The following is a 72,089-nucleotide window of genomic DNA, read 5'->3' as shown; positions in this document are numbered from 1 at the left end:
CGGCTCACATTACCTTCTCATTCGCCTTCGCTGAAACGAGTAGGTTGGAAGTTGTTGTGTGATTCTTCACCTATTGTGGCTTTTCCAGTTCTCTTTGTCATGACTGCAAGTAGATGACACTTTAGGTTCCATCAGGTGTGGCAAAAATTTTTTGGTTATCTTCTACTATAGACAGGAGATCTTACAATTTCGACTATTGGGAAGAAGAGTTTTGTGGAAGTGGATAATGAATTTGTAGGTGTACCAAGGCTTACTATCAACCTAAAAGATTTAATGAATGGAGTGTCAATCTGAAAAAAAAAGCAGGAAGCAGAAGACTATCGTCGGAATGAAAAGAGCTTCTATTGGAATGAAATGAAAAGAGCTTTTGTTGGAAAGCATCAGTATTTTCATTGAAAAGGGATACATCCTAGGATGTAGACGTGCTTTACAAGCTAAAATAAAACATAGCCATGGAGCCTGAAAAGATAAATATAAGAACTAGTTAGCGCGAAGCCATACTAAATAAAAAGATAAGTGGCTAGAACCATGCCTATGAAAGCAAACAAGGATAGAAGAAGCCGAGTTTGTGTTTGATGCGGGATGGGTGTAGTTTATGTGAGATTTCAAACCACTAAACTTAGCAAATATGAGTGTCGAATCCACGAGGATTGAATATTAATCTATCCTAATTCCAAAATTCACTACAAATATCACTGAATACGAAGACAAAATTGTCGATGATTTATTGTGAGAAATAAAGAGGAGAAGAATTTGGAGAAGAATTGCAAAGAACATATCAAAGAGTTTTATGGAAGATCAATTGGCGAAAATACTAGGGTTCCGATTTCACCATCTTTATTGTACTTAAATCCTTTGGTTGTCAATTATCAACTGCTTCATGCATGTCAAAGACCAAGTTTCCTAAGTTATGTAGTAGTCATGGCATCTAACTTATTACATCTATTCTTAATTTAGAACTATCAATGGCGTCTAGACTAGTTTAACAAACAAGAATGCAATTAGATCTATGGTAACTTATGTAGCGATCACATGAATCCTAGCATATGGCATCTATGTCTAGGCTTCCCAATTCTAGCATGGCATCTACTACAAATTGCATCAGAATAATCAAACGTAGATGGTAACTAAGCATCACAATTCAATCATCAATTAAGCATGGCAATCAATTACGATCATTTCGTTGAAAACATGGGAACATGGCTAATAGTGATCATTTAGTTGTAGAGTCGTAGTTCAGCTAAAAATAAATTTGAGAAAAACTGGGACGTTCAACCAACAAACTTCCATTTCTCCAAGACGCTATTTAATATAATCCTACTGAATTCTCAGTACTTATTAAACAAACCAAGTTTAAAAATGATTTATTCATTAATACCAAAATTCCCTTAATTGTAGCCTTTTGGACAATAAATCTGGACAGCCCTGATTCCTAGGAACTAATTGTTGGATTTTAGGCCAGCAACCAATTCAAATCCTACAAAATGAACAACGGTTAGTAAAAAAATTTCTTGCCTCCGTCATGTGCCACTAGGAGATTGGCGACTCTTTGTGCACTATGGGACCTGATGTGTCAAATATATACATACACTTATGCATCTTTTACACATAAGTTCATCTCATTTTGAGTTGATTAAGAGTTGATATTGCCTAAGAAAGTTATATTTGCATATTGTAGGTGTCAATGCAAGAAAGGAAGGAAAAGAGTGCAAAATGAAGATTTTTACTCCAGAACTGATTCCCGATCGATCGGACCTGCCAAAACAGCCTTGAATTCATGGACCGATCGATCGGAATAGTGTCCGATTGATCTGAGGTACTATTCACAGCACGCGTAGTTTCGTGAAAAAGTTCTGAATTCACGTGTTTTTGAGCCAAAACGACCCCAATTTGTTTTGAAAATGACATAAGATTTTGGGGAAGTATAAAAAGGCATAAAATAGGGTTTTGGGGGAGTTCTTGGGGCTGGATTTCATTCTACCACCATTGGAGAGCTTGGAGGCCACCATTGGAGTTTGGAGAAAAAGAGGGTCTACAAGGGAGTTTTCTCTCTCCTTTTCTATCCTAGTTTCTATGGTTGATTTCCTTTGTTTAATGATGTATTTTGCTTCCATGAGTGGCTAGATTTCTTACTAGGGTCTTAATGTAACCAAATCTTGAAGATTCAATAAACTTGGTTTCCTTATTTCTTGATTTCTCTCTCTTTATTGATTGTCTATAGGTGTGATTTAATGCTTTTGAATGTTTGGCCATCATTCAATTGATTTGTTGCCTAGATTGAGACCGGAAGGAGATATCTTGGGTTTGTCTCAAGCCATAGATGACATAGGGTGCATGAACCATAGGAATATAGGTTTGTGACTTATGCAATCGTTAAATGATTTTCATAGTTCTTAATGGGTTTTTGATATATTAATCCGATTGTTAGGAATAACAGGGATTTATATTGAAAATACGTTTGATGTATCTAGGAATAGAACATTGAATAGGTTGGAAAATTGATTGTTATTATAGAGAGAGGAATTAGGGATTATGGGACCAAGGGAATTGAATTGGATAGGTGAGGTGAAGTTAAGTACCCTAGTGCTTTCTATCCTTGATTTCATACTTGTGTTTGATTTGTCTTTGTTCTTTTGCTTTAGTTTAGTTTAAAAACAAGACCAATCTGTAATTCTTTTCCCCAATTTGCATAATTATAGCTTGTTTGACATTGATTTCTATTGCCAACACATCCCTAGTGGAAACGATAATTTACTCATCTCTATATTACTTGTGCAATTTGTGCGCTTGCAATTAAATCCATATCAGGACCCACCTTACCATGTGTCAGCTGATGTGTAGATTTTGAATTTGTTATAAATAGTCACATAACTTTAAAACAAAAAAAGAGAAATACATGAAATGCTACAAAAGAGACTCCCATTGGGAGTTTCTTTTTTGCAGCTGATCTGCTAGCATTTTGTTTGCCCCTCCAAACACACAACAAATGCACTCCTAGTGGTTTCGACGTTGGTCACCACTGATGGAATGGAATTGTTGGGTCCTCAAGAGTGTAAAGAGCTCACATGCACGACACTAATCTAGCTAGGAGGTATATGATGGTAATTACGTGAATAATATAGGGTCAAAAGAGTGGGTGAAGGGGAATTAATGGAGTCGATAATTCAGCGGCAATGATCATGGGATATGAGAAGAATTAATTACCAATATAGAAGTGAATTACAATCTATTTATAGTCATGTGGTCTTTACTAGGAATTTAATTTTGGTTGGATTGAGAAATAATTCTATGAAAGGAATGATTCCTAAGCTTATAAAAAAAACTAGAGAGTGACTTTCTACATTATCTTCTTATGTTCTTTAGTTCAATTGTGATTGTGAACTAATTTGCATCAACTGGTACAAACCTCACAATGGCCTCAAATGAAGAAAGGCTGCAAAAGCTGCACAACAACTTAAGTTCTATCTTAGAAGATGAAGTTGATTGAAAGAGAAAATGAAGCCATTGATTTTCGAGTTCACAGAACCACGAATAGGCCAGGAGTGAAACTCGAGACTCTATCGACGAATGTCAAGACAAAAAGAGGTTCCTGAGACAAGTTCTCAAGCATATCAATCAGCAAATGAAGAGAATGTAATGACAAGGTTCAAGTAGGTCCTAAGAAGTAGAACACTCTCCTAAGAAGGTTAAGCAGGAGAATCAATCATGTCATATGATTGGTATGTGGGGTGAGCCGCTCTCTCAAACCTCACTGTCATTTTTGCCTTAGTTGACGTACGGAACCAATCGAAGTTTGGCAAAGGCTAGAATGCTACTAAAATCACTTGTTGAATCCTTTGGATATTATGATGTTGTGTCCTCAACAACTCACAAGCCTATAAGAGGTCCAAGAGGTTTACAGGGCAGCCTCAACATGTTCAAGTTAACTACTAGACCAATTTTTGCATATAGTATGAACATGAAGACCAATTATGTTAACAAGCATAGTATTTTTGTTTTTGACCCTGGTGGTGGTTACTTGATAACAAGAGAAGCCCTGAGTGAGACATTGCATTTGTCAGTACTCTTTTAGGCATGAGAATTTGGATAATGAACAAGATAGTCATTTAAGAGATAAGGAAGTTATTGATATCAACTACTACAGCCATGAGGTTCTTGCCACTCATTGGGATAGTGTGGAAGAATGCTTTAAAGACACTATGCATGTGCGTGGAATGTTGCTTAGAGGTGAGGAGGACATGTTTGATTTCTACAACATATATGGGTTGGTAAATAGATTTCTTGTGAAGCGTAGAACATTAAACAAGGACAAAGATGACATGTGCAAATATTTGACATTTACTTGTGGTAGAGCAGGTGTGTTTTAAATAAATGGAATATTTAAATTATTTTGGATGGTTGAAATTAATTAGTTATTTCACTAATGGGATTTTGTACTTTTACATTTGCATGATTAGGTAGGTTAATTAGTCGGGCCAAGAATGTTATAAATCATCGTTCGACCCAGAAGAATGGATGCAAGGATCCGTTAAGTGCTCGATTATCTTGTGAAGGTAAGTGGGAGATTACTTCATTCGAGGATGGGAAATTAATCCACATGTTTAGAAACAATTAGAGATTAAAGACATTGGTGGGATTAGGCCAAACAAGAGTCACATTGCACAAGTCATTGTAGCAAAAGGCCATGAAAATTTGATGTGTTTGCAAAAGGATAGACAGAACCTCATTGCCAAAGTGAGGCATTTGTGAATGGTCGAAGGTGATGCCAAGGCAATACAATATTATTTTGCTAAGATGCAATATAAGAATGAGGGTGTTTACTTGTTGAAAAGTGTTTTTTGAGTTGATCCATGTAGTCGAGCTGCTTGTTGTGAGTTTGGTGATGTTGTTACTTTTGATACCATGTATTTGAAAAATAAGTAATACATGCCGTTTGCTCCATTTGTGGGTGTGAATCACCATGTCAATCGATTTTTCTTGGATGCGGCTTACTTTTCCAACGAAGACGCTGATTCATTTATATGATTGTTTAGGACTTGGTTGTCATGCATGTATGGGGTAGCTCCAAAAGGAATTGTCACGAATCAAGACAGACCTATGAAGAGTGCAATTGAAATTATTTTTCTTGATATTAGGCATAGGTGGTGTATGTGGCATATTTTGAAGAAGGTGCTTGAGAGGCTAGGGCCGTTAAAGGATTATGGTCACAAAACTTATGTTATGGGGGATATTGCTTTTTAGACTATTTATATGTCATTTGTTAATATTCAGTCCAATAAATATAACTTGAACTATAAGACTATAGGATTATATATATTATTTTATATTACTAGAGATTAACAAATAACAAGAAAAATAAAATATATCATTAGTTTTTAATGAGTGAATCAAAGATTAAAATAGACAAAATGAAAAAAAAATGGAGAGAAAGAAATAGGAACAACACTAATTCTTGAGTACCATAAATGAAGACACAAAATAGGCAAAATAAAAAACATAAAATAAATGAAATGAAATAATAATGAAAAAAACACAAAATTCAAGAACGTAAATGAAGAGACAAAAATAAAAACAGTAAATAAAGAAACAAAAACAAAATGAGACAAAATAAATTAGAAAATATGGTTAACCCTTAAAAATGGAACCTAGGTCTTGAGCAATAAGAACAAGTGCATAGCCACTAAGCCACACAACATTCTTTTACATATGTGTAAACTTTTTATGTATATATATATAATAATTTTTTTATCAAAATCCAGGGTGGGCACATGCCCCCCCTGAGACCCTTAGTAGCTCCATCCTTGGTACCAAGTTATTGCTAGATGGATGCAAGAGTGGTCTGCAAAGTAGTCACCTAAAACCCTAGAATCCTAAATCACCTAATATCTAGATACTACCATTTAGGTTTGTAGTAACCGATTTTTGTCCGGCAAAAAAATACAAACGAAATAGAAAAACACAAAAAAATTCAAAAGCCCGTTCTTGAGCCCACAATCCCATAAAAATTCAAAAACCCGTTTTTGGACCCAGAAACCCTACAAAAAGTCATTATCTTGACCCATGAGCCCATAAGTACCTATAAATATAAACCCTAAAAAATATCTAAAATTTTAACAAAAATAAAAAAAATTTATTAAAAAAATTTGATCTTAAGAGGGAAAATGTGACACCTTTTAGGGTTTTACAAAAAGAATGAAAAATACAAAAAACGGTTAGTTAAAGTTTCCTAGGGTTTTTAAAAAAAGAAAAAACTAGGATTTAAGGGGGAAAAAAAGGAAAAAGAAAAAATAGAAAAAGACATAAAACACCAGCCATATCATTTTTGGGAGAGAGCGGCACAATCATCAAAAGGAGGAGGAAAAAAAAAACAAAAAAGGGAAATTGAAAGAAGTGGGGGAGAGACCCACAAGAGAGAAAAAAGGGAGAGGATAGAAAGAGCAAAGAAATCGCCGACAAACAGAGAGAAAAAAGAACAGGAAGGAGATAAAGAAATAGAAAGAGCAAGAGTCGCCACAAGAGAAAGGGAGAATCGGGGGAAGAAGAAGGTTTTGCTTCCACAGGTTTCGTTTATCTGAGAAGGTAGTAGCTAGCTCATATTCTGATCTGATTCCACTTCTCTGTTGTTGTTCTCCTGATTCTATTTTTGCAATTGCTGGGCTCCATCTTTGAGAGAACATTAATCTGAGCATATTGCTGTCACTTTTCTGGTTTCGTTTCTTTGCTCATACTTTGCATCTCTTTATTTCTATCTTCTTGGTTGTATTTTTCTGTTTTATCTCTGCATCACCTGATCCTACTTATGAGAAGGTAGCAATATACACTCTCTGGTTGATGCTTGAACTTAATATGTTGTGTTGTTGTTTGGTTACTTATGTCGGGATAATCTACTGTGTTAATCTACTGTATATATCTGGTTAATATGCCATGCTGATGCCTCGTTTTGATGTCCAATTATGATGAGTTTGTCTTTCTTTGATGGCCGGTATATATGTATATATGGTGTGCGTGTATATGTATATGTGGTGTGTGTTCGTGTATATATATATACAGTGTGTATCTATAGATATATATATATATATATATATATATATATATATATATGTGTTTGTATATGTATATATACCAGTTTGTATATTTGTATATGTGTGTTTATATGTTTATAATGTATATGGACATAATTTGATTTGAATTTCTATGGCATTTGAGCATGATTTTGACCCCATTCTCTTGTTGATTTTTGGATGTGGACTGCGCTGGACCTTATTTGGGGCGGAGTGTGCATTTGGAGATTGGATTGGATTTGAGCAATATACAGACTCCATGGGCCATGTTTGTATTTTTATTTTATTTGTATATATTTTTATCTTGTTTTTATTTGGTATGTATATCCTAGTAAATGTAAATTCGTAATAAGATAGTGGAAATAATGAAAAAGAAGTGTAGAGCAATGTAGTTTAGTTTTATGCATGTTTAATGTGATTAGTATGCATGTTTAGGGGTTGGTAAATTTAGAAAATCAAATATGCATGAGTAGGAGTATTTGATAAATTATGTAAAATGCATTGCTTAATTATATGTTACGTTGTATGCTTAGTTTTGTAAATTCGTCAATTCAACAACCACATCTTCACTAAATTTCCATTTTTAACAAAATAACGGAAAACAATAGATACCTAAATTAAAGTAAATTAGGAGGAGAACTTGATGATATTCAGCTCATGCCTAGATTTTAATTATGACATCTTCATTTAAATGAAAAGCAAATAATAAATTAATTTACTAGATACCTAAACTAAAGTTCATTAAAAGGAAAACTTGATAACATTCAACTCTTGTCTAGGTTTTAATTATGTTATCTATTCAAATTAAAATATCACTTGTATTCATAAAATAATGATAATTTAATTTATTAGATACCTAAATTAAAGTTCATTAGGAGGAGGACTTGATGACATTCAGCTCCTGGCTAGGCTTTAATTATGTTATATTTTCAAATTAAAATACCATTTCTATTCGTCAAATAAAATTAGAGCACTTTTATTTTGCAAATTCCACCCAATATTTTTCAAAATCAAAACAACATTTTTGGCCAAACCGGGAATGATTACAGTGATCCCGTGCACCCTTTTTAAAACTTCAAAACCCACTCCAAGTGGGATTTTTCATCAATTTCCAATAAAACCCATCAAAATGAGATTTTTTAACAAAGTTTTGATCTAACATTAATGGAAAACATTCCACCCATTTGATAATCATGGTTTTTCGGGTATGTGAAAAATCCATTAAAACAATTTGGGACATACAATAAATTTTTAAGAAAAAGCACATAGATCAATCTAGGTAACCTTTTAGGTAGTTGTGGGGTGTCTAACACCTTCCTCACATTCAATAGACCCCCATACCCATTTTCTGGTTCGTAGACCACATTTTTAGTGTCCAATAGCACTCATATCAATTGGTGGCGACTCTAAACATGTTTCATTCTCTTTCACCCATTTCCTTTCGAAAATAAGCCCATTGCGGATTCACGTCGTGGCCCCGGTTGTGACAATTGGCGACTCTGCTAGGGACTACGGTTTTTATACCAATGGGGTCGAGCCTTTATGATTGATTTTTTTGTGCTTTTCCTGTATAGTTTAGATGTTAGATCCTATATGGATTTTTTGACGAATTTTATGGATTTGTTCAATGTTGTAGATATATTCATCAGACATGGGCTTTGTGGAATTTAAATGTTAGGGACATTGGTTTGTATGCCCACATCACTTATCATTTCACACACATAACCCTATACTCGGGTTACTTAGTGATTAGTGAGGGTTGACCTACCACTCTCATGGGATTCACTTCCCTGTATGGGTGGGGGAAGACATCCTCTTGGATTGACGTCCTCTTATGACATTAAGGGATGGGCTTTTGCGATCCAATGGAGAAAAAACCACCTGATCCAGAGGCCTCATGATTAGTTAGTTAAACCCATATGCACTATAGATAAACCGTAGCAATGGTTCTAAATCTTCAAACCTTTTTAGATGGTATTACCCAATTTAGGAATAAAGGGGGCATTCCTATCCCGAACTATTTATTTCACATGCTTATACTATGTTATATTCCTGTACATTTATATACCATGTACCTTTATCCCTTATTTACATATTCATATGTACTTGATGCATCAGTTAGATTACATTTGTATATACACATTTATTAAACCACACATGTTCATACACTTGTCATGTATATGTTAGCCGAGGTTGTACATATGTGCATACTTGTTAATTATCCATTTATGTCCATATATACTTGTACACTTGTTAGTCATCCATACATGTCCATATATGCTTGCACACTCGTTAGTCATCCATACATGTACATATATACCTTTCATATACATAATTGTTGCATAGATAATGAATCCATTGTTTTAAATCATCTTGTTCAATTGTAAAGAATAATTAGGATTTGCACAAATAATAACTACACGCAAACCTATGAAATGAAAAAAAAAAGTGAAAATAAATGAGCACTAATATCGTTGTTTTCATAATCCACATAAAATCATAAATAATCATAGCGCCCAAGAAGCAACATCGTCACCCCTATCAAACTCGTCTATAATAAAAAATCATTAAGAATATGGAGCATGAAATAGGGGAACAGAGTCAGAGTCAGGACATAGCATAATTGAAAGAACAGATGGCCCTATTGGTGAAGAATATGACTCTATTGATGAAGGGGAAAGTAGCTGAAAGTTCTGAAACGCCGGAGGTTCCAGAGAATTATCCGCACCAAGAAATACCAACTTACCCACCTGGGTTTACTCCTGTTCGTAACCAACCTTGGCCTGGTTTGTATCAACATCAATATGTTCCCCAACAAGCAGCCATTCAGAACTCGACGTATATTCATCCAGTTGAGACTCATGTGCATGACAATCCCTTCCCAATCGGTGCTGATACCGCTGGAGTTTTCACTGACAGAGTAATGATTGAGGGAGTTCAAGATGAAGAAAGTAGTTCAATGGATGCAATTAAAAAGTTGAAAAAGCGATTAAGGGCCATAAAGGATTTCAATGCTTCTGAAATGCTGAACCCAGCTAATTTGGGCCTCGTAAAGAATTTGAATATCCTGCACAACTTTGTTCTACCAAAATTTAGCCTGTTTGATGACACGGGAGTTCTATTGGATCATTTAAAATATATTATCGGCGTATGCAGCTATACGCAAGTGATGAGAAACTGTTGGTGCATTATTTCTAAGACAGTTTGATAGGAGCGGCGCAAAGATGGTTCGATACCCTTAATCCTTCGTCAATATCTTTGTGGGAGGATTTAGAGGAAATGTTTATGAAACAATATAAGCACAATGTAGAGAAGATCCCTACCACTTACGATATGCAGAACACGGTAATGAAGAATGGAGAAAGTTTCAGGAAGTTTACTCATTGATGAAGGGATTTGGCAGCTCAGATAATTCAACCGCTTTTAGAAAAGGATTTGTTGAATGCTTTTATTGGTGCTCTCATGGAGCCTTATACTTCCAATTTAGTTGGAGGCGGTCATAATAACCTAACTGATATGATACAAGCAGAAGAACGAGTTGAACGTTGTATGAAGAGGGATATTTTGCATTATCCCACCCTTAACAAATCAGACCTAACTAAAAGAAGTAAAGGCAAAAATACTGAAGTGTATTCCGTGAATTTTGATTTAAATCCCACTGTTTATGGCGCACCTACTTCAAACTATTGCCCTAGAAGCAATGTCCCAAGGATGTCAAGCCCAGGAGCCTACTATAACCATAACCACACCCACACCCACACCCACACCCACACCCAAAATCCTTATCCACCCCGATTCAACGCATCACCACCCAATCAATACCCTCAAAACCAAAACACTTACCAAAACCTTCAGAACCAAAAACACTTACCAAAATCTTCGTCCAAATTTCCAAAACAAAAGACCCAGAAGGCCAGTTGAGCATTTCGATCCTTTGCCCATAACCTATGCTGAATGTTTTATGAAACTTCAAGCGCAAAGAGTAGTGGCTCCTATTTCGGGACAAGTCCACCAACCTTGATATCCCCATTGGTACAATCCTAATACCATGTGCTTATATAATGGAGGTGCACCCGGGCACTCAACTGAAGGTTGTTTACAATTCAAAAGGATAGTCCAGGGGATGATTGAAGCGAAGTGGTTGGATCTTAACGATCAATAAACCAAATGTCAACAACAATCCATTGCCCAATCATGAGAAGGAGGGGGTGAATGCCATTGAAGAATTCTATGCTGCAAAAAGATGGGTCTCAGAGATTTCAATGCCTTTGGGCCAGTTGTTTATGGTGTTGAGGAAGAAGGATTGGTTGAGGAGGTAATAGTTGATACACCCATTCAATATGGACTTTTTGATGAAATGAAGACTTGTGAGTTACATAGGGGATAGAGGGGACATGCTATTGAGAATTGTTATGGCTTTCAAGAGAAGGTGCAAGAGTTGATGGATTTGAAGATAATAAAGTTTGAGGTGAAAGGCTAATCAAATGAAGTCAGTGTCATCGGAGGATATTATCAAGGGCCTAGGCCGTATCACGCTCCGTAATTTGCCTTGCTGTATTATGTCGATGCTCCACCAGTTGGGCCACTGAAACCAAAGATAGATCCTTTGTACAAAAATAACAAGGCTATGCCATGAAATTATGAAGCAGAAGTTAGTGGAAAGCAAGGAGAACTGATAGATAATATTTTTGGTGTTAGTGGAGTTACCCGAAGAGGAAGATGTTATGTACGAAATGAGCCAGAAGGAAATCCGATGGTGGATCTTGAAGCTAAGTGTAAGAGGAAAGGGGAAGACGGTACCTATATTCCAGTAGAGGGTCTTTTTGGGTGTCTAGAGGAGGCGAAGGAAGTTGTAACTGATGTGGAAGTGCAAGAGTTTTTGAAAATTATTTGATGGTGGTAGATCAATTGAAGAAAACTTCTGCAAAGATTTTGATTTTGGAGTTGATAATGAATTCTGAACCACATCAACAAGTCTTGATGAGGATGTTAAATCAAGCATATGTATCAGACAAGATTCCTACTGAATCCTTTAATGGGATTGTGGGAAATGTGTTGGAGTCCCATTTGTTGTCCTTTACTGAAGATGATATTGCGCCTGAAGGGATGAGGCATAATAAAGCTTTGCACATTTCAGCCATGTGTCGTGGAAAGGAGCTAGCAAGTATCTTGGTGGATAATGGGTCATCGCTCAATATTTTACCAAAGGAGACTTTTATAAAGCTACCAATTGACAGATCTTATTTAAGACAAGTGCTGATGGTGGTGAGGGCATTTGATGGAACTCGTAGAGAGATTATGGGAGAAATTGAAATACCTTTACAGGTTGTAAGTGTAACTTTCAATTTACCATTTGTGGTAATAAATATCTCACTAACCTACATTTTCCTGTTGGGATGACCTTGGATTCACACTACATGAGTCATTCCATCATCGTTGCACTAGATGCTCAAGTTTGTTTATGATGGAAAGGTTTATATAGTAAAAGGTTAGTCAGAATGGATGGTTGCCAACTTGTCCAATAATTCTCCTATTGACGCTTCGATGGAGGGGATTGAGAGTTCATTCCAATCTTTTGAAATTGCTAGCGCTAGCTATGTAAAGGAAGGACTTTCTCCCCTAAAGCCACAAATACCCAAGGTTACGAAGAATGTAGCAAAATTTATGTTGAAAAAGGGGTTTCACCCAAGAGAAGGACTTGGTAAGAATCGACAGGGAATTAAAAAGCCAATAGAAATGGTGAAACATCCAGAACGTTGGGGTTTGGGTTATAAATCAACTAGGGTTGACAGGAACCATGTGAAGCAAAAAAGCAGGCGAAGAGGTTTGCTCATCTTGAAGGAAAGGAACTAGAAGTTGAAAAGAAACAGATTCCCTAGCTTTATGATAGTTTTGTTTATGGAGGGATGCAGAACAAGATAAGTTTGGTTGATACTGAAGCAGTTTTTGAAAAACTATCATTTGAAAGCTCGACTGATGTAATTAGGATAATTTTTGCAAAATTATGTGATCAGTTTGAAGAGTTCCAAGTTGATGTGATGGAAGAGGAACAGAGTTCGGCTGCTAGACCTTGCTTTGTCATCTCGCGCCCTTCAAATTTCAAACTTGGCAACTGGAGCTACCAATATCTCTCAAGAACCTACAAGAGTAACCCCGAGTGCACTACCATCATGGGCCCAGCTCATGGCCTTCGTTTGGGTCTTTTGTAATAAGCATGCTTTACTTTGCTTTCAATAAATATTATAGTATGGCGATTGCATGTTCTATCTTTGTACATACTTCCCTTTTCCATGAAATGAAAGTCTTTTGACAATCATCCATATTCATGTTTCTTCATTTTCGTTTGAGTTTTTCTTCTCCATTCTCAAAACCACTTTTATTCGTTTCTTTAACAAGATTGAAAATGATGATAATAAAGATGACAAACTTAATGAACCAGATTTTGATGCACCCATTAGCAATGTTGAATCTGATTATGAAATAGAGGAAGAAATTGAAATTTTACCTGAAATGTTAAGACAAGTCAATTAAGAAGAGAAAATAATACAGCCACACCAAGAGATAACTGAAGTTGTTAATTTGGGAACTAAAACGGAGAAAGAGGAGGCTAAGGTAGGAGCTGTATTTGAAGGGGAAAATAGGAAGAAGTTGATAGATTTATTGCATAATTATCAAGATTTCTTAACATGGTCATATCAGGACATGCCCGGTCTTGATACAAGCGTTGTTGTTCACAAGTTGCCATTAATTCCAAAATGTACCCCTATAAAACCAAAGCTGAGGATAATGAAAATAGACATGTTTTTGAAGATAAGAGATGAAGTGAAGAAGCAGTTTGACATTGGTTTTTTAGCAGTGGCGCAATATCCATAATGGGTGGTGAATATTGTACCTATTCCCAAAAAGAATGGTAAAGTTCGGATGTGTGTTGACTATAGAGGCCTTGATCTCGCAAGCCTGAAGGATAACTTCCCTCTTCCCCACATCGATGTTTTAGTGGATAATATAACTAGGCATTCTACTTTCTCTTTCATGGATGGATTTTTGGGTTACAATCAGATCAAGATGGCATCGGAGGATTGTGAGAAAATGACTTTTATTACCCTCTGAGGAACCTTTTGCTATAAAATCATGTCATTTGGTTTGAAGAATGTCGGTGCTACTTACCAAAGGGCCATGGTCACTTTGTCTCATGACATGATGCACAGAGAAGTTGAAGCATATGTCGATGATATGATAGCCAAATCCAAATGTTTGATCGATTAAGGAAGCATAAATTGAAATTGAAGCCAACTAAGTGCACATTTGGGGAAACCTCGGGAAAATTGCTTGGTTTCATTGTAAGTAGAAAAGGAATTGAAATGGATCCTGACAAAGTGAAGGCGATCTTGGAGATGCCTCCCCCTCACACAGAAAAAGAAGTTAGGGGGTTCTTAGAAAGGTTGAATTATATTGCTCGATTTATTTCACAGTTGACAGCTACTTGTGAACGTATTTTTAAATTGTTACGCAAGAGCAACTCGACTGAGTGGAACGAAGATTGTCAGATAGCATTCGTAAGGATCAAGCAATACTTGAAAAGTCCTCCAGTGTTGATGCCTCCTATGGCTGGCAGGCCGCTTATTCTCTATTTGACTATCTTAGATAGTTTAATGGGATGTGTGCTTGGACAACATGATTCATCGGGGAGGATAGAGCATGCCATTTATTACTTAAGCAAGAAGTTTACCAGTTATGAAGCAATTATTCGATGTTGGAGAAGACTTGTTGCTCGGTGGTTTGGGCTGCACATCAACTTCGGCAGTATAAGCTTTATCATATGACATGGTTGATTTCCAGGATGGACCCTATGAAGTACATTTTTGAGAATCCATCTCTTTCAGGGGGATAGCTAAATGGAAGATATTGTTGTCAGAATATGATATTTTGTATGTCTCACAAAAGGCAATAAAAGGAAGTGCAACAGCAGATTATTTGGCGGATGGAGCGATTGAGGATGGTCAGCCTATGGATATGAAATTTTCAGATATTGATGCCATGGCTTTTTCAATGGAAAAGAAAAATGAGAAAGACTTGGAAAAATGGACTATGTTGTTTGATGGCGCTTCTAATGTCATAGGATGCAGAATCGATGCAACATTGATATTACCTGAAGAGAATGTTATCCCATTTATAGCTAAGTTGTATTTCGAGTGTACTAACAATGTGTTTGAGTATGAAGCATGCACGATGGGAATTCAAGCTGCTATTGATGTGGGGATCAAGAGGTTACATGTTTACGATGATTCACAGTTGGTGATTAGACAATTGAATGACGAGTGGGAAACCAAAAATGACAAGCTCATTCTATACCACCAGCATATCAAAAAGCTAATCAAGTCTTTCGATTGGGCTAAGTTTGATCATGTCCCCAAGGGAAGAGAATCAAGTAGCGGATGCTCTGGCAACCATGGCAGCAATGTTCGATGTAGACCTAAAAGGTGAGGTTCGGGTGATTAAAATTGAGAAACGAGAAGTTTGAGGTTACTGTTCAAATCTGGAGGGAGGGCCTGATGGTAAACCGTGGTATCATGATATTCAACAGTACATTGAGAAGGAAGAATATCCATCAGGGGCATCAAATAATGACAAGCGTACCATAAGGAGATTGTCAGGATCTTTCTTCCTAAGCGGAAATGTTCTTTACAAAAGGAATGATGGGATAGTTTTCTTGCGTTGTATTGATCTTGTTAAGGCTAAACAAGTCATGGAGGAAATTCATGAAGGAATATGTGGGACTCACTCTAGTGGATATTCAATGGCACAAAAGATTATTCGTGCGGGTTATTATTGGTTAACCATGGAAAAGGATTGTATAAGTTATACAAACAGATGGCCAGATTTATGCAGACAGAACACATGTTCCAGTTAATCCATTACATGTGTTGACATCAACGTGGCCTTTCTCAATGTGGGGATTAGACGTCATAGGTCCGATCAAGCCGAAGGCTTCTAATGGGCATCATTTCATTTTGGTTGCTATTGATTATTTTACTAAATGGGTGGACGTTGCTTCGTATTCTAATGTTACAAGTAGCGTGGTTGTTCGATTTTTGAGAAAAGAGACTGTTTGTTGATATGGAGTCCTGGAAAGAATTATTACTGATAATGGCATGAATTTCAATAGTAAAGTGGTGAAGGATTTTTGTGACCAGTTCAAAATTAGTTACCATAATTCGACACCATACTACCTGAAGATGAATTAGGCTGTTGAAGCGACGAATAAGAATGTCAAGAAGATCATCGGGAAGATGAGAGAGAATTACAAAGATTGGCATGAGAAGTTCCATTTTGCTTTATATGGTTATCGAACATCAATATGCACATCTATTGGGGAGACTCCTTTCTCTTTGGTGTATGGTGTGGAAGTGGTTTTGCCTATTGAAGTGGAGATTCCATCCATTCGAGTAGTTTTGGAGGGGGTTTGGAAGAATCAGAACCGACTCAAACGCGATATGAACAGTTGAATTTGATTGTAGAACGAAGATTACGAGCAATTTGTAAAGGGCAATTGTATCAAAGAAGATTGATGAAAACTCATAGTAAGAAATTTCGACCTCACAGTTTCAAGGAAGGAGATTTAGTGTTGAAGATGATCTTGCCACCTCAAAAAGATCATCGAAGGAAGTGGATACCGAATTATGAGGGACCATAAGAAAGCCTTTGAAGGAGGAGCATTAATTTTGACAAGAATGGATGGTGAAGAATTGCCAAATCTGGTGAATGCAGACGCAATAAAAAAGTATTCCCATAGGAAAAAAAAAGAAGAGGAAAAACTCGCTAGATTGAAAACTCGAAAGGGCGATCTAGGAAAAAATTAGAGTTAAAAGCTTGCTAGATTGAAAACTCAAGAGGGCGGTCTAGGCAAAAATTAGAGCAATAAAAATCCCGCTGGAGTGAAAACCCCTTGTGGGCGCTTCAAGCAAAAATTAGGGAAAAAGAAAAGTCTCTACTGAAGTGAAAACCGTTCCTGGGTGTTTCAAGTTACATTGAGATTAGAAGAGGAGTTACAGAAACGATTAAGGGGAATTGGCATAGGCCTTTATAAGAAGTGGCATACAAATCTCATATAGTACAAGCATCTCCATGCTATTAAATTTATTTGAAATTAAGAAAAGTAATAAAAGAATCATGACAAGTGCATTAGGAAATTGTTATTAACAGGAGCTTGAGAGATTTTGGTGTTCTCGACTGTAAAAGAGCAAAAGAAATTAAATGGCGCTAAAAGGCATGGCAGAGCCCGAGAGATTTTGGTGTTCTTAATTCTAAAAGAGCAAAGGAAATTAAATTAAAGGGTGCTAAAAGGCATGGTGGAGCCAGAAAGATTTTGGTGTTCTTGACATTAGAGGAGCAAAAGGAAATTAAAGGGCGCTAAAAGGCATGACGGACCCGAACAGATTTTGGTGTTCTTAACTCTAAAAGGAGCAAAAAGAAATTAAAAGGTGTTAAAGGCATAGTGGATTTGATGGAAATCAGACATAGACAAAAAATTAAGGAAAAGATTGGCAAAAAGAGAACAAAAGATGCAAGAATAAATGATGGATGATTGCAAGACGATAGGGATGATGGTGTTTGGGACAATTAATAAAATGAAATTTTCAAAAAGAGAGGAAATAAAAAATATAATTTTCTTCATACATTCATGGGTCTTTTTCTTGCACAAACAATTGGCCAAGCCGGGAATGGCCTCATGATCCCGTGCACCTTTTTCGAAACATTTGGCCAAGCCAAGAATGGCCTCGTGATCTCGTGCACTTTTTCGAAACATTTGGCCAACCTGGGAATGGTCTCGTGATCCTGTGCACTTGTTTGCAAACATTTGGCCAAGCCAGGAATTACCTCGTGATCCCAAACACTTTTTCCAAATATTTGGTGAAGTCGGGAATGGCCTCGTGATCCCGTGCACTTTTTCCAAACATTTGGCCAAGTCGGGAATGGCCACATGATCCCGCGCATTACCTTTTATAGTTTTTCCGTACGAAACTCGGCTGACTACCCCTTCGTTTGCCTTTTATTTCATAAAAGACATACAAAGGGGGGCAGTTGTAGTAATTGGTTTCCGTCTGGCCGAAAAATAAAAAAAAGTAGAAAAACAAAAAAAAAATTCAAAAGCCCACTAGCCCACAAAAATTCAAACACCCATTTTTAGACCCACAAGCCTACAAAAAGTCATTACCTTGACCAATGAGCTCATAAGTACCCATAAATAAACCCTAGAAAATATCTAAAATACAAAGGGGTTAGTTTCCTAGGGTTTAAGGGGTACAAAGGGGAAAAGAAAAAATGGAAAAAGATATAAAACACTAGCCACACAATTTTTCTGGAGAGGGCAGCACAATCATCAAAGGGAGGAGAAAAAAAAACAAAAAAGGGAAATTGAAAGAAGTGGGAGAGAGCCGCACAAGAGAGAAAAACGGGAGAGGAGAGAAAGATCAAAGAAATCGCCGACAACCAAAGAGAAAAAAGAACAGGAAGGAGATAAAGAAATAGAAAGAGCAAGAGTCGCCACAAGAGAAAGGGATGAGGACTTGACGACATTTAGCTTCTGCCTATACTTTTGTTTATGTAAATTATCGACAATCGAATTGTTTGATGGTGATTGAGTGAGTATAAGACAAAACAGAGTGATTTTACGTGGTTCGACGTTGAGCCTAGGTCCACGGTGCAGAATGATATGGTATTTTTATTTGTCACTTGAGATTACATAGTGAGTAAGAAATCAAAGTCTCCAACCAGAAGCCTCCCCTTCCTTGTCCTAATGAACTCCTTTTATGCTTTCCTTGAGCAGTTACCAACAGTTGTGGTAGTTGGAGAAGTTCATAGCGGTTTGGAGGAGTTTACGACAGTTTGGAGGAGTTTGCAGTAGTTTTGGTTGTTACCATTTAACGAGGAACTGCCTTATCTTTGACTTCGTCCCTTAGCTATCGGTTCGGCCTTACTTGTATCGGCTTTGTATTGCCTTTTTAAGACCAAGTCCCTTTTGGACTGTATGTTCTAGTCTGATTGTTGTTGGGCTTCGTTGACCTAGCCTCTGTTGGGCTTTTATGTTTGGTCTAGCCCGTTTGTATTGTATATAGATTGGATTGAATAGGACCCATATAATTGGTTGGGTTGACCCCTACAATTTGCCCCCTATTTTTAAGTTTGATTTAAACTTAAAAATATTTTGTTTAGGGTTGTGTCTTCTTTAGAGTCCTTCGTCTCTTCACTTCTGTTTGTGATTTTTGTATCTTCGACTGTTGAAGTTTTTCTGCAATTGCAATTTTAGAACAATTAAAGTAACAGTAAAGATATTTCTTTCAAGATAAAACATAAATACTTCATTCATGGAAATAAATATGCAATGATATAATTTTTATCGAGCCCATGTACGAATAACATCGTTTATGATATTCATTGCATTTCCAACATGGGCTGCAAGATCTAAGATGGATTCTTGTAATCGATAAACATTCTGATTTCGAGAATGACCCCAAGCGTTATCATGAACTCTATTCAACGCATCTCTGGCTGCTTAAAGCACGTCCGTATAAGATTGGTTTCGTTTATTCGTTTTGAAGATTTCTTCCGGCCTCCTCCAAAAGTCCTTTTAAGCCTTCAATTGAGTTTTGAGGGTTTTCCTCATATAATTCTTCAGATACTACAAATATCTCAATGATAGAATCGTTTGCTTCATCATTGTTTCGAGATGTGGAACCTTCCTCTTTCGTCCCTGCCTTTTTTGAAGACGATGGGTCTTCATTTCTTGCCTTCTTCGAAGGAACGAGATTCTCTTTCTCATCCAATGTTCTTTTCACAGGAGTTGAATCAGAAGAACTCATCTTGCTATATGTTGATAGATTTTTGGTGGGAAGAAGGAATGTCTTCTCCTTCGTTCTTATCGTGTATTTAAGGGTGAAGGAATCACGTCCAAAGAGGAAGTTATTTTTGAAGAACGTGGAAAAGTTAAACAGTTGCATCATTTTTAGAGATTATAGTGTCTCTTCGTATTTTGGAATTGAATTTGAAATAAATGATTTAAATATCCAGCCTTTTATATTCGTGGTAAATTGTTTCTTTTTCAATTAAAGAAAACAAAATGGGATTTCATGGAAATCTTTTTCGAAATAAAATTGAAGGAAGGAAAATAAACAGGAATTTTAATCTAGAGTGTAAAGAACACTATTTATTCCATTTACAACAGATCTAAGTTGTACTGTGATCTCAATGATTGCTTCATGCAATTTATCTGGATCATAACTACTTGCTTGTTTGCCCCATGACATATATTGAATGCCATGTATGACATACTTTGAGACCATGAGTTGTCTTCTATAGTCTTGAACTTTGTCGGTTGTTTTTTTGAGTGTTCTTTTGGTTTCCATCAAGGCTCCTTCTAGAGATTCAATGGTTTTCTGGTGATCTTCTTCATATACTTCTTCTCTTATAGGAGAGAAGTTGAATCTGGGATCATTTCCATCTTCATTCCCCTTAGAAATAGAATCTTCATCGATTTTAGATTTCTTCGTAGGTGGAGAGTTGGGAGTATCCATCCTCAAAGATTTTTTGGGAAAAATATTGTTTTTTCTTAATTCCTTCTTTTGCATATTTATAGAAATGGAATACGAAGTAAGTTATCTTTTCCTTGGAAGTTGTGAAAGATAATGGGAAGATGGACGGTTGCGAAATTAATCCATGTCTCTTCTCAATGTGTTGCAATGCCTTTGGGTTGCTTGAGTGTTAAATGTTAATTTATTAGAATTGATGTTACTTTATTGAAGTTGAGTTATCTTTGGAATTTTGTGAAGCTTCGTCCTTCTTTAATAAAGCTTCGTCTTCTAATGAGGAAATTTTTGTTTCGTCTAAGAGCTTTATCTTTAACAAAGATCAAATAAACATGGAATAAGATTTAGAAAAAGTTAATATATAAACTACTCAAGCCTTTAGGGTCTTGGCCAGAAGACATGATACATTCTAACTAGATTATTTTTCATCAAAAGATTTATTTTTTGTAAAGCTAGTCATAGCTTTTGAGGATCCTCCTCCATGGCAGCATATTTTGACATATCCCAAAGCCGATAAAGTGAACTTCCTACCAACTTGTAGGCTCTGGTAAGTTCCATTATCCTTCTCTTTGCTTCATGGAGGTCTTTATCCAAGCGTATCATGAAATCTTGCAGATTGGTGAGGATCATATTCATCGGAAGGTTGAGACGATCCTTCGTCTGAATTGGCTGATGGTTTGGACATTATTTTCCGGTACTCAGGCCTAATGGGAAGTTAGGAAGAACTCATGATTGTAGAAATTTTTTGTTTTGCCAGTGATGATTCTTTGGTTTTTCCTTAGTGTATTTATAGGGGAAGGAGCATAACTTTAAGAGTTAGATTGTGTTTTGATTCTAACCAGTCTTTAAGGAAAATCTCCTAAGATAACCATTACTAAAGAACCTCAGAGGAATTGTCAATTGTTTTTGATGACGATTCCTCGTTCTAAAAGAGATTGGAAACTTGTTTCATCAAAGTATCTTTTTGGAAGTAAGTTGATGAAACGTTTATGTTTTTTGGTTTTGTTTCTTGTTTCTAACAATTTCTTTTTGATTTTTGATAGAACCTCATATGGCCCCAAGAACAATCGTTCCTTTGACTCTAAAAGAGATTGCTGAGAAAAAGAAAATCTAGAGAAGCTCTAAGGAAAAAAGAACAAAGAAGAAACATGAGTCTAGCTCAAGACTTCATAGTGAATTGGGAACAATTGCTGAAGTTACTGAGACTCCTGAAATTCCTGAGAACAATGTAGATGATGACTCTATACTTGTAAGGAAGAAGAAACCTAGGCTATCATCTCATTCTTTGGTAGGTGAAAATGCAAGATTGAGCAAGAAAGCCGATGACATCATTCAAGTTCCTGATGATGAGGTGAGAGAGGAAACCGTAAGAAGGGAAGGAAAAAATCCTGCTTATCCAGTTTCACCTCTAAAAGCTCTGATTGAAAAGGAGTTGAGACTGTCTGGTGTTGATCTCCCATCGAATCTTCTAGCAAGGAGCTTCAAAATGTCGATCCCTAACGTCTCCCTTTATTCGAAGCCTAGAGAGTTTTTTCCTGATATACGTAAATTGCCCTATCCCCTTGGTTTTACTACTCCTAAGTTGGATTTGAGGATGCTTCTCTTTATAGCATTTGTCATTCTTTTTAGGTATTCTCGAAACTTAATTTATTTTTTATTTCAATGTTAAATTAAGATTGATCTCAGTCTTTTTCTTTCAGGCTTTGTCAGTTCAGCTTTACGTTGATAAAGAAATCGGAAATTTAAAGGAGGAAATAAAGAGTCTTCGTCTTTCCAGCTGATTATTACAAGCTGATATTGAAAAAATTTCAAAGGCCGAAAAGCAAGAAAAGAAATTGAGGATGGAGGCCGAAGCTCAGTTGGAAAAGATAAAGAACGCTGCTGCTGAAGCTTCAAAGAAAGCTGAAGATAAATATAATGAATTGGATAGAAGGCACATTGCTCTGAAAACTGATTTTACAGATCAGGGTAGACGGGTAGACAACTGTCCAACATAATGCAGTAGCAAAAAACTACGGAAGAGGAGCTTTCAGCTTTCAAAATCAAATTTCAAGAAAATGAAGTTAAATTAAAAGATCAGCAGGAAGTTGATTCTAAATTGAAAGATTATGAAATTGAGCTAAGTGCTTCTATCGAGAAAGCGAATCGGCAATCAGATGAACTGACAGAATCAAAAAAAGATGCCGATTTAAACAAAGGAGAATGCGCTCTTGCTGCTGGTAAAGAAAGAATCAAAGCTTTGGGAGAAGTGATGATGCAATACAAGGCCGGTACCTTAAATGAGGAAGAAATTGATCGAATGATCAAAGAATATGAAGAATTCAAGGTTATCGATACAATGCAAACTTCTACCTCAGAAGCCGAAGACGATACTTAGGCTTATATTTTTTGCTTTTTTGCAATCTTGTATTAAGTTTTGTAACTCTGAATACAATATCATAACTTTTCTATGTTTCTTATCAAATGAGTTTTATGACTTTAACTATTATGCAAATAAGAATCTTAAAATAAGATTGTGCTTAGATAAAGGGTTAAATGTACGTGACTTTTTAGGAAATTAGCGCACATCAAGCTTCGTCACCTTGACCTTCATCCAGATTTTTGATCTTTTATTCAATGTGCCAATAGATTCTACAATAATCAAGTATAGAACGATGGTGGTGATTTAATGCAGTCTGTCAGGCACTTATATATGCTAAGCATATATATGTAACTCGATTGAGAAAAATATACATTTCAGTGATTCATCATCTAGATCCCTATAATAAACATATATATATATATATATATATATATTTAGGAAAGATATAACCTGAGATGCTTTGCATTCCAGCTGTTGTTAAGTATCTTCCCTTCTTTCGTTTACAATCTGTAAGCACCATTGCCGACGACATCTATGATTCTGTATGGTTCTTCCCATGTGGCCCCCAGTTTTTCATAATTCAACTACTATGTGTTATGGAAAACTTTGCGTAAAACCCGGTCACCAATATTGAAAATTCTTACCTATTTTTTTGTAGTATTTTACGATCCGATGCTTATAGGCTGCTGTTTTAACATATGAGATTTTTCGTCGTTCCTCAAGCATATCTAATTCTTCGGTGAGGATGACATTATTCTCCTTGTCTTGCTTCCATTCAAATCGTGCTGTTGGGAGGCCAACTTCAACTAGTAGCACTGCTTTGGTTCCATAAGTTAAAGAGAATGGAGTTTCACCTGTTGAAGTTCTGACTGTTGTTCGATATGACCATAGAACCCCTGGGAGGTCGTCTACCCAGGCTCCCTTTGCGTTTTCCAATCTTTTCTTCAAAGTGTTGACTATTGTCTTGTTGGTAGCTTCTGCTTGCCCGCTCGATTGTGGATGTCTTGGTGATGCAAAACAAAGTTTTATTTTCCATGTATTATGAAAGTCTTGGAGTTTATGACTTATGAACTGAGATCCATTATCACAAATGATTTCATAAGGAACTCTGAATCTGCAAATGATGTTTCTCCAGATGAAACTTTTAACCTCTTTGTCTCAGACTTGTTTATATGCTTCAGCTTCTACCCATTTTGTAAAATAGTATGTCAAAATCAATAAGAAAACCCTTTTTTCTGATGCTGGAGGAAGCTTTCCAACTATATCCATTCCCCATCTCATGAAAGGTCATGCTGATGAAATTGGGACTAGTTTCGTTGGTGGTTGATGTGGGATTTGTGAAAATCTTTGACATTTATCACATTTAGCCGCATAAATGGCTGCATCACCAAGAAGTGTGGGCCAATAATAACCAGTTTGCATGACTTTAATGGCTAAGCTTCGTCCACCTAAATGGTTTCTACATACACCTTCATGCAGTTCTACTGAGGCACTTCCCGAGATAAACATCATAGCGAAACTCCTTGATATGATCTTTTGTTGAGAATACCATTAACTATTGTGTAACGAGATGATTTACGTTGTAGTGCTCTGGCCTCATTCTTATCTTATGGTAACACGTCATCCTGCAAATATTGTATGAATGGTGTTCTCCAATCATCATCGTCTTCAGTAATAACAAACGATTGCTCCACCATGTGCCGATGATTCCAAATAAATCAATGGGATGTTCTGAGTTGTTTACACTTGGATTGTTGATCCTAAATTCGCCAGTGCATCTGCTTGCTTGTTCTCTTCTCTTGGAACTTGATTAATTTGGAATTCTTTGAATTCAAGTTGCAATTGCTATACTAACTCCAGATAATCGTTCATTCTCTCATCTTTTGCTTGATATTCTCCATTCAATTGGTTAATGATCAATTGGGAATCTAAAGTCACGTGTACACGTTGAACTTTTAATTCTTTTGCTAGTTTTAGTCCCTCAATCAGAGCTTCATATTCTGCTTCATTGTTTGTAGAGTGAAATCCGCGATGTACAGCTTGAGGGAATTGATCTCCATGTGGAGAAATTAAAATGATTCCTAAACCGGATCCCTTTGCATTACTCAAACCATCAACAAATAATTACCAAATAGCTTCATCGTCTTCGTTGTTTTGAAGTAATTCTTTTTTAGCATTATCCATCATCCCTGGGCTAAATTCAGCAATGAAATCTGCCAGAATTTGGGCTCTGATTGCTGTTCGAGGTTGATATACGATATCATGCTCAGTTAATTCAATTACCCACTTCGCTAATCGTCCAGACAATTTTGGTTTGTGGAGTATTGTTTTGATCGGGAAGCTCGTCCCCACCGTGATAGGATGACTTTCAAAATAAGGACGAAGCTTTCGTGCTGCAATGATAAGTGCTAAAACAAGCTCTTCCATTAGAGGATACCTTGTCTCAACATCTAGCAAACTTCGACTAACATAATATACTGGATGCTACCGACTGTTTTCTTCTCTTAGCAGTACTACACTAATTGCAAATTCAGAAACTGCTAAATAAAGATAGAGTATCTCATCGGTTTTTGGTTTCACAAGGATTCGAGGATTGGTCAAGTATCGTTTTAATTTCTTCAATGCCATCTCACATTCCTCTATCCATTTGAAATTATCTGATTTCTTCAAAGCCGTAAATAGATAATGACATCTTTTGGAAGATTTGGAGATGAATCGATTTAGTGCTGCAATCTTCCCTGTCAACCGCTGTACATCTCGTATTTTTGTAGGGGATGGAATATTAAGTATTGCTTGGATTTGATCAGGATTCGCTTCAATACCCCTTTGTGTAACGATGAATCCCAAAAATTTTCCTGCTTTGAATCAAAAAACGCATTTGAGAGGATTTAATATCATCTGATGAGCATCAAGAATTTCAAATGCTTGTTTAAGATGCTCAATATGATCTTCGGCCTTCAGAGTCTTGACTAACATATCATCGATATATACTTCCATCATTTTTCCGAGCAGACTGACTAACATGCGATTAACTAGCCGTTGATATGTTGCTCCCGCATTTTTAAATCCGAATGGCATCACCTTATAACAATATGTGCCACATTCGGTTATGAATGCAGTTTTCTCTTGATCTTCTGGATACATCAAAATTTGATTATATCCGGAGAATGTATCCATAAAGCTAAGTAATTCATGCCCTGCTGTTGCATCCACAAGTATATCAATATGAGGAAGTGGAAAAGAATCTTTTGGGCATGCTTTATTTAGATCAGTGAAATCGATACAGACTCTCCACTTCCCGTTTTTCTTTTTTACCACGACCACATTTGCGAGCCAATCTGGGTATTGAACTTCTCGAACAAATCCAATATCTAATAGCTTTTGAACTTCATCATTGATGACTTTATTTCTTTCTAGAGCGAACCTTCTTCTTTTCTTTCTCACTGGAAGAAAGTTGTCATCGACTTGCAATTGATGAGTGATGACTTTTGGATCAATTCTAATCATATCTGCATGTGTCCAAGCAAAAGTATGTTTATGATCTTGTAAGAATTGAATTAAATTTTCTCACAGTTGACGATCCAAGTTTGCTCCAATATGAATCTTCTGTTCAGGGTAATCGAGATGAACAACGATTTCTTCTATCTCCTTTTCAGCTGGTTCTTCTTGATTGCTCAGAATCGACCCTTGCTGTAATTGCTATAAAGCTTTACTTTTTCCTTTTAATGCTTGTTCATAGCAGTTCCTTGCTTGACGTTGATCCCCATATATCTCTTGTGTTCCATCTCTTGTGGGAATCGTATCACTTGATGATAAGTTGATTGACAATCTAATATGTTAAATCGAACATGGAGATTCACTCCTTTTGTGTATACTTGCAAAGGAATAGAGCCGATGGTGTATTGTTGTTCTCCGTTGAAACCGATGAGTGGAATATGACCTCTAATTATATTGGGCTCTGAAAGTCCCATCGCTTGTAGTGTGGGCATGAATAGTAAATTTGCTGAGTTGTCATCGTCAATCATGATTCTTTTGACTTCGTAATTGGCAATTTGCAAAGTGATTACCAAAGCATAATCATGCGGATTTAGTAATATCGTCATGTCATCATCTGTGAAACTGATGACTTGTCTCGTGAATTGAACCATCGACTTGTCATTCCATACCTCAGAATGTTCTGTCTGCTTGACATGTTTCTTTGCCGATGAGTGTGTAATTCCATTGATTTCTAATCTGCCAAATATCACGTTAATCATCTTTTTGGGGGGGAGGTGGTTTCTGTTCTTCTTCTCGTCTTTCGGCTTGGGCCATTGTTGCTTTTCCTCTTTCAGATAATAACCTTTCTTCAACAATTGGATTACTTCTTTTTTGAGGGTAAAACAATCATTTGTTATATGCCCATAATCGTTGTGAAATTCGCACCATTTGGAAGTATCCCGTTGATCTATCGGTTTATGAACTTTGTCAGGCCATCGAACAACATCTCCCATTTTCTTCAACGTTGATAAGACTTCGTTTGGTGGGATCACCAAATTATATTCAGGAGATCGGGGCTTTTTCTTGAAATCAATTGGTTTGGGATCTCTACGAGGATAACGTGGAGCCTCTGAACTTACTTGCTTTTGTTGTGATTTCTTTGGCTGCTCTATTGGTCATTCTGGAAGTCTTCCCTCATTTTTTTCCAATTTGATTTGAATGCTTGCTCTTGCCTGCACTTCTTGAAATAACTTACATGGATAACGAGTAAGCTTTCCGTACAATTTGCTTCCAGGAATAAGAGCCATGCAAAATGCATTGATTGCAATCTCGTCTAAACACCTTGGAATCTCCAATTTTTCTTTATTGAATCTTGTTAAGAATGATCGCAGAGATTCTCCTTGTTTCTGCCATAGCCGATATAGATCATCAAATGTTGGAATTATCTTCATGCTTCTTGCAAACTGTTCCACAAATGCGTAGGCCAATTGTGCGAATGAAGCGATTTGCCCTTCTGGAAGATTAAGATACCACTTCAGAGGAGGTCCAACCAAAGTTGAACAAAATCCTCGGTACATGCATGCTTCATGCTTATTGAATGGGTATGACACCAAAGTCAATCGTTGACTATATTGATCCACATGATCTTCTAGATCGGTGGTACCATCATAAGGTTTGATATGTGGTATTATGAATTTCTTTGGGAGCTCTTCCATGGCAATGGCATGAACAAATGGAGATTTGAGGAAGGTACGATTTTTCTTTATATTCGACCATGCACCAATGGTTGGGATAGCCGAAGATGAAGTTGGTATTGGGAATAATAGAGTCATGGATTGTGCCGTTGGCCTTAAAAATTGAGTTGACGTTGATGCTAATGATGGTTTTGTCTGATGCATAAAACCTGGCAAGGGGACGCATACGTTGGGAATTTGCGTCGTTTGCCCATCATTGGATCTAGTAGAAGTGTTTGGAACAGCATTTGCAGGAATGGTTCAGGTTATGTGAGGGCTTGAAGCTTGGTTCATAAGATCAAGTAGCTTTTGATTTTCTCTTCGAACGGTCAAGCTTTTTTGCTCCATTATTGGACTCTTCTTTCGTGTTCGTCGAAGCGTTGAATCAAAGCTTTCATCTTCTCGTTATAACATCATCCCGTGAATCTTCTGAGTTGCCATTTTGATAACACTAGTCCCCTATCTGGCGCGCCAAATTGTTGATGTAAATTATCGACAATCGAATTGTTTGATGGTGATTGGGTGAGTATAAGACAAAATGGAGTGATTTTAAGTGGTTCGGCATTGAGCTTTGGTCCACGGTGCAGAATGATATGGTATTTTTATTTGTCACTTGAGATTACAGAGTGAGTAAGAAATCAAAGTCTCCAACTAGAAGCCTCCCCTTCCTTATCCTAATGAACTCCTTTTATGCTGTCCTTGAGTAGTTACCAGTAGTTGTGGTAGTTGGAGAGGTTCATAGCTGTTTGGAGGAGTTTACGGCAGTTTGGAGGAGTTTGCAATAGTTTCGGCTGTTACCATTTAATGAGGAACTGCCTTATCTCCTATTTCATCCCTTAGTTATCGGTTCGGCCTTACTTGTATCGGCTTTGTATTGCCTTTTTAAGACCAAGTCCTTTTTGGACTGTATGTTCTGGTCTGATTGTTGTTGGGCTTCGTGGACCTAGCCTCTGTTGGGCTTTTATCTTTGGTCTGGCCCATTTGTATTGTACATAGATTGGGTTGAACAAGACCCATATAATTGGTTGGGTTGAACAGGACCCATGTAATTTGCCGATGTTGAACTTGACCCCTACAACTTTAGTTATGTTATCTCTTCAAATTAAAGTATCACTTGTATTCGTCAAATAAAATTAGATCACTTTTATTTTGTGATTGTGGAAGTTCCCTTAGTATAAAGCCCAGTGCCCTTTTGCAAATTCCACCCAATATTTTCAAAATCAAAACAACATTTTTGGCCAAGCCGAGAATGACAAAGCTTTGGTCTAACATCAATGGAAAACATTTTCCAATTTCAAAACCCATTCCAAGTGGGATTTTTCAAATTTCAAAACAACATTTTCAAATTTCAAAACCCATTCCAAGTGGGATTTTTCATCAATTTCCAATAAAACCCATCAAAATGAGATTTTTTAACAAAGGTTTGGTCTAATATCAATGGAAAACATTCCACCCATTTGATAATCATGGCTTTTCGGGCATATGAAAAATCAATTAAAACAAATTGGGACACACAATAAATATTCAGGAAAAAGCACATAGATCAATCTAGGTAACCTTTTAGGGAGTTGTGGGGTGCCTAACACCTTCCTCACACTCAATAGACCCTTTTACCCATTTTCTGGTTCGTAGACCACATTTTTAGTGTCCAATTGCACTCATATCAATTGGTGGCGACTCTAAACATGTTTCATTCTTTTTCATCCATTTCCTTTTCAAAATAAGCCAATCGCCGATTCACGTCGTGACCCCGGTTGCGACAAGGTTGAAGAAAACTTGTCAAGGTTGTAGAGACAAGTAGAAGGAAGGGATTCAAGCTTCCTTTTGGAGTCAAATGATGTAGGAACTTCTGGATTTGAGTTTGGGTTCAAACCTTGAAAGATTAGAACAAAAAGAGAAATTTAGGAATATGTAATCTAGAGAGAGAATTCCTAATCCATCTTAAATCAACTTGAAAGAGTGCAATCTTACCTTGGTTGATGATCTTAGATTGATGGAAGGGAGGAAATTTGAGAGAAAATAGGGTTTAGGGTATGTATAGGTCAAGTATTTGTGGTGGAATCGTGAAATAAGTGTTTTTAAACAATTCACGCGTGCAGATTTTAAGGAGGTGGCCGGACACCCTGGAGCTGTCGGACACCTCTGCCTATTTTGGCAGATCTGCACCAATTTTTCTATGGCTGTCCGGATAGTTATACCTGTAAACCAAATTTTTGGCTTTTGAACCACTTTTATACTCTCAATTCACTTGGTTTTTATTTCTAATGATTTTAAATGTATATATTTACTCAACACATGTTGGTCCTACCTAATTCATAAAAGAAAAAGAAGTTTGGGGTTTTACATCCTTTCCCCTTTAAAGAATTTCCGTCCTCGAAATTTAAAAACGTACCTAGACTTGTGAATAAATGTGGATATTTCTCTTTCATCTTCGACTCAAGCTCCCAAGTCGCCTCTTCCGTGTCATGATGCATTCACAAGACTTTAACCAACGACATCACACTTGATCGTGTGACCTTGTTCTTTCAATCCAAAATCCTCATCAGTTGAAGAGTGTAGCTTCCATCTTCCTCCACTTTCAATATGGTCCAATCTAAAGCATGTGGTGGATACGACTTATATTTTTGTAGCATAGAAACATGAAACACATTATGAATTTTAGCCAACTTTGGTGGAAGCGCCAAACGATAGGCTACCAGTCCAACTAACTCAAGGATTTCAAAAGGACTCACGAACCGCGGTGCCAACTTCCCTTGCTTGCTGTACCTTTGAATGTCACGTCGTGGACTAACCTTCAAAAATACGTTATCACCAATCGCATATTTCAATGGCCTCCTCCTCTTATCCGCATAGGACTTTTGCCTACTTTAAGCCGTGATCAACCTTTTTCTAATTTTCTCAATACCGTCCCTCGCCTCTTTCATCATTTCAGGTCCCGATATCGCTTTCTCTCCAACCTCCGCCCAACACAATGGTGACCTATAAGGCCTCCCATAAAGCACTTCAAATGGTGTCATCCCAATGCTACTCTGGTATGACTTGTTGTACACAAACTCTGCCAAACGGAGGTATTTCTCCCAATTACCACCAAAATCTACCACACAAGCACGTAACATATCCTCAAAAATCTGGATAGTCTTCTCACTCTATCCATCACTCTGTGGGTGATACAGCGTAGTGAAATCTAACAATGTCCCTAAGGCCTCTTGCAAACTGCCCCAAAATCTATCCATGAATCGAGGGTCTCAATCCAACATAATGGATAGTGGCATTCCGTGGAGTCGCACTATCTCCTGCATATACAATGTGCTCAATGACTCTAAGGTGTTTGTCTTGTTCATTGGTAGGAAGTGAGCTGATTTGGTCAATCTATTGACTATCACCCAAACGGTATCATTTTGCTTAGGTGTCAGCGGCAATGCCATCACAAAAATCCATAGTGATCATCTCCCATTTCCATTGTACCACCGGTAGGGGTTGTAGCAAACCCGTCTACCTTTGGTGTTCCGCCTTCAGTTGTTGACACGTCAAACATCTTGCCACAAATCTAGCTACATCGGTCTTCGTGCCTCTTCACCAAAAGTTTCTTCTCAAGTCTTGGTACATTTTCATACCTCTCAGATGCATAGCAAACCGAGAATGGTGTGCTTCTTTCAAGATCTTCTCTTGTAGCTCCTTGTCAACACTATCAATCTCCCCGCAAACCTCACACCAAAATCATCACCCCGAACCTATCCAGAGTCCTCCTCAAATGTATCGAAAATCGAGTCTCCATTTTGTACATCCATCACCTTTTGAATCGACATCGGTCTAGAAGTCATACTACTCAAATACACTTTTTCCTCTACACTTTGTAACCCCAAACCAAATTGACTTATTGTCTCTACAATTCCCCACTCATGTATAAACGAACTAGCAACTGTATGCTTTCTACTCAATGCATCCGCAACCACATTTGCCTTACCCGGGTGATATTGTAAACTAAAGTCATAGTCCTCTAAATACTCCATCCACCTTCTTTGTCGCAAATTCAACTCTCTTAGGGTGAATAAATACTTAAGACTTTTGTGATCCGAAAAGACCTTAAATTTCTCTCCATAAAGATAATACCTCCATTGCTTCAAAGCAAAAACAATTGCTGCTAACTCCAAATCATGAATCAGATAGTTTTTCTTATGTATTTTGAACAATCAAGAACGATACTTCACTACCCTATCTCTTTGCATCAACATACAACCCAAACCCACTCCGGAAGCATCACAATACACTTGGTATCCTATACTGCTCTCCAAAAATATCAATACCGGTGGAGATGTCAACCTACCCTTCAACTCCTCAAAACCTTTCTCACACTCATCTGACCACACAATGGGTGTACCTTTCCGCATGAGTTGCATCATAGGAGCGGCAACATGCAAAAAGTCTTGGATAAATCTCCTGTAATACCCCGCTAATCCCAAGAAACTCCTAATCTCTGAAACATTCTTAGACCTTTCCCAATTCAATACGAATTCAACCTTGGAGTTATCTACCGCAATGCTCTCTTGCTTAATCACATGACCTAGGAATTTCACTTTCATAGCCCCAAACCCACATTTGCTCAACTTAGCATATAATCGATTCTCCCTCAATGTTTGCAACACTAACCTCAAGTGTTCCTTACGCTTCTCTTTTGTCGAAGAATAAATCAAAATATCTACAACCACAAATCTATCCAAAAATGGATAAAGGACCCTTTGCATCAAATCAATAAACACTGCCAGAACATTTGTCAACCTAAATGTCGTCTTCGAAGTATCCTCATTTTTAATCCTCAATTAGTGGTACCCCGAACGTAAGTCAATCTTAAAGAAATGCCTAGCACCTCTCAACTGATAAAACAAATCATTTATCCGTGGGAACGGATACTTGTTCTTTACTGTAACCTCGTTTAATTGTCAATAATCTATACACATCCTCAATGAGTCATCTTTCTTCTTTACGAACAATACTGGTGCTCCTCACAGGGACACACTCTGTCTAATAAACCCTAAGTCTTGCAACTCTTCCAACTGAGTCATCAACTCCTTCAATTTTGTCAGAGCCATCTGATATGGTGGAATCAAAATTGGCTTAACATTCTGATGCAACTCAATGGTAAAGTCAATCTCCCTCTTCGGTGGTAATCTAGGTAACTATTCCAGAAATACATCCATGTACTCATCTATCACACATGTCGGAGTAGCTACATCACCCCTAGGTGCCGATGTAATCAAAATCGTGACTCTACAATTTTGGTATAAAGGGTTGTCCATGAAGTGAGGACATGGGACCCCTTTCGATCCGTGTAACTATATCTCCCCTCATTTTGGTACATTAAGAGTGACCTTCCTCTCCCATAAGTCCAACAACGCATGATGCTTTGTTAACCAATCCACTCCAAGGATTACATCCCAGATATACAAACCAGCCTTTAGGGCTATACTACCAAACCGGCACACACAATCAAGAACTATACCCTCCAATGAGATGAAATGAACAAAAAGGGTGTCTACTGTAAACATTCACCTCATCGGAGAACTTTTCAAACTCAATGCACGTGTAAGAGACGCAGAAATGAATGATGTCATGGCTCCTGAATCAAATAACACCTTCACCCAACAATTTGAATAAGCAACTCAAACAAGAGTTTATAGAGAAAGAATACATACCGGATCAGTGGAGGTCGTGACATGGCCTGGAGACTCACTAACATACCATACACACTCCCTGGACCCATACACAGATCCTATATTTTGTAACCTGGCTCCGATACCAAAATGTAATTCTCTAACCCAGAATGCGTTACTTTTGGTACCATCTTAATCAAACCACTAATTAATTCAATCAAAAAAACCATCGAAAATTTCGACAGCACATTCCCATATTATGGAAGATGCCAACCTGGAGCAAACGCGTAGCTATATCACAAATATATTCATAACCTAGGTAGGGCTTCAGGCCATCTAACAATTCATATAACAAATAAGTTCTCAAGTCTAAGCAGGACCTTAGACCACCTAACAAATCATATCATCAATAAATTTTCTATACACAATAACATATATAATCAAACAACCAACGCAAGGAGCAATCCACCAAGCATAAGCAATCGTCAGGACACGAAGTCCACAAACCCGATCCGGGAGTCCGATCACATGAAGCACCCTCCCAACCATCCATCCAACCATGGAATTGAGGTATCACACAACATGTCTCAACCAAGAAAATAGGTACGACAAAATACTAATAACATAATCAAATTCTAGAACCATCTAGTCCTATTACTCTCCAGTGACTTATCCATATCACGAACGCTCCTCCTGATCCGTAACCCTGGTATCGAAACTAGACTCACCTATGAGGAGGGAATAAGAAAAAGAAAAGGGTGAGCAAAAGGCCTAGTAGGGAATAATAAATAATGAATGAATAATATAAGGCTGAAATATTAAGGAAAGCATAAATGCAACAATATGATAACTAACATCACGTACACCCTAAACACAAGTAGATAACAACACCATAGGGGATCCTAACTTGGCCCACCAGCATCCCTATACTCATTGGGACCCTGAAAAGCCCAACAACATCACCGCATGATGCCTCAAGTACATGTGAAATCCTTACTCAGCCCACCGGCGTTCCCATACTTATAGGAACCCTAAACAGCCCATCGGCATTCCACATTTCACATCAATCAAACTTAGGAGATGTACGAGTCTATACCTGACATCTACCATACAACTACAATGCATGTCTAACATGGTTATGCAATAAAGTATACATACAACCTATATATATACTACTACATGATGCATGTTCAAGAATAATCCATGCTCAATAAAAGACTGAACATGTAGGGTATGCAATATAAGTCAAGTCATACAACAAAGTAATCATAATGGGGTTGTTCTCCCTTAGGGACAATTAAGATGAGAACGAAATCATAATGAACAATGAGAAAAGATAACCGTTATTAATAGGAGGACACATGCAAAGAAAATAGCAAATGGGTGAAATTTCCGTACCTCTCACTCCCAAAAATTAGCTATGTAAACTAATACTCAACCTTGAATTCTCCGGCCTCAATCAATCTATTATTCGGTAAGCCCGTCCTTTAATCAATATACAGACAACTTCAATTTCACATATCTAACAAATTAACCCAATAAATCAAGAAACCATTACCTTCTCTTACCCAAAACTTTTCAAGTTCTTGAACTTTACCTACTCAAGCTTGCTACTCCAATAAACAATAGAATCAGGAAATAAAACCATAAACAAGTCTAAATCAACCTATTAAATCATTAATTTCATCTAATTTAAATATTTTCCCTCGAATCTACATAACCCATAACACCCTAGAATCCCAAATCACCCAATCTCTAGATACTAGCTTTTAGGTTTAAGAAAACTTACAAGGTTGTAGAGACAAGTAGAAGGAAGGGATTCAAGCTTCCTTTAGGCCTCAAATGATGTAGGAACTCATGGATTTGAGTTTGGGTTCAAACCTTTAAACATTAGAACAAAGAGAGAAATTTAGGAATATGTAATCTAGAGAGAGAATTCCTAATCCATCTTGAATCGACTTGAAAGAGGACAATCTTACCTTGGTTGATGATCTTAGACTGATGGAAGGGAGTAAATTTGAGAGAAAATGGGGTTTAGGGTTTGTTTTGGTGGGGTATTTGAGGAGAAATCACAAAATATGTGTTTTTAAAACAATTCACGCGTGCAGATTTTAGGGAGGTGTCCGGACACCTTTGCCTATTTTGGCATATCTGCACCCATTTTTCTACAGTTGTTCGGACAGCTTTAAAAAGCTGTCCAGACAGTTACACCTGTAAACCAAATTTTCAGCTTTTAAACCACTTGTATACTCCCAACTTATTCGGTTTTTATTTCTAAAGATTTTAAATGTATATATTTACTCAACACATGTTGGTCCTACCTAATTCTTAAAAGAAAATGAAGTTCGGGGTATTACAACTTCACTGCACAGTTTAGACACAGTGAGTTTAGTGAGATCGAATGACTCCTCAATGCCAGATACTTTAGCTTCAAACTTCTCTGGTAAGCTGATTAACATCTTCTCCACCACCTTCTAGTCAGTGATATTCTCCCCATACAAACGCATCTGATTAACTAGACTACTCAGCTTGTTAGTGTACTCCTTTACAGACTCACTCTTCCTTTTTCTCTACAGTTCAAACTCTCTCTTGAGAGTGAGAGTTTGATAGACCTTAACCTTTAACTGCCTTTGAACCCACCTTTGCCTATTTCCAAGCTTGCTTGGTTGATTTGAGACCAACAATGCTAGAGAAAATCTCCTTTGTAACTGCAGCACAAATGTAAGAAAGTACTTTGAAATTTCGTGTCTGCAACTCATTCTCTTGATCTATGCCACAGTTGAGTCATTTGTGATGGAATCTGGCTCAAAACCTTTTTTGACAGAGCTCCATAGATCATGAGCATTGAGAAGAGCTTCTTCCATATGTACTGCCTAAAAATCATGACCCTCACTCTTGAACACTAGTGGAGGTGAAAGGTCTGAGCTGCTCGACATCTTCGATCTACGTCACATGTCTCATAAGAACTTGAAAGCTCCGATAGCAGTATCAAGATATAGAACCCAATTGCTTCCTTACTATGCAATAGATAGCACATTCAATAATGAGATTTCAATGATATCACATGAATCATGGCTATTGATAAGCATAGATCATGGACATTACTATCCCATGAATTACGATTAACAATCACTCTATGTAATATTCTCCATAATAGCGCACTGATGTATATCATATACAGCTCACACGACATCCATGTATATATATTATAATATCATTTGAGTAATAAAACAACGGAGAATTCTCAAAATCATTATGGTATCGGAGCTTACTGTCCTTTGAACAGCTTGATCTCAAACCTACATCTCCCATCTAATTCTCTCCCTCTTCAGTTCTACAATGGAGAAAGCAACCAACAAAAACCAGACCTTACCACTTGAATCATCACCTGAGGATACTTCAATATTATCTGGCACTTCCACTATTGTGACCACACAAACAAACCCCTTATCTCAAGGTAACTCTGTTCAATCCAATGGAAATATGATATCTCTCAATGCATCTTCTCATATTCCATTTAAACTCACTAAGAATGGAGGAAACTTTGCATCGTAGAAATCACAAATGACTAATATCCTCTTTGGCTATGGATTATTCGATTTCATTGATGGCTCTCAACCTTGTCCGCCATAAACCGACCCAAACTGTCTCTTTTGGAAACGTCAAGATCAGTTGGTGTATCTTGGCATTCAAGCCACCATTCATAGCACAATTGGTCCGACAATCAACAATTGTACCTCAACTATCGAAGCATGGAACAAACTGGAATCCAGTTATGCTAATCATTCTAATACTCGGATGTTATCTCTTTTATGTTGGTTTTCTCATGTCTCTCAGAAAAGAAGGCAAAATAGTGGTTGCATACATGGCTTAGCTGGTAGCATATGGTGCCTTTGGCCCCATGTTAAAGGGTGTGTGAGATCGGGGGGTCGAGTCTCACCACCAACAGCCTTCATGGGGAAAAGGAGATGGGTTAGGGGTAGCGGCCCATGGGCCGGGCTCGGAGTATGGGCCGTTACATCATATCATCCCCAATCTTCAAAACCTCTCCATGCACTCTGACTATGTTGGGAATGAAGATGTTATTGTCGGTAATGGTAATGGAATTCCTATCTCCCAAGTTGGTTCTTCTATTATTGATTCATCTATCACCTCTTTTACTCTGAACAATATTTTGTGTGTGCCATTGATAAAAAAAATCTCATATCAGTTTCGTAATTTTGCAAACAAAATAAAACATCCATTGAATTTTTTCCTAATTTTTTTCTAGTAAAGTATCTAACTAAAGGGGCATCCTTGACAAAAGGCCGGACTTTGAACAATTTGTATGAGTGGTCATCTTCCGATCCATCTCTCAAAATTTCATCATCATCACCCTCTATCAATGTTGCCCTATTGTCACACCCCTCTCTCCTAAGGTAAACCGAAGTGTACCTAAACCCACAAGAACGTGAACGGTAGGGGACACCCCATCCCCCGAACCAATTTCCAAATCAATAATTAAACCCAATAAACAAATATAATAATAATAATAACCCCTGTAACCCGATGCGAAACAGTTTTGTATCCATAATACTAGGAGAGTCGGCTCGAGGCTAGACACCAGCTCATGCATCCCGTCGTTGACCATCATCACCTATATCCAACTCACGTGAAAGGAAATAAGAAGAGGGGTGAGCCAAAAAGCTCAGTAGGGCGTAGAAAGGAAGCACCGACACCCAAAAATAAGAAATCCAGGAATATGATGCAGAATATGTGTTGAATATATGTTTGAGTGATTACAATGGCATGCTTGATTGAACTTTGATCTATTGATTGTATTGAGAAACATAGGTGCATATGCCTACTTGATTAGTTTAGGAATTCAAGACTTATATTAAACTAGTTCAATTGTGCTTATTTGATGATTTGATTATTGAACTAACATGAACTAATTGCAAGAAATCCTAAAAGGGTTTACATAGCATGTCTTGAGTTTAATTGTGTGTAGGATGATCAAGTTGGCCATGTATCAACATGGTGACCTTAACCGAACTGTAATGAAGACTTAATCAGTGTCAAACGTGATTAAGAAAGTCAATTTCATGGTCAACATAATCAAGTTTTGCCAAAGATGTCTTGAAGCTTAATTGGGATCAATTGAAGTAAAATTAACTTTCTAGTCAAAGTCAGAATCGACGGACGTGACGTGGCAGCTGACATGGCCTTGTTGACACGGCATTAATGACATGGCATTGATGACATGGCAAAGAAGACAAGTTAACCATAGTTACATCTTAACTGGAAGACTTGGAGCCAAAAAGAGAAGAGAAGGAAAAGTTAATTTGAAAGGAGGAGACAAGAGGTACAACAAGTCTTATGACAAGTTTTTCTCTTCACATGTGTGGGAAGCTTTATTTCAAAACCATTTCTCTTTCCCACCAAGACACTCCACATCCAATGGATCATATTCTCTCTACATCAAAATCACATTTTAATCCAATGGCCAAAGATTCAAGCTTTATTCTTATCTCTCCTACTTTACATCCTATGGCCAAAATTGAATCTTCATTTGATCCAAAGGCCATCATTTATTCCACCTAAGAGACAAACTTTTCTCAAGTCAATTGTTGTATCTTTCAAGATGCATCTAAAGTCTATATCCATCCAAAAGCCATGATTTACTCCACCTAAAAGACAAACTTTTCTCAAGTCAATTGTTGTATCTTCCAAGATGCCTCCAAAGTCTATATCCATCCAAAAGCCATTATTTCTTCCTACCAAAAGAGACTTGTTGTAAACATTTTCACACTTCTCTAAGCCTTCTAACGTCTATAATGATCCAAGGGTCCATATCATTCATATCAATCCAATGGCCCTCATTTCATGAGCTTACACTCCACAATTTTCTATAAAAACTAACTCTTTGTCTATGGTGCATATACTTGGCCGAAAATTACACTCTCTCTCTAGTGTTCTTCATCTTCTAAGCTTTCATTATTTCACTCATTCATTTCTTGATTACATACTTGATTTTGAAGAGAGATCACACACACTAGCCAAGTAAAGCTTTATTGTTACTCTTGAGCCTTTCTTACCAGATTCTTATCATTTCCTCAAGAGTCATTCTACTTGCTTGAGCAATCTGATTTCCAGCACCTATAAGGCTTCATTCTATATCTCCATTTCACCATTCAAGCCTTATCACAACTGATTTTCGTTGGTTGATACACTACTTAAAATTTCACATACCCTAGCAACCAAAAAATCTCAAATCAGAGTTTTGTGCTTACCATTCCCATTCCAGCTTTTCAAGAGCTTCATTTGAGCCTTAGACACTTACAAATCCAGCTACTAAAGAGCCAGCCTTTGAGCCTAAACTTATCTCATACCCGGCTATTCTTTGAGCCATTTTTGAGCTTGTATTTTGTTGATTGAGTTAGTGTGGTGAGCTACAAACCACACGGTGTGTAGAGTTTGGTGTGGTGAGCTACAAACCACACGGTGTGTAGAGTTTGGTGTTTGAGCTACAAAAACATCGGTTGTAAGAGTTCCGCTTGACTCGGTTGAACAAGCCATATTGGAGTGTTTGAAATTCCCAAGTGGGACTTGGGGAGTGGAGTAGGCTTGGGTTAAGCCGAACCACTATAAATCTCTTGCCTCTTTTACTTTCCAGCAATTTCAATTAGCATTGCATTCTCATATCATACATACTTGAAATTGGATATTTAGGTTGCTAGATTCAAGTTTGTTTAAATTGATTGTTCTCCTTGACTCATATACATATACACTAGAACTTAATTTGGTATTTAGCTTCCGCTTAGGGTGAAATTTGATAGAATTCATTGAAACCGAAAAAGGAGTGACCTAGTCTAAATTTGACTAAGGACACAATTCACCCCCCCTCTTGTGGTGCCATACATCCTAACAATATGCAGTACAATAAATATACAATCATCGACAATCCAATCAGGTAACATGGTAGCCGATAAGGCTATATAACACCGTAACCACGAACCCCGGCCTCCATAAAACCATAATCCATACTCCAAAATCCATAATCTGTAATCCATACTCCAGCCCTGGACCCACCCTAATCCCCATAAGGTGTCTCCCAGTCCAGGTCCATACCGAAACTGGATGAGGATCGGATCCCAATAGCATAGCCTACACCAGAGAGCGTCCCCTATGATGCACCTCATCTCAAACGGTCTGCAGGTACATACCAGGTCTATATATATATGTCAACCATCATAAACGCATATCCAATAGGTTGGGCTCCTATATGGGCCCCGTAGTCTACATCAACCACCTCCAATCACCCCACCCCTAAAAACAAACCAATAATCATAATCAACTGGAAATATAAATAAACATGTAGATAAGTCGTATTTCCACCCTTGGAAACTGACAGAACCACCATATAATAAGAGTCTGTGAAACCGAAACTCTAAAATCACAAGCAAGAGACAAGGAAACCCCTACCTGGAAATCGGAACGCAACTACCAACTACGCGCCCCTGATAAACCCTTGATTCTGAAAGTTAGCTCGCTCCGAATCTCAACCAGGATCACCGTCTACACCGAAAAATATGATATACGAAAATTCAGTGAAAATACGTTCGGTCAACTATGGTCAAAGGTCAAAGTCAATAATCACTGGTCAAACAGTATCAAACCAGGTCAAACAGTGTAAAACCTGGTCAACCAGTGTCAAACCGGGTCAAATATTGTAAAACCATGTCAAATAGTGTAAACCGGGTCAAATAATGTAAACCGGGTCAACTAATGTAAAATCGGGTCAAATAGTGTAAACCGGGTCAAATAGTGTAAAACCGGGTCAAATACACCAATCAACCGGGTCAACTCACTCTGACTCGGTCAACTCGGGTTAACTCGACCCAATGGTGTCACCGGCGATCCGGCCACCAAAATCGACGAAGCCATACACGGATAGTGGGGGAGAGTATCAAGCTCTCTCTCATCTTCTAGCCCGTCATGGTATCCAACACTTAACCTCTCCACCTTACACACCCGAACATGTTAGTTCAATCGAAAGAAAACATTGTCATGTTGTTGAAACCAGACTGACCCTACTCCATTATGCATCCCTTCTCCCTCGTTTTTGGTACTACGCCGTCCAAACTGCCATTTATCTCATAAATCAGATGCCTACACAAGTTCTCCAAAACATCACACCTTACTACAAGCTCTTTGGTCACCATCCGAGTTATACCTCTCTTCGTGTTTTTAGTTGTCTTTGCTACCCATGGCTTCGACCATACAATAATCATAAACTTGAACCCTATTCTAGGCCATGCGTATACCTTGGCTTCCATACATCTCACCATTCATTCACCTGTTTTGATATTAAAACCAACAAAATCTTTTACTCACGTCATCTAGGATTTTTTGAACACCACTTCCCTTACAAATCTCAATCATCTTCGTATCCATCCATCAATACAAATTTTTTTTCTCAACTCCTTTCCATATTTACTTCTCACCAGAAGGCATTGCCATTCTCATCAGATGTTGAAAATCCCGATTCCAATCATACCTATCAATTACCTCCTCAATTAGTGCCACCACAATCCTCACCCATATCAACTCATATTCCACTTTCTACTCCCAATCCCCCTAAATCAGCTTCCACTTCCGTACCTTATTCTCCTCCCTTCCCAACTATATCATCTCCATCCCTCCTTGATTTCACCCCCCAATCTCAAAAGGAAAGAAATTTAATACCTACAATCCCTCCTCCACTAATACGACGAGTCAGTCAATGCCCAAATCTCCTTCTTTAATCTCAGATCACATGACATCGTCTCACAAGGAAAGTTCTTACTCGCTCTCTCTTCAGGATGCGTCCCCGCAATCTCCTCTACAAGTAAGTATTCCTCAACTCTCTTCTCGTACTATCACTCCTTCACGTGAATCTACAACCCAACTCTTGCCTACCAGAATGGTCACTCGAGCCCAAAATAATATTCACAAACCCAAAATACCTTTCGCTCTCTATACTACCATCACATCTCTTGAGTTTGAACATTCCACTTCACCCAAGCTAACAAACATTCTCATTGGCGAGATGCCATCACTACAAGAAAAAGGGCCTTAGATGATAGAAAAGCACTGTCATAAAAGGGGTACATGAAAGAGTTCGTTTCTATCATGTATGTCACTGTCATCCTTTTATGACATAAAAAAATCTATCATGCATTAATGATGTAATTTAATAATCATAAATCTATCACACCAAGAAATTAATTTCGGTTACTATTTTGGTGGAAGTTGATTTTTTTACGGGTATTGACTTTTTAAGTTTGATTTTAGGGGGGGGGGGAATGAAATATTTTTTTAAAAAAATTCATTAAATTTTGGTGCCAAAATTATTTGATTTTGGCGCCAAAATTTTCAATTCGGTATTTTTGTGACTAGTTTTTTCTGTCAGGAGATTAAAATAATATTTTTAAATAAATACTAATTTTTAAATTTTATTTATTTATTCCCGTATTTAAAATTCATTTACATATTTGATATATGAAATTCAAATTAAATTGGATATAAAATTGAATCCAAAATCATTATAATATACTACATAATATTACATAACATTCAATAAAAGGAAAAAAGTATCATTTTATATAAGCAACAGATTCCCAAACTTTATATCTCAAGTACCTTAATCAAAACAATTCCATGCATGCTAAACAAGAGAGAATTCGCAACAACCTATCAAACAAGACACAATTTCAAGCAACCTATCAAAGTTTATCAGTTTTCACAAACAAAAAAAGAGGAAAATTAAATCATTCCTAGCCCAGAAAATGCAGCAATTCCTCCCATTCCCAGAAAGGTCCTCAAACACTGCACAGAGGAAAGAACTTTAGTTACCCAACTAGAGCATTTGCATGTTTCAAAGGGTGACCTCAATTCAGATATATAGTTTGATAATCTAAATACATCAATGAAGCAAGGTTTATCTCAAACAAGAATCCACCAGTAGCTCAAGTTTTTGCTAAACAAGTCATCTATGTAAGGCATCGCAATTTGTGCTAACCGTTTTGGTGATGCGTTGATGACTTCGGAACAATGATTAGTCCACTCAAACCAACCTCGTCGATTTCAGCCTGAGTGTACACCGTCTTTCCATTGAACTGATAGGCACAACATAAAAGCCATCAAAGTTATAAAACAATGCTATACATGGTATAAACCAAACGTACAAAATCTTATTCTTCATTCATCAGTAACTTACATCATTCATTAGCAAACTAATGTCTGCTATTATGTCCTTCATGTATCGCATCACATAATAGCCACATTCGATATTTCTTGGTTGTGGGTGTCTATTCACTGTTAAACAAGAAATAGTTAGAAATATAACATGCTTTAGCTTAAAGTAATAGGCACACAATATTTACTTAAGGTAATTTGTTTTACCTTCACAAATCTCATCTTAGCATTGTAATTCCATCTTTCCTTACTAACCTCGGCTGTGTATAGTTCAATAACGTTGACTCCTAATGGTTGCATTGTCAGCAATGCTTTGCACTCCATCATCCCAATATGAGCTTTAATCCCTTTTGCCTCAAATACACCCTCTGGCACAAGATATGGAATCTAGCCATCTTTAGGCAAGTGTGTCTCACACAACTTGGCAAACAATTGCAGCATTGGATGACTATTCCAATGCCCTGTCGTTCCCTGCCTTGTGTTTCGTACATGCTGCACTACTACTTTCTTGTTTTCCATCTTTTTCAGTCTTCATCCCTTGCCATTGGATCCTCACTATTAGGTAATGAAACTTTCTCCTTAAGCAATTTCTTTTTGGTACTTCCAATCCCCCTTTTTCCCTTCTCATCTGTAGCATCCGTTCGCAAGTTGGGGTTGAGTCTTGGACTTTTTCTTTGGTTGGCAACAGGAATCAAAGATTTTTCTCTTTTCTTCGTAGTTGTAATGTCATCCTTTCCATCAGGTCCTTCCTTATTTTCCACTGCTCTTTGAAGTGAGAATTCCCTCTTCTTCACAGTTGAGTTGTCTAAATTACCAGGCTCCTGCAATTTTACATATTCAAATAGCAACAATATATTCAAATAGCAGTAATAAGAAGAGATAAAGTAACCAAAGTGAAACCTAACAAAAAACAGATAAACTAACCTTCTGTTCATCAATTCCATCCACCTTGTCCTTGTGCTTGTCCTTTTCTATGCAATCACCATCATGAAATAAAGGAGATGGTGGGAAGGTGGAACTTTCTACATCTGAATATGGAGCTTTGTTCTTTAATATGTTCATGATTTATTCCAGCTACTTTTCAATTGATTTCTTCCAAGCAGAAAGCTCAATCTGTTGATTTTCAATTGTGTAGCGAGCTACATTCACGCTGTGAAAGTACTTTGTAATGTTAACAAATTTACCAACACCTTGTAGGTGACCAATTTGAGGAAGCCTTACCAGTGATTGTGCAAGTATGTCGTTTCTTCCATCCGACTTCAACGACCCCCCTTCTTCAGCCTCCTTTTTCAACTTCTCCTGTAACGTAAAAAAGAAAGTAGTCATATTTCACCACATTAATGTAAAGGACAATGTTTAAGTATGTTTAAGTTGCTCATAATTTTGTTAAACAATGTCTGTAGTTTCGGGGTCGTATCCTCCATTTTTCATTCTCTGAGCTCTCTTCCAAAGTTCACCTATGTCAACTAAATCTTCAGAAACAACGATTTCTGAGCATTGGGGGATAAACAGGTTACATTATTTTAATGCAGTAAATAAAATCTCTTAAAATAATTAAATTAGTATAACATGAAAACAACTTGCCACATCTTTCACCAAACCAACATATCCTTCTCGACTGAGTTGATGATTGAACTTATATAAGGCCCTTTTCCCCTTGTTCATAGAACTGACTCTCTGTAGTAAAACATACATATTAGTTATTTCTTGTTATATGTAAAACATATATGAACAAGTGACGAATCAATTCTAATTTGAAGATATACACATGAAAGTCATCAGATAAACGCTGATTGACAAGCTCTCTCCAAACAACTTTCTTAATTTGGGGATATTCAATGGGGGTATATAGCAACTTTCGATACCCAATGAATGACATGATGTACTTTCTTGTCAACATGTACTTGAAGTTACGAAATGCATACCCAATTGACTGTAACAGTGTTTTCTTACTGTTAGGGTGAACAACAAAGCATTCCTAATAATCATTGATAACAAAATAGAAGTGAGAGTTAGTAAGTGAAGTTTACTAATAAATAAATGTTGTATATTCATCATAGGTTGCCTATTCAGAGTATTTAATGTTGAGATTTACCTGAACAGACTCCCCTCAGCGATCCTTTATCTCAAATGACACTTTACGCCAATCTTTTTCGAGGATTGCAACCAAAGTACGAGCCAAGACTCCAAGATATGTACATAGCTCAGTGGCCTCGTCACCTACAGGAACTCCCATTGAATTATATTGTACCACTATCTCCCTTCATCGTTCTTAATTTTTTATTCTGCCGGGCACCCCTATTGACACCTCTTTTTGGGTTACTGCTCTCTGGAACATCAACACCTAGAACATCAGCACCTTGAACATCATCAACGTGAACATCAACACCTAGAACATCGTCACCTTCAACAAATTCACCTTTAACATCAGCATCTTCAGTGTCTTCGTCTTCATCGTCTTCATGGTCAAGTAGTTTATCATGATATGCAACCTCAAAATTATCCTCATCGTCAAAAGAACCCTTTCTTTTATCCATTTAACTACACCTAAAAATTGCAAAACATAAATAAAATAAGAACTTAAGCCACGACACAAAATTAAAAGAAAAAAGCCATCACACACAAACATATGCACAAAACACACAATTAAACAATAAAATATTTAAGAATTTAATGATTACTCATTGCCAACAGGGTCTATATAATGGTATTTCAACGTTTAATCCAAATTCCCTCTTCGGTATTTCGTGCAAATATTTCTTGCTCACCATCAACAGAATGTAGAAAAGCATTAGTTGGTAAATCATAACAAAATGGAGGGTGTTCAACAGCATTGTAATAGACATCATCTTCAATTCTTTGGTAGGGATCACCACTACTAGGCATGTGACATACAATAGACCATTTTTTTTCAATCTGATCAGGTACATAAAACACTTGATTGGCTTGAGAATCCAATATAAATGGATCAGATTTATACCCAAACCGGTTTAAGTCCACTAAGATGAATCCATGTTCATCCTTCTTCACACCACGCCTATTTTGAACCCAATCACACTTCAACACAGGAATTTTTAACAAGTGGCAGTCAACAACCCATATCTCATCTATAACCCCATAAAATGTCATGTTATAGGATTTTAATCTTTAGAAGTAGCAACATGCATGGCTTTCGCAACTAGAGTTACTCCACTGTTTTGAGTAACTTGTTTTAACTCTCGATCACGTGTTACAAAGTGAAAACCATTAATATCATAACCTGGTTGTTTATCTACGGAAAAGGGCCTTGTGATATCCAACGTAAGGTATCCGATACAGCAACACGATTTTCAATCAACGAGTACACCTAATAAGCACAAACTGTATGCGAGCATTATTTTTTTAATGAGCAGTAACAAACAAGTTAAATGAATACTGAGCTTAACAAAAATGTTGAGCATAACCTTATCAGTTATCCATTCGGCAAAGGTACGGTTGTGTTCCTCTTGTAACCATTTTTCATTTTGATGTGGATGACAAGTTCTAAGCCATTCCGTGTGTTCACTAAAGGGAATTGAACATATAATACATTAGACATGTTATCCAATATAGATATTATACAAACAGATTACATTACATGGAGGAAATTGAAGAGATTACCTAATGTATGGTTCAACTTCTTGTGTGTTATGCAAAATGTATAAATGTGCTTGATCTAGTAAAGTTTGGTTAACTTTCTCCAGTTTTCCCATAGACAATGGCTTGTCAATTTACAACTTTTGCACATGACCAGCTGGAAGCCCAACAGTATACATGTTTGACATGTATTCGACACAAAATTCTACTGCTTCCTCTGCAATATAACTCTCAGCTATGCATCTCTCAAGACGGTTACGATTCCGAACAAAACCTTTAAGGGTTTTCATGTCTCTCTCAAAAGGATACATCCAACGAAGATAGACAGGACCACAAAGTCTAACTTCGTTGACTAAGTGCATAGTAAGATGAACCATGATATCGAAAAAAGATGGGGGAAAAACATTTTTCCAACAGGCACAAAGTCACTACGATGTCCGTCTCCAATTTATCCAATATTGACACATCAACCATAGTTGCACACAAGGAATTGAAGAAGAAACAAAACCTGATAATAGCATCTTTGACATGCTTTGATAAAACACACCGAAGTACAATGGGTAAAAGTTGTTGCATAAGAACATGACAATTATGGGACTTTAGGCCTTGAAGTTTAAAGTCTTTCATTGACACAAGATTCTTGATGTTTGACGAATACCCATCAGGAACCTTGTTACTCTTCAAAGTTATGCAAAAGCTTGCCTTTTCATCTCTAGTTAATGTGTAAGAAGCTGGAGGAAGAAAGGTACACTTACCTTTTACTAGCAGTGCTAATTTGTCCCTAATTTTCATTGCCACAAGATTCTTCCTTGACTTAAGACCATCTTTGGTCTTTCCAGGAATGTGCAACAGTGTTCCATATATGCTCTCACACACATTTTTTTCGATGTGCATAACATCTAATTGATGTCACACCAGCAAGTACTTCCAATAATCTAAATTATAGAATATGGATTTTTTCTTCCACCAAACACGTTCATCATTATCAATCCTTTCACATTTTTTAGTCTTGCTCTTTCCCCATTCATGTTCAATAGACTCAACTAGCTGTGAAATCTCCTCACCGTTCAACGATTTCGGAGCTTGGTCATGCTCTATTATGTTGTCAAAGGCTTTTTCTTGGCATATGAATTCATGATTAGAAGGAAGCCACCGACGATGACCCATATATGCATTTTTTCTACTATGTTTCAGTCTACATTTGGGTGTGCAACCCGCTAAATTCCTGTATGCTGGAAAGTCATTTATAGTTCATAGTAACACAACTCTTAAATTAAAGAATTCCTTTTTGTTGGAATCATATGCATTTACCCCAACATCCCACAAAATTTGTAAATCTTCTATCGAAGGAGCCAAGTACACATCAATGTCATTGCCGGGTTGTTGAGGACCATAAATCAATAGGGACAACATCATAAATTTCCATTTCATACACAACCATGGTGGAAGATTGTATGTTATAAGAAGAACTTACCAACAACTATATGTACTACTAAGAGAGCTATATGGATTGATTCTATCAACTGAAAGGGCAAGACAAAGATTTCTAGGTTCCGATGCAAATGTAGGTCATTTCTCATCAACTAGCTTCCATGATGGTGAATCAACCGGATGTCGGAGCTTACCATCAATGGCCCTCGCATTTGCCTGCCAAGTCAAGTCTTTCGCAGTTTGAGATGATAGAAACATACACCTAAATCTTGGAATGGGTGGGAAGTACCATAAGACCGCAGGTACACCATTCCTATATTGGTCAACTCTACCATCCTTTTTCTTCCATCTAGATAAACCATAAGTAGGACATTCAGAAAGTTGTTCATATTCTTTTCCGTAGAGTATGCAACCATTTGGGCAAGCATGTATTTTCACATATTCTAAGCCCAAAGCGGACATTGTTTTCTTCGCCTCATACATGGATTCTGGAATTTCATTGTTTTCAGGCAACAATTATGTTAGAAAACTCAGTAGTTCGGTAAAACTATTATCAGACCACCCAAATTTACCCTTGATATTGAACAACTTCACCAAAGTGCCTAACTTAGTGAATTTTGTACATCCTAGGTACAAAAGGTTTCTGAGCCTGTTCTAGTAGTTCCCTAAATGCCTTAGGATCTCCATAACAATTTTGTAAGCATCATTCACCATATCCACTGTGTTACCATCATTGTAGTCCATAGACTCAAACGAAAAATCTACATTACAAGATGGTGTGGTGTGAATATCTTCCCCATGCCACGTCCAGGTTTTATAAGCCACATCAAAACCTTTCCAAAATAGATGTTCCGTTACTTTCTTAGTAGGGAGAAAGGCTAGATTCCTACATTCATAACATGGACATCTAATGACGCTAGCATCCTTGGCATTTTCAACAGCAAAAATTCATGAAATCTTTGACCCCTTAATCATACTCAGGTGATGTTATCCTACATTCAATCCAAGCCTTATCCATTAGAGTTCCAAATCAACATTTTTTTATCCTGACATATAAAGGAGGGCAAAAATGAAACAAAAAATATTTTTTGAAAAAGGTATTAAATTTTGAGTAACATCTTCTGACAATAACAATAACTTTAACAAGAAAACCAAAATTTTATACATCAAGACCTTGGCCACCCAACAAAAATTTAGTTCCACAAGAAAAAAAAACACACAACCAACAGAGCAAGCAATTGGCTACCTTCCTAACATCATTCAGATAGCCACTGTTACCTTAAACTTTATCTTTCTTCTGGATAGCCCAAATACCACATCAAATATTTTAAAAATTAACCAGAGAAAAGGCAGGTAAATTTATAACACAAAAGGCAATAAGCAGTTATAAAATGATAAGATAATCACCTGGCTGGTTCGTATATGGCTTGAAGTCTTCTGTGGGGTGTCAACGGTCTACAATGGAGGCTGGGGCTCTTTTTATGTCAATGGTGTCCACTCAACTTGTATTATCTGGAATCACAGAAAACCCACAACAAAAATCATAAATAAAAGCAAAATGCACTATGGAGTAAAAGGAAAGAATAGGATGCACGTACCTGAGTTAGGAATGAAAGATTTGTCGCGAGCGAGTAGAGGGTCGCCCATCGATGGCTTCCAATATCAGTGGCTTCGATCTTCAAACAGCTGCAGAGATGCGTAGAGGGACGGAGTTGTGAGAGTGAATCGCAAGAGAGTTGAGCAAACACTTAGAAACACTAGGCAGGCAACCGTTGTATTAGGTTAGCAAAATGCATCGTTTGCTTATTTTGTCTAACAAAACGCAGAGTTTGCTTTATTTTGTCTAATAAAATATTAATTAAAATTTGGGTCAAAATTTGGTTAATATTAAAATTTTATCAAAAAAATGTGATAGATATAATTTCTATCACAAATGTATCATATTTTATTGATAGACAAAAATTATATCATACGTCTATCACAAGACTATCATCTATTCACGATATACAAAAGTTCTATCACAAATCTATCATTAATAGTCTGATAGACCGTTTTTCTATCACAAATATGTCATTTTTTTGTGAGACAATGATTTTTATCATAAATGCTCTATCATCTATTCCCATTTTTCTTGTAGTGCATGTGTGAAGAATTTCTTGCCCTCCAAAATAATCAAACTTAGTCTCTCCTTCCACCTAGCCCCACACAAAATATTATCTGATGTAAATAGATGTATCGCATCAAGAGAAACCCGGATGATTTCATTGCCTGCTACAAGGCTCGCCTTGTTGCTAAAGGCTTTCATCAATGACCCGGCATTGATTTCATTGAAACCTTTAGCCCGGTCATTAAGCCTGCCACAATTCATCTCGCTCTCTCCATTGCAGTGTCTCGTGGTTGGATTTTGAATCAGTTGGACGTTAATAATGCTTTTTTGCTGGGTAATCTCTCTGACCATATTTTCATGCAACAACCCCAAGGTTTCATTGATTCTAGCTGCCCAACTCATGTTTGTAAACTGCACAAAGCTCTCCATGGACTTCGTCAAGCTAGGGCTGGGACTGGGTCGATTTTATCGGCCATTATCGGTCAACCGACCCATTACCGACCTATCGATACTCAACTATCAACCGACCCATATATAAATGGGTCGGTTGATGGTTTTGAAAATGCCATAAAGTTAGTTGGCCGATGATATCGGCCAACCGACTATTTAAAAGAAAATTAAAAAAATGAGTATCAAATATTAGACTTATTATTAGTACTTAATTAATAATAATTATTATTGAAATAATAGTTATTACTTATTACTTATTTTTATTATTTACTATTTTACTTTTTACAGTTACATCGTCCCTCTCAAAGTAAGTCAATCTCAGTCTCTCAGACCTAAGCCTAAATCGTCAACCGATCGACCACGTGAGCAACGACAGACCCTAAATCTACGCTACTCCCACCTCCCGCATCCGCCGGCCTGGCAATAGTTCATTCTCATACTAGTCGTTGTATTCAAACTTCGAAGATTCTGAGGGCCAGAGGCATTGGGCAACGGTGAACCCTAAATCGTCGCCTTTCTTTCTAGGTATATCCATGGATCTTTTACTCTTTTGGTTCTCTTTTTCTTTATTAAAAATTTCCTGGTATATTCGTATCAATGCTTTTGTTGTATGCTTCCTTTTCAATTTGCCTTTTCTCTTTCAGACTTTCAGTTTCTAAAAATCTAGTAAGATTCAGATCAAGCTAGTGAGTTTCTTTTGTGATTCTGCTTTAGTATATGTAATTATTCCTTGTAATAATGGAAGTTTGGAGAATAAATTATGTAAGTGCAGACTGTGCAGTAGAGAGAATAATGTCTTCTCTTGTATGTTTATAACTTTCTGTGTTGTTGTTTTATGATTGTATCTATTTTATGGCAATTTATATCAAGAATAATTGTATTGTTATTGTTATTATGTTTTATAGCTGTGCGGGTCTCATTGATTTTTCTTTTCTTGCTATCATTTTAACTCAATCATAGAATGACGAAGCGACGACCTCCACCTACACCTCCACCTCCACCTCCACCTCCAACTCCACAACCTCAACCTTCTCAAGGTCTTCCTCAGTCTCAAGTGAGTGTCACTCAACCAGTACAACAAAGTTTTAAGTCGGGAAAGAAGAAATTCGAAGTATGGAATCACTTCCAGTATAAGATAAATGAAGATGGCTCCTATGTCTTGCCCATGGTGGCAGTTTGTAATTATTACAAGACCAAGGAGTATCCTTGTGGGTCAAAGAATTATGGCACAACTAATATGAGGCATCATGTGTTCCATTCATGTTCGAAATCTCCGGTGAAGAAGGACAAGAGTGATCCCAAGCAACCATCATTGGCAAATAACCCCAAAGGTGAGCTTGTTCCCTTGCATTACGACAAAGATTATGCTAGGAAGAAGTTGATAGACATGATAATCATTGATGAGCTCCCATTCAATATGGCGGAGGCAACCGGGTTTAGAGCTTTTTGTCAAGCTCTGAACCCTCAATTTATTATGCCTTGTCACAAGACGGTTGCTAATGGTGTCATGAGTTGTTTCTTAGAGGAGAAGGCAAAACTAAAGAGTATTTTGTGTGGTGGTACAAGAGTGTCTTTAACTACAGACACTTGGACCTCCATCGAAAATATTAATTACATGGTAGTCACTACTCACTTTATAGATGATGAATGGAATTTGCACAAAAGTATTCTCTCTTTTTGTCAAATTGCCAACCATAAGGGTGACACCATATCCAAAACTTTGGAGAAGTGTTTGTTGGGGGATTGAGAAAGTTTTTACAATTGCGTTAGATAATGCCTCGGCCAATGACAAGGCCATTGATATTTTTAGGGGAAGGCTTGCTAGAAGTAATGGAATTGTGTTAGGGGGAGCTCATTTGCGTATGAGATGTTGTTGTCATGTGCTTAATTTGATTGTACAAGACGGGATGAAAATTCTAACAGAGTCAATTAAAGGAATTAGATTGGCGGTTAAGTGGCTAAGATCATCACCACAAAGGTTAGCAAAGTTTAGGGAATTTGCTCATAATGAAGGTATGCAAGGAATGCCAATTGTATGCATGGATGTGTGTACTAGGTGGAACTCCACCTATCTTCTGTTGGATCATGCTTTGAAGTTTTCTAAGGTGTTGGATAATTTAAGTCTCTTAGACTTGGGGTTCCAGGATTACTTTAAGGGCAATGTGAAATTAGGTGCCCGGATCCTATGGATTGGGAGATTGCCAAGAATTTTGTCTCCTATTTGAAGGTGTTTTATGAAGCACCTCTCAAACTAAGTGCTTCTAAAACAAGCACCGTTCACTTGATATTCAGGCAATTTTTGAATATTCAATTGTTGTTGGATAAGTAGATGAAGAAGCCAATTGATGATCCATTGCATGTGGTGGCAGCAAGTATGAATAAGAAATTTGACAAATATTGGGGAAATTAGGAGAATTTAAACCGCTTTTTATATCTTGAGGTTGTTCTTGATCCAAGGGTCAAGTTGTCTTTTTTGCGTTTCCAACTTATTAACATAGGGATGGAAATAGAGAAGGTGGAAAAGATAAAAGAGGATGTAAAACAAATGCTCCATGATATGTTTAAAGTGTATGGAGAGATTACGCCAAGAAAAATTCAATCAAATAATGTTGGTGGTGATTCCTCGGAGGAGGAGGGTGATATTGATGATGGAGAGGAGGTGGAGGATCCTTTGGTGAGGTTGTATCGACAATATCTAAGGGAAAATGAAGTGGTTTCCCTAAGTGATGAGGTTGATAGATATTTACATGAATCTATCTTAGAGGTTAAAAAGCACAAGAAGTTCAAAATGTTACATTTTTGGAAAATGGAGTCAAGTAGATTCCCAATTTTGGCTAAAGATTGCTAGGGACATCTTTGCAATGCCCGTTTCTAGTGTGGCTTCCGAATGTGCATTTAGCTTGGGGTCAAGGGTTGTGGATCCTTTTAGGAGTTGTTTAACTCCTAAGACGATGGAGGCATTGGTATGCACAAGTGATTGGCTTAAGGCGGATGAGTTTAGTTATTACAAGGATCCAACACAAGGGGAATTGGAGCTTTATTCAACCTTGGAGGAAATTCAGCAAGGTGATCTTTATTCTTTATTACTTTTTTGAATTTTTGTGATTAAATTGTTTATGGCTGCATCAAGAATTTTTAATTTTGTTGTTTTAGCGTGGTGTATGACTTTGCAGAGGTTATTTCAACTCAAAATCTTCAAAGAGTGCCTCTACCAAGCGCTTCAACCAGTATCCAAGCTTCCACAAGGACCACTGCCGTCATTTATCCTTGAATTTTTTATTCTTTGTAAGACTTTATATTGTTTAAACTTTAAATTTTATTTGATGTTATGAAATATTGATTATATGTTATGCTAATTTTTTCAGGTCTTTGGTTGAATTTGAACGTGTTGAAGATGGCTTACTGGCTACTTAGTTACTTCCTTTCTAGTTGCTTAGTTATTTAGTTATTTTAGTCATTTGCTGAATATGTGACTCTATCATCAAAGGTGGAATGTGATTTGTGGTCATGTGGGATGTAAGGATGTTGCAAACTGAAGGTTTTAGTTTTGTATGCACTATGCAGAAGGTTTTAGACTTTGTTATGTAGGTTTTACCTTTTAGACTTTTGTATGCAGGTTTTATCATTTATCCAAGTTTTTATATGCACTCATGCAGGTTTTTTAACACTTTTATATGCAGATTTTATATTCAGATTTTTTTTATACTTTTATACGCAGGTTTTATATTGTAGATTTTAGTGTATGTGTTCATGTAATTTTTTTCCAATTGTAACAATTTTTTAATTAATTTTTTGAGGCACATTAGGGGAAAAAACACATAACAAAGTTGGTATACCTGCAACCGACCCAGAAACCGAACCAAAAACCATTTATAGGTATACATGCAACCGACACCCGACCCTTAGATAATAGTTTTGACATTTGGGCAACTTCAGTTGGTGGGGTCGGTTGCATTATCGGCCGATAATCAACTGACCCGACCCAGTCCCAACCCTACATCAAGCTCCCCGAGCATGGTACAATGAGCTTAGCGCCTTCATTCTTGCTCACGGGTTCTTCAATTCCAAAAGTGACACGTCCCTATTTATTTATCTCCCTGGCTCCATAACAATGTATCTTCTTGTGTACGTTGATGATATAATCATTATCGACAGCCATCCTACCACAATTCGGGATTTTATTACTAAGTTGGCTTCTCGGTTATCTTTTAAGGATCTTGGTTCTCTTAACTACTTCCTGAGAGCAGAAACCACTCTCACATCCAAAGGTCTCTTTATGTCTCAAATGAAGTATATTGTTGATCTTCTCCACAAGACGAACATGCATGCCGCCAAAGAAGTACACACCCCGTTGTCCTCATTGGACACACTCAAACTTGATGATGGATCTCCTCCTCATGATCCTACAGAATTGCAACAAGTACTTGGATCTCTCCAATATTTGTCTCTTACCCGACCGGATGTTGGTTTTGGAGTAGATAAGCTGGCTCAATTTATGCATCGTCCTTCCTCAAATCACTGGACTATAGTTAAAAGGGTCATGCGGTATTTAAAAGGGACTTCTCACTATGACATCTTCTTCTCGGCAACCTCACCTTTATCTCTACATGCCTTTGTGGATGCTGACTGGGCTGAGAATACTGATACATATCACTCCACATATGCATATGTTGCCTTCCTTGGCTCTACTCCTATCAATTGGAGTTCCAAGAAGCAATCAACCATTGCTCGCTCATCTACTGAGGCCGAATACAGGGCAATTGCATCCGCTACAGTAGAAGTGAATTGGCTCACCAATTTACTTGGCAAATTGACGGTTCCCATTACTTCATCTCCACCATCTATTGTGACAATATTGGTGCCACTTACGTATGATCTAATCCTGTTTTTCATTCATGGATGAAGCGCATATCTATTGATTTTCATTTCGTCCGTGACCAAGTTGCTGGAAGTTGATTTGTATTTCACATGTTCATACAACGGATCAACTTGCTGACTCTCCAACAAAACCACTAGCTCGAAGGCAATTCCAACTTTATCGGTCCAAGCTTAGCATTCTTTCCGGACCCTTGCGCTTGTAGGGGCATGATAGAACATGAATCACAATCAATGATATCACATGAATCATGGCTGTTCATAAGCACAAATCATGGACATTAATATCCCATGAATTACGGTTAACAATCACTCTATGTAATATTCTCCATAATAACACACAGATGTATATCATATACAACTTACACGACATCCATGTATATATATTGCAAAACCATTTGAGTAATAAAATAACAAAGAACTCTCAAAATCATTAAAGAGTTCCTCCATGTGATAACTCCCCCAGCACATGGACTCTACCTTGTGGCAACTTTACCACCTCAGGACAACATCTCCCTCAAGAGCTTCACTACTCCAAATCCAGGGACAGTTACACCACTTGCCACCTTCTCCATCGTGGTGCTCCCGTTCACTCTCTTAAGTACTTTTCGTTCGGTGTCGTTATGCCCCACCTTACATCACTAAATGAACACCTATTTATACAACTTATGAAAGGCCTTCATTCAATGCATGCAAAACCAAACCGTCCAAATCTTTGCAATTAAAGTCATGCTAGCCAAATTGTCTTTGGCTTCCTCCATGTGTTTCATACTTAGCCAAGTTCCAACCACCAATGACACCAAAATCTACAATGACTGGGCCTCTGAAAATAGTTTTGAAGTTGGTGACAGTCCGTAAGTACATACATGTATATATACATGCATACGTACAAATTATTTGATTTGAAGGTGAACCCATAACTTCTTGATTTTATTTAGCACACGACAAAATGTTTTTGTTTCTGGTTGTGAGATATTTTCTTTTAATTTGTGCAAGTACCACATGTGGTGAGTGTTTGTGGAAAAGGCTGGTAGCTTTCGAAGGAAGGATAATTATGCAGCCCAGCCCCAACACACAATGAAAAAGGCAGTAATGCTCGTTAATACGGAATAGGAACAGCACAACACAACCAAATCAACTTTTACCTTCTCCCTTCGACACACGAAATGGAAGCATCAATGGTTTCAATTGCAGTATCAATTGTTTTAGCAGCAATACTAACATGGTCATGGAGAGTATTGAATTGGGTCTGGTTGAGGCCGAAGAAGCTAGAGATGCACCTGAGACAGCAAGGCATAAGGGGCAACTCTTACAGGCTTTTAGTTGGAGATGTTAAGGAGATTTCTTTCATGTCCAAACAATCAAAATCCAAACCCATCGACTTCTCCGATGATATTAGCAACCGTGTCATGCCCTTCCATTTTCGATTGCTCAAACAATATGGTATGCCCATTTTTGTTTCAATTTCATTCATGAAATCTTGAAATTAAGTTTGATTAGAGTCTTTCTTTTTGTTTTCACTTGATTGTTTGTTCTTAATTTCTATATTTAACTGGTTGGATTTTTATCATACTAAACAATTTTTTGAGAAAGCATGAAGCACTAGCACGTTTTGGAATACAGAGATCTGATAGGTATTTTTGTGTATATATATATATATACACTATAAGTGAAGATTACAACTTGAATAATAACGTTTGATTTTGTTGTGAGGAAGGTAAGAATTTCTTCATTTGGATTGGACCAAAGCCAAGGGTGGTGATAATGAACCCAGAACAAATAAAAGAAGTACTTATGAGGACGACCGACTTTCAGAAGATAGTTCCGGACGGAATTACGAAGTTATTGTTCGTCGGAGTTGTAACTCTTGAGGGTGAGAAATGGATCAAACATAGAAAGATTATCAACCCAGCATTCCATCAAGAGAAATTGAAGGTTAACCTTTCATTTTCTCTACACTTCTTCATTGAAAGCTATTCAGCTCTAATTTGTCTTTCTTGGTGTTGGGATACAGTTCATGGTACCTGCTTTTCATCAAAGTGGTAGTTATATGATAAATGAATGGGAAACAATGGTGGTCTCAGAAAATGGGTGCTGTGAGTTGGATGTGTGGCCTCATCTGCAAAATATGACAAGGGATGCAATCTCTCGTACAGCGTTTGGAAGTAGTTTTGTAGAAGGTAAAAGAATTTTCCATCTCCTCGGAGAACTGGCGGAACTCACAGCTTATCAAGTTTTTCAGTCAGTTCCCTTTCCTGGAAAGAGGTAAAATTCGTATTCCTTGATGAACGCGTGACGGTAATTAATCATTGGATACTAAAGACTGAAAATCAATACTAATTTTCGTACCACATCTGTCGAATTTGTAGCTTCTTACCCACAAAGGCAATTAGGAGGATGAAGGAGATTACGAAAGACATCGACGTATCAATTATGAACATCGTCAACAAAAGAGAGAAGGCAATGAAAGCGGGTAACGCGGCTAAAAATGACTTACTAGGTATTCTCTTGGAATCCAACTTGAGAGAAATTCAACGACATGAAAACAACAAGGATGTTGGAATGAGTATTAAAGATGTGATCGAGGAGTGCAAGTTATTTTACTTTGCTGGTCAAGAGACCACTTCAGTGTTGCTTGTTTGGACATTGATTTTGCTGAGCAAGCACTTGGACTGGCAAGCTCGCGCGAGGGAAGAGGTTTCGCAAGTCTTTGGTAATAGTTTACCTCACTTTGATGGCCTCAATCACCTAAAATTTGTAAGTATATACGTATAACTCTCACCATGCTTCTTTTCAATGTCTATGGCCTCAATCGCCTAAAAGTTGTAAGTATGTCACAGGTTACGATGATTTTGTATGAGGTTCTAAGACTGTATCCACCAGCCGCTAATATTAATCGAAGTGTTCCCAAGGACACAAGGCTTGGAAACATTTCATTACCAGCAGGAACACAAATTTCCTTGCCAGTCCTTTTTGTTCACCACGATAAAGATCTTTGGGGCGACGATGCACTAGATTTCAAGCCTGAGAGATTTTCTGAAGGGATTTCAAAGGCTACCAAAAACCAAACAATCTATTTCCCATTCGGTGGAGGTCCTCGAATATGCATTGGCCAAAACTTCTCTCTTGTGGAAGCGAAAGTGTCATTGGCAATGATTCTGCAACGATTCACTTTTGATCTCTCCCCGGCTTACGTTCATACTCCTCTTTCGAATTTTACAATCGTGCCAGAACATGGAGCTCGAATCAATATACGTAAACATCAAACCTAGATGTCTTATTATTATCATGCATGCAGGAGTCATTTGGTTAATTAGATTCCTATCTAAACTTTGTGCATTTACCTTACAATTTACATCTGTAATAGCCAGTGAATCAGAAGGACTATTGGCTTTCCTTTTAGTGTGTGTGAATGAAAAAATATTGAATAATAAGACGGTCGCAGCCTTGCAAGGCCTTATCCAACTTCTTCTTTCTTTACCAATCTATTGCTTTTGTTGTATTAAGTATAAAAACAGTCACTGCACATCTAGTTCTGATCTATTTTGGTCCAACCTGGATGGTTCTAAAGCCTTCATCCTGCCAGGGTCGGCCCTTGGGTAAAGCCACCAATTCTCCCCATGGACGGATCCAATTGAGGCCCAAGAGCCCACCCTAAACCCTAAAAAATCATGAAGTATATTAATAAATATCCAAACCCAAAATAAACCCACTTATTTTTAATACAAGCCTTAATAGTTTTTTTTTTTAAATACTTTATTTTGTAATTTTATATATGTATACTTGGTTTGGAGTCTTAGACACTTTGTTGCACAAACTTCAAAATAAGCCCACCTATTTTTAGTACAAGTCCTTTTATAAAAAAAATTTTATTTAGTAGTTTTTTTTTATATATATAGTTGTGTGTGTACTAAAAAAAATTCGGGACGTTGCCCTTGAACTTCTATTAACCTTTTCTTGCATCGCCATTAACCAAGCCCACCCTAAAACCTTTTTCTAGATCTAATCGTGCTTCTCCCTCTCTTCCTTCTCATTGAATATCGTAGCTAAATATCTTCTCACTTGTGTAAGAACCATCTCACTTTAAAAAGAATTTGTAATAGGGCAACACTTTATCATGCCCTTTGGGCACCAAAGTGGCTAGGGCTGGTCCTGCATCCGGGTCCATAGGCTTTTCAGCCTATGAGGAAGACAAGAAGAGAGGAGACTATGGGCTAAATCCAGCCCAAAAATTGGATGCATTTCACCTACTATCTTTCTTAGCAAATTAAGCCACGTAATTACCACTAAATGGCTGGTTCCACGATTAGCACGCGCCTAGAGAATCATAGTGTTGGCATTTACTCATATTTAGAGTAGTATTGGCAAGCCTAACTGTTCAACAATACATTTTTGTTGAAGCCATTTAATTGTTGATTTGCCTTTGCGACACGGTATGTTCATTACCTCTGGCATACAACATTCCTTTTTCACTTGTTCTCATGGCAAGTGAGAAGGAAATAGAGAATTCTTTCTCCTAAAAATATTGGACGAGAGTATATATAGCATTTGAGAAAGAAAGAAAGGGAGAGATCCATAGAAAAGAAGTGAGCTTTGGGGAAGAGAAAGAGAGAACCAAATTTTGAGGCATATATTTACAAATTGTAGTAATTATACAATACAAGATCCACCTACATGTGACGTTTGTAATCCCATTGATATAATGGAAGTTTTCTAAATTGCCTACGAGTCATATGGTTTTTATCTCTTTGAGGGGTTTTTCACGCTAAATGCTTATGTTATTTTTACTCTCTAAATTATTTATCCCAACAAAGAGGTATTGAAATTGAGTAATTGGGGGCTGCTGTACATCAAATTATAGCAGCCCCCGCCATAGCAATTTTGCACATTTGTATTATTTTTAAAAATAATAAAAAATTATATATGTGTAGTATTTTGTTTAACGAATCTAATCATATAATTTTTGTTTGAAACAAAAATCAAATTCATTGGGGAAAAGACATAGAAAGTTTTAAGTTTATATCCAATGGTTCAGAATTGTTATATGTTTTTTATGTTGAATTTGATTTTTGTTTCAAACAAATAATATATCGTTGGATTCGTATAAACGATCAAAATACAAATATAATTTTTTTCAAATTTTTAAAAAATTTACTCGATGCTATAATGCAATTACGGCGGGGGCTGCTGTAAAAAAACTACAATAGCCCCCAATAACTCATCGGAGTTTGGTTGAGAGGTACAACTATGGAGGAGAGCACATGTAACATGATCAAACTAATTGCATTTCATTATGCAATCTGGAAGCCGAAGATGGAGGATATTCTGTACATCAAAAACCTGTTTAAGCCTATCAAAAGGCTGATAGAGAAATAGAAAACCACAATGAGTGGCACTACCAATGAGAAAGCCACTACATCGACAACTTCAGCTGATGATGATTGGGCAGTACTAAATTGAAAGTGGGCCGCTTAGATCAGACAATGGAGTGGCAAAAACATTTTTTCAGATTTTTACTAATGAACACAATGCTTATGGTTTTTTGTCAAAAATTGGAGAAATGCTTGAAAGAATAACCGCTCAGAATAAAGCAACTTTGATGCGACGACTAGTAAATTTGGAGTACAATGACGAAAATAGAATTTCGGAGCACATGAGTATGTTTCAAAGATGTGTTGATAAACTCAATTCTATGCAAATAACTGTAGATGATGAATTACAATGACTGCTGATGCTAAGTTCCTTACCAATGAGGTGTGACACCTTAGTCGTGTCAGACAGTAACTCTACTCCAAATAGCAAACTTAACATCGATATAGTAAGAGATAAGACGTTGAATATAGAGTCTCGAGGAAAAGATGAAGAATATACTCCAAAGTCTGAAGCACTTCTCTAAGAAATACAAGGCAAGCAAGAATCACTGAGAATAAGCAATACTAGAAATCCTTGCAGCTAGAATTAGCAAAGGGTACTATCAAAGTCAAATTCCATATGGGACTTAATGTGCCATCACTATGGCAAGCTTGGACACTTCATTCGAGAATGTCAAAAATTGAAGTTGGAACAATCCAAAAGACATGAAGCTTAAATGCAAACATTTGATAGCACAATAGTCACTGATGAAGTCGTCACTATTCGAGATGATAATTATGTCAACTTTGCATGGTAATATTTATTTAGAATCTAACATTGGGTGCATGTTAGTTCTAAAAGATGTAAGATATATTCGTGATATCCATCCCAACTTGATTTTCACTGACAAGCTTGATGATGAAGGCTACAACAATTACTTTGGTGAAGGTCGATGGAAGCTTAACAATGGTAATTCGATGGTAGCAAAGAGGCTTGTTTACATGACTCATTGCTGCCACCCAAACATTGCTACTTAAGGCTTCACTAAGATTTGTTGGTTCCAAAGAGGTTTGTTTAGATGACTCATATATATTAGTAAGGCTTCTATACTTCTTTATTGGAAACTTAGAGTCCTCCAAACTATAGTGTTCCTGCATACGTTGAACTTCATTTTCACAGTATCAGTATCAGACTCCACAAATGTGTCATCAATATCATTCTGAGTAGCATCATCAGGTGACTCTTGTGTATTCACTTCATAAGTATTTATGTTCTACATGTTATCAAAGTGAACAAGAGGGGAGACATGTATGATCTCCTATTTATCCCAATCCCAGACAGTTCTTCATCAACTTCTACATCCCTTGCAACAACAAGGCCCTTGGATTCCAAATTGTATATCTTGTAGCGCTTTGATTTTGTGTTGTACCCCAAAAATATACTTTTTTCCTATTAGCATAAAGAAAATGTATGTAACAAAGACTACCAAAAACATTAAGGTGCGTTGTAAAAGGTTTCTTACCTGACCAGGCTTCTAAGGGTGTCATGCTCTTTACAGTAGTGGTGGGACATATTGTTCAGCAAGTAAACAACAATGTTCAAAACTTCTCCCCATAGCCATTTGGGGAGTTTCTTCCTTGCTAGCAAAGTTCTTGTCATTTTCATGACTATTCTGTTTTTTTCATTCTGAGACTCCATTTTGTTATAGAGTAAAACCAACAGTAAGTTGATGACCAATACCATTTGATTCGTAGATCCTATCAAATTCTCTAGAGGTTAATTCACCACTTCTACCAAAGACTTCAGACTTCTCTTTCAAGAAGAATACCCAAGGCATTTTGGAGAAATCATCAACGAACAACAGAAAATACTTGTTACCCTCAGCTGTAGAGGTGTGCATGGGCCCACAGACATCAGTGTGGATGAGTTCTAAGCACTCTTGAGCTCTCTAAACTATGTCATTATGAAATGGTTTCCTTTTTGCTTGCCTTTCATGCAACTGTTGCATATAAGTGTGGAAACATCAAATTTTGGTAGATCAACAACAAGACTAAATTCATTCATCTTCTTAATGTCTGAGAGTTTTGGTGGCTTAGCCTTTGCTGCTATAAGTGAGACTCAGCATCAGATACTCTTAAGGCAAGTTCAGATTGCTTTTGAGAGAAATCTAGCAAGGTAAATTCTAACTAAAAACTTCTCTTCCTTTGCATTTGTATAACAAAAACAATGCAATTATTTTTGTTTGAGACCATTACTTTATAACTAGTACCCTCAAACACTAGAGTAAATCCCTTTTGAAATAACACTCAAAAGGAGAGAGAATAATCGAAGGAGGAAGAAGAAATAGAGGAGGTGGAAGTAATAGTAAGAGCACGACAGATCTTGAGTTTGAGGAGCTAAAAGGGTTTATGGAACTAGTATTTGTGTTTTTCCTTGATTAAAAAAATCTGATGACGATGAATAGAATATCTGGGTTGTTTCTAGACTTTTTTTTTTGTTTGTGCTATATCTTTTTCTTTGTATTATTGTTGGCACCAAAAATATGTTGGGCCTAAAGGGCTTATAACATATGCAACGCCATTATGATTTGAATTGTTATAGCCCATAAGCCCATATTATTAAAGAAGAAAGCCCAGTTGATGAGTAACTGCCCAGGTGTAGTTGTGCTAGAAATGGCCCATGAAAAGTGGAAGAAGTTGTGACAGTTATCACAAGGTGGTCTAGGTGGCAGCTTTATGAGAGAAGCAAGGAAAACTGGTATGAAGAGGTGGTAATGGCTTCCAACTGACAAGAAATGACACAAATGAGGGGATAACTGCAGTAGGATCATGGTTTATAGGGGAGAATTTCGTGCAAGACAAAGAGTATAAAAGCTGATAGACAGACATAGATGGGACACACAAACAATCAGTCAAACAAACAATAAAAACTCAAGCCCAAAGGCACTATCAAGCTTCCTAGCATTCTAGCAGTCCAATTACATTTTCAAATCCTTGTCATTTTCGAGCAAATATTATGTTGTTCATTCCAAATTCTCTTGTATTTATTTCTTGTTAAGTTTAAATGCTAACCATCGTTGTGTAAATTGTTTTTGGTGTCTATTTATTCTTCTTCTAATCTCAACAAAGCGCACTTCAGTGGAGTTGGGGAGCATAGAACTATTGAGGTCCCAAAATAGTTTGTTCAATTGTATAGATAGAAATCTTATTTACATTCGGTGCATTTTATTCAAATTAGTGTAGGAAACTATAAGTCTTGGCACACCTGCAAATCATCATCACCTTGGGCCACTTTTTGGTGACAATAACCTTTTTTGGCACACCTGGTGGGACTAGAGAAGAAGAATCTCAAAACTACCATGGCACCGAGCACTCACTTGTCAGGAAAAGAACCAATCACTGGAGAGAATCTGCAGGAGGAAAACCCACTGGTAGAAATGGAAGAGGCTGCCAATGATGGTAGCACTAAAGAAAAGCAAGAGCTCAATGAACGACCAGCTGGCTTATCTCATGAAGCTGCCATTTTGTTTGAACATTTGGTCAAAACCATAAAAAATCTGGAGGTACATTCTAACCAAACAATTGAAGATGCCATGAAACAGGTGGAGCAAAAATTGGAGCAGAAGTTTGAAGATATGACTACGGGGGGGGCAATTCCCATCACAAAAAGGAACAAACTACCAGGCTGATTTGGTTACAGCAAGTACACTCCTCCTCCAATGCGCTCTCCATCTAGTAATGGTCAGAATTTCAGGCCTGTTGCATATGGAAATACTAATCCTATGAACAATCTAACTGTCTATGCAACCACTGAACCTGTTGAACCAGGAGGCAACATCGCTGCTAGGGTGGGTACTGCTCGTACGGTTCAACCTACTATTCCACCACAAACACCACCTATTGATCTGGAGACTTTCAGACAGTTAGTTCAATATTTATATGGGCACGGCCTTAGACAGGTTGGTCGGCCAGAGTATCACAAACCCATCCAGCTTTTGTGGATAGGGAGAATCCTTATCCACGAGGATTTAGAGTACCTGATTTCACTTTATGCTCTAGAGAAGAAGGGCTGTCCACCGTGAAACATATCAGTCGTTTCAATGTGCAATGTGGCGAACTATGAAAACTTTGACAACCTTCGTCTCAGGCTATTTCTAAACTCTTTGACAAGAGCTGCTTTTACTTAGTATTCCACCTTACCAAGAAATTCTTTCAACACATGGTGGGAGATGGAACGGTCATTTCATTCTCAGTTCTTTAGAGCTGAACCAGAGGTGTCTGTGGCCCAGTGAGGATTGTAAATTAAATTGCACAAAAAGTTTCAAGGTATGGAATTTTATGACATTTATGAGATGGCAGCAAAGGTAGTAGAGTATGAAGAATTGTTGAAAGAAGAAAGTAGGAGAAAGAAGTCTTCTTTGGGAACTTACTACCAGGAGATGGAAATGGCTGCTACGGAGGTAACTTCAGAAAAGAAAGTGTGGGTTTGTCCCGCATTATCCAAACCGAAAGCAACTGAGACAGCAAAGAAACAACCCATGGGTGGTAACATCAATTACACTTTTGATGTGACCAAAACAGAGGAGATTTTTGATTTTTTATGACAGGAAAAGTTTGTTACATTTCCAGCTGGACACAAAATACCATCTCAGGAGGATACGAAAGGGAAGGAGTATTGTAAATACCATGACCTATGGTCCCATACCACCAACAACTGCTAGACTCTAAAGAACATGATTCAGGAGAAAATAAACAAGGGTGTCCTACGATTCCCTGATAAGGAGTCGATGCTGGTATATGAAGATCCATTTCCTCCAGTGGCGATCACAATGCATGCAATTGATGTAGATCTTCGTGCCTACCTGGAGCTTAAAAGGAAACTGAAGGAGAAATCTCGGGTATGGGAACCAAAAGCTCATAATTCTCAAAATTCTCAGGTCCACAAGGAGAAGAAGGGACAGAAACCACGCTATGTGCAACCACCAGCCAGCACCATTACCAATAGATGGTAGTTAGTGAAACATAAAAAGTTTCCAGCACCTCTAACCAAAACTCCGTTGAGGAGAAAGTAGAGGCAGTATGCTGCCTATATGAGGAATCACTACAAACCTCCAGTGATTCAACGTAGAAACTGGACATGGGTTCGCAAAGAGAAGAAGCAATAGGATAATCATCAAGTGAAAAAGGATCAACCACCTACAAAGGAGTTCATAGTGGGAGCAATTCGAGTATCGTATGAATGTTCTACTACTACTTTAATTTTGCCAGCTGCTTGGTTGGCTAAGAAGCACATAAAAGAAAATCAAATGCCAAACTTGATCGGCTAGAGAAAGGTGATCAACTTTTTAGTTTAGTGACGGTGCAGATAATGGATGAAGAGACCCCCAAAAGGGTGATCTTGGAGAAACCTTCAATCCAAATGTCACAGCACATCAAACCATTGTATGTCAGAGCACAGATGAATGACAAACCAATTGACAGAGTCTTGGTGGACAATGGATCTGCAGTCAATACCATTCCACGATCAGTTCTCAAGCTGCTGGGTAAGAAAGAAGATGATATTATTCCAACTGACGTGACTATGGCAAGCTTTACAGGTGAAGTTATTAAGGTAGTTGGTATACTGCCAGTAGAGCTAACTGTAGGGCAAAAATCTTCCATGACAGCTTTCTTTGTCATTGACAGTCAGGCAAAATACCATGCTTTATTGGGAAGGGATTGGATTCATTCCAATTAGTGCATTCCATCCTCACTACATCAACTCTTGGTGTGTTAGAGAGGAAATGATGTAGAAATCATTTGGGCAGACAACCAGCCATTCAAGACTACATCAGATCTGGTGGAAGCTCGCTACTACCATGCCCAATGTGGAACAATTCAGTTCGCAAACAAGAAAGAAGAGACGCAAAAAATTGCAAGACAATTATTGCAACCAACGACCATTGTTCCTTATAGGCCAAGGAGATCAGAGCCAATTAATGAAGAAGTTCCATGAGGTGGTTGAAGGAAGAAGAGAAGATAGTGGCCGCTGCAATAAATAAAATTGTAGTACAAGCTGCCATTAACTGAATTATAACAGAAGAAATTAGTGAAAAAGAAATGACAGTAGAAGATGATGGTTGTTTAGCCACTAGTAAAGAAGAAAAGTTGAACTGGAATAATTTGAAGGTAGCACTAGCCAAATTAGATGATTTGAAGGCCGAAACCCAAGATCCTTTGGGACAAGTGAACTTGGGGGGGCAAGAAGAGTCTCAAGTCACTTACATTAGTTCTACCTTGGATCCATCTATCAAGGTAAAACTAATAGCTTTACTTCACGAGTTTCGTGATTGTTTTACTTGGAATTACCAGGAAATGCCAGGATTGAATAGAAAGGTGTTAGAACACAGACTACCTATCAAGTCAGGATACAAATCATACCAGCAATAATCTAGAAGAATGTCTTCAGAAGTGGAGTTGCGTGTCAAAGAAGAAATACAAAAGTTGGTTAAGGTCGGCTTTATACGGCCAACCAGGTATGCTGAATGGCTATCCAATATTGTATCGATAGTTAAGAAAAATGGTAAAATTCGTATCTGTGTTGATTTTCGTGATTTAAACACTACTACACCTAAAGATGTGTATGTTATGCCAATTGCTGATATGCTGATAGATAGTGCGTCTCAACATGAGCTGCTATCCATGATGGATGGTTATTCTGGATACAACCAAATATTTATTGCAGAAGAAGATGTTTCAAAAATGGAATTTAGATGTCCAAGAGCATTGGGTACCTATGAATGGGTAATGATGCCCTTTGGCCTAAAAAATGTCCGAGCCACCTACCAACGGGCAATGAATTCTATCTTCCATGACATGATAGGTAGGAAATTGGAAGTTTATATTGATGATATCATTTTCAAGTCAGTCAAGGCCAATGACCATATGGCCGATCTCAAACTTGCATTTGAAAGGATGAGGCAATACTAACTAAAGCTCAATCCTTTGAAATGCGCATTTGGAGTTAAAGCTGGAAACTTCCTGGGATTTTTGGTCAGGTAAATTACTTTACAATATTTATTTCTAATCTTGCAGGTAAGACCAAGGTATTCTCAGAATTATTGAAGTTAAAGAATGAGGATGCATTCAGATGGGAGCCAAAACACGAAGAGGCCTTTCAAACCATCAAGGCCTACCTAAGCAAACCTTCAGTTCTCATGCCACCTAATAGGCACAAACCATTGAAGTTGTATATATCAGCTATTGATGATTCCATCGGGTGCCTACTAGCCCAGGATGATGATGTTGGAAGAGAAAGAGCAGTCTACTATCTGCATAGATCGCTGACAGTTACTGAGGGGCAATATTCCATGGTGGAAAAACTTTGTCTTGCATTATATTTTGCATGTACCAAGTTGAGGCACTACTTACTTCAAACTAAGGTGTACGTGATCTCAAAGATGGATTTGATCAAGCATATGCTGACCAAGCCATTGCTAATAGGAAGGCTAGGTCGATGGTCATTGGCCTTGATGGAATTCAACCTCAAATGGAGACCATAATAGGCAGTCAAAGGGCAAGCACTTGTTGATTTCCATGCTGACCATCCATGCCTAGAAATTCCTGAGACCTTACAAGGCATGATAGATGTGTACACTACACCAATCTTTGAAGATAAAGGTGAATGGGTGCTAAAATTCGATGGGTCTAGTACTGAGATGGCTACTGGAGCTAGGGTAGTCATTCAATCCCCAAGAGGTACAAAAACCACCTTATCTTTTAATTTGGATTTTGATTGTACTAACAACCAGGCAGAATATGAAGCATTGATCATTGGCTTGGAGATCTTGTTTGAACTAAATGCCAAAAATATTATGGTGGTTGGAGATTCTCAATTGGTGCTAAAACAATTGGCTGGAGAATATAAATGTGCTAGTTTTACATTGACTCTATACTACAGTACAACTTTGCAATTTCTTGATGACTTCTAGGAGGTGGAGTTGAAGTACATTCCATGAGAACAAAATCATGAGGCCAACGGATTGGCCCAACTAGCTTCTGCTTTAATACTTCCAAAAAGTTTGATACAACAAATCATCACGGTGGAAAGACGATCTCAAGCATCTATCAGAGAAAGAGGCATGGTGGTTGAATGCCAAGCTCTTAACGATCAGATGGCAGATTAAAGGAGAGATACATTAACCATTTAACATATTCCAATGATCCAGCATCCAGAAATGTCAAAGTGTTAGCACAGAGCTATGTAATGATCGAGGGTGAACTTTTCAGAAAAGGAGCTGATGGTTTGTTACTTCGCTGCCCTAGTTTTTTTAAAAGTATGAAAATAATGCAACAGGTACATGAAGGTATCTGTGGCGCACATCAAGCCGGTCCAAAGATGAGATGGTTGATCAGGAGACATTGCTATTATTGGCCTACGATCCTGAAAGATTGCATTAAATATGCAAAAGGCTGTCAACAATACCAGAAATTTGGCAACATTGAAAAGGCACCAATGGCTGACATGCATCCTATCATTAAACAATGACCATTCAGAGGGTGGGCACTTGATATCATTGGAAAAATCTTTTCTGCCTCATCTAAGGGTCATCATTTTATCCTGGTGGCTATTAACTATTTTACAAAATGGGTAGAGGCGATACCCCTAAAAAAGGTCGAACAAGCAGAGCTGGTATATTTCATCAAAGAACACCTGATTTTCAGGTTTGGCATTTCAGAAACCATCACAACTGACCAGTGGACAATGTTCACTGGAGGGGAGCTCAAAGCATTTCAAGAAGATTATGGAGTCAAATTGCTTACATCTACTCCATATTAGGGGTGTAAAAAACCAAACCACACCGCAATCTGAACTGTAAACCAAACCGAAATTAATCATTTGATCCGGTTTCTCGGTTTACGGTTCGGGTTAGAAAATACAAGTTAATCGGTTTTCGGTTTACGGTCCAGTCTCAAAAATTACAATTCGGTCTCAAACCGAAAATCGAATAGTATTTTAGGTTTAATAATACTTTTATAGTTTTATATAAGTAATAATATATATATATATAAATTAGTATGTAATATACTTTTATATGCTAATATAATCTAATTAAGTAATTAACCATCATCTAATCTAGACATAAGTCACATAAGTACATAACTAATAATCTAATATCTACATTGTAGGTTTTAGCTTTACTGTTTTAGGTTTCTCTGAGGAATAAAAAAGAACTAAGAGGTAACTAAGGGTTAGAGACTTAGAGTCTTAGAGACTTAGAGGCGGCTGAGTGGCTGACGATCGGCCAGGCTCTGACTGGCTGAGAATCATCGCCTCATCGGAGATAGACTTGAGAAGGTGGAGCAACGGAGCCAGATAGGACCAGTAGGAGACTGTAGGAGTTTAGTCTTCATCTTGGTTGAGAGCTGTTGGACGCGATTTAAATTGTCGATTGTTGTCGGAGACGAAGATAGTTACAGCATACCGCCAATTTGTAAATCGAGAGCTCTAACATGTATATTCGAGATTTTATTTAACCCTAGTTTATCGATTGTCGACATCGTACGCGATTTAATCTAACCCTATATTTTTTGATTTTACATTGAAGCCTTACAGGACTCTCATATATGCAAAAGATTCTCTTCTCCATCCATAATCAAACCCAGACAGTGACTCACGATTTGTCAATTTAAATGGTAATGATACTTCACTACTTGTTTATTTGTTCTAAATCTTTTGATTAGTGATTTTGAAGTTGTATAACTGTGACTTGTCATTATTCACTGTCAATATGCTCTTGCTATTGTTCAATGGCTACTACTTAGTTTGCTTTAATTGAAAAATCAAAATGCTTAAATGAGGGTTTAACTTGTTTAAATGGCTACTGGCCTACTGCTTACTGCTTAGTCTGCTTAATCTTATCAATTATCACGTGTCTTGCATCTGTAGACAATTTGGCATGTAAAACCTATTTGTTTTACTTGTTGTTTAGTTAATTAGTTGTTCTACATGTTAACTTGTTTAGTTGATTGACTTGTTTTATATGTCATACACTTTTATATGCCTAGTCTGCTTTAATTGAAATTTGAAAATGAAGTTTTTCTTACTTCTTTAGTTGTTCTACACTTCTACAGGTTTTACTCTATCATTCTGTATTTACAATTAACGATCAAAAATGTGTTTACCTTTTGTAGATGTC

At 37.4% G+C, this 72,089-nt stretch overlaps 2 protein-coding genes across 2 annotated transcripts; one reads left to right on the top strand and one right to left on the bottom strand.

Annotated features, from left to right (window-relative positions):
• Positions 1-26,728: 26,728 nt before the first annotated feature.
• Positions 26,729-28,198, bottom strand: LOC119985507. The gene is made up of 2 exons (XM_038829797.1): positions 27,716-28,198; positions 26,729-27,646 (listed from the first exon to the last, which is right to left on the bottom strand). The coding sequence occupies exons 1-2, from the start codon at positions 28,196-28,198 to the stop codon at positions 26,729-26,731; spliced, it is 1,401 nt and encodes a 466-aa protein (XP_038685725.1).
• A 29,444-nt stretch (positions 28,199-57,642) lies between these two features.
• LOC119985296 (cytochrome P450 72A225-like) lies at positions 57,643-60,025 on the top strand. Its single transcript, XM_038829553.1, has 5 exons — positions 57,643-58,003; positions 58,278-58,495; positions 58,575-58,825; positions 58,930-59,317; positions 59,401-60,025. Exons 1-5 carry the CDS (start codon positions 57,727-57,729, stop codon positions 59,830-59,832), a joined length of 1,566 nt encoding a protein of 521 aa, XP_038685481.1. The 5' UTR covers positions 57,643-57,726; the 3' UTR covers positions 59,833-60,025.
• The last annotated feature ends 12,064 nt before the right edge of the window (positions 60,026-72,089 follow it).

This window comes from Tripterygium wilfordii, chromosome 19, assembly GCF_013401445.1.
Source record: "Tripterygium wilfordii isolate XIE 37 chromosome 19, ASM1340144v1, whole genome shotgun sequence".
NCBI lineage: Eukaryota > Viridiplantae > Streptophyta > Magnoliopsida > Celastrales > Celastraceae > Tripterygium > Tripterygium wilfordii.
This window is presented reverse-complemented; position numbering and strand designations above follow the sequence as displayed.

Bases quoted from the DNA above. Each gene is read 5' to 3' on its own strand.
- LOC119985507 (XM_038829797.1), bottom strand. From the start codon at position 28,198: ATGGAAGAGCTCCCAAAGAAATTCATAATACCACATATCAAACCTTAT. The intron at 27,647-27,715 runs GCAAGAGCAAGC...CCAATAGAGCAG, and splicing joins AGTTATTTCAAGAAGTGCAG to CCAAAGAAATCACAACAAAA.
- LOC119985296 (XM_038829553.1), top strand. From the start codon at position 57,727: ATGGAAGCATCAATGGTTTCAATTGCAGTATCAATTGTTTTAGCAGCA. The intron at 58,496-58,574 runs GTTAACCTTTCA...GTTGGGATACAG, and splicing joins TCCATCAAGAGAAATTGAAG to TTCATGGTACCTGCTTTTCA. The intron at 58,826-58,929 runs GTAAAATTCGTA...TCGAATTTGTAG, and splicing joins GTTCCCTTTCCTGGAAAGAG to CTTCTTACCCACAAAGGCAA.